The 53,329-nt window shown below is 36.9% G+C and overlaps 4 protein-coding genes across 4 annotated transcripts; 1 reads left to right on the top strand and 3 right to left on the bottom strand.

The window, feature by feature from the left end:
• Nucleotides 4,637-7,842, bottom strand: LOC18773884 (beta-glucosidase 12). Its single transcript, XM_020566685.1, has 13 exons — nucleotides 7,535-7,842; nucleotides 7,330-7,399; nucleotides 7,170-7,228; nucleotides 6,975-7,050; nucleotides 6,784-6,861; nucleotides 6,580-6,667; nucleotides 6,233-6,488; nucleotides 6,001-6,116; nucleotides 5,677-5,894; nucleotides 5,561-5,592; nucleotides 5,351-5,453; nucleotides 5,131-5,239; nucleotides 4,637-5,026 (listed from the first exon to the last, which is right to left on the bottom strand). Exons 1-13 carry the CDS (start codon nucleotides 7,706-7,708, stop codon nucleotides 4,855-4,857), a joined length of 1,551 nt encoding a protein of 516 aa, XP_020422274.1. The 5' UTR covers nucleotides 7,709-7,842; the 3' UTR covers nucleotides 4,637-4,854.
• LOC109949608 lies at nucleotides 14,136-16,760 on the top strand. The gene is made up of 4 exons (XM_020565682.1): nucleotides 14,136-16,004; nucleotides 16,116-16,286; nucleotides 16,455-16,524; nucleotides 16,612-16,760. Exons 1-4 carry the CDS (start codon nucleotides 14,136-14,138, stop codon nucleotides 16,758-16,760), a joined length of 2,259 nt encoding a protein of 752 aa, XP_020421271.1.
• LOC109949607 lies at nucleotides 26,137-26,817 on the bottom strand. The gene has a single exon (XM_020565681.1). The coding sequence runs from the start codon at nucleotides 26,815-26,817 to the stop codon at nucleotides 26,137-26,139; it is 681 nt and encodes a 226-aa protein (XP_020421270.1).
• On the bottom strand, nucleotides 33,111-36,550 carry LOC18775538 (beta-glucosidase 12). Its single transcript, XM_007208202.2, has 13 exons — nucleotides 35,799-36,550; nucleotides 35,594-35,663; nucleotides 35,434-35,492; nucleotides 35,239-35,314; nucleotides 35,048-35,125; nucleotides 34,844-34,931; nucleotides 34,497-34,752; nucleotides 34,265-34,380; nucleotides 33,941-34,158; nucleotides 33,827-33,858; nucleotides 33,617-33,719; nucleotides 33,397-33,505; nucleotides 33,111-33,292 (listed from the first exon to the last, which is right to left on the bottom strand). Exons 1-13 carry the CDS (start codon nucleotides 35,970-35,972, stop codon nucleotides 33,121-33,123), a joined length of 1,551 nt encoding a protein of 516 aa, XP_007208264.1. The 5' UTR covers nucleotides 35,973-36,550; the 3' UTR covers nucleotides 33,111-33,120.

Genomic DNA, 53,329 nt, shown 5'->3' with positions numbered 1-53,329 from the left:
TGCTATTCCTAGGGCTCCTAAGTCTCGACTAACCCGTATGTCTCCATGGAACATTCCTCATTTTTGTGTCTCTTGAGGCTGCAACTTTCTATCACGAAGTTGTTTCCAAGAGGAAGTTTGTTGCTGAGAGATCTTACATGTTAGATGCTCTTCCTACAAAGGCATGGTGTGGTGCATCTCAACTATTCACGCACTATCACCTTCACACCCTCAATGCCATTTCAAGTAAGTTTAATGCCTTCGTGATTAAGGGGGAGTTCATTTTGGACCTAGCTAATGAAGGCATATTTTGTATTCAACAAGGGTAGTACATTTTGTAATCAGATATTGGGAATACTCCTTGGCATCTTCTTTTGTAATCCATGTAGTTTGATAAGGGGTGCTTTTTTTGTACTTGACTGAACACATGCTTTATATTTCTCATGCATTGCCAAAGGTAATTCTCACATTACATTCTTTAGAATGCATTAGGTTATGGCTAGTCATCTTGTATGTGTATGACTACTCATCTTCAGTAAATCAGAAGGATCGCCAACTCATGTGTGATTCCAGATGGGTCCTTACGAAGTTTTGTCTTATTCTCTGATATTCTTCTGTTTCCATCTGTCATTTTCTAACATAAGAATTTTGGGTAAATGGACCCTTCATTCTCTTTAGAGCCGTCACTTTAGGAAAGGTGTTTTTGAGAGGTTGTGACACTAAGTCAAATTTCACTTACAGCAACACTAGATAGGCATCGGTAAAGAGGGAAATCGATCCTATTAGTAGATTAGTCATCAATTTCATAAATAACAATACTAAACAAGTATAAAGACATCAGCGCGCATTTTTGTTTATTTATGACGATGCCTTTATTCCCCTTGAGCATCATCTACATAAATATAGATGCCTAAAGTGATTAGTTTTTATTTTATTTTTAAGAGGGACATTTTTTGGTAATATACCTCTGATGCCTAAAGTTTGAGTCAATGCCCTAACCCAAAATTTTTACTCTCCCTCGCAAACTCTCTTTGAAACTTCAGCTCCATCTCAAACTCTAGCCCCAATTCTTCTAACTCCTTCTCAATTTTTTCACTCACTCTGAAACTAAACCCTAAAAATTCATCTCATGAACAAAACTCTCCTTTAGTCCCTTTGAAACTCTCTCTTTCTTCTCTCTCCTCCACCACTACCCCATTCTTGCTAAAACCCTCAGATGCTCAACCATTACGATTCACAATGAGAATCATTCTTCCATTCGACGATTCTCAAGCCAGCTCACAGAATTTCTCAAGCCCAGACACTCAGACGGAAGTTTAAGTCGACAATTGTGTGATTTCATCTATCAGTTCGAAGCATTTCCCTTTCCCCCAAAAGTTAGGGTTTTGACCACACCCCACACCTCCTCTTCTGGTAAGCTTTTCTTCTCTCTTCACAACTAAAATTTAAGGTTAAACATTCTTTCTCTCAATACTAGGAAAATCTTCAAATTTTAGTAATCAGCACCAGATCAATTTTTTATATTTTTTTTAATAGCTTTTTGTTGTGTTATGTTGCTAAATTTGTGATTGATTATCTTGGATACCTAATTTTAAAAAATTACATGATTGGATCAAATGATGGATTTGCTTGTGAGATTCCAATCCAACCTAGTTAGTTCCATATTTATTTTGCTCATACAGGTAATTGTAATTAAGAAAGATATGAACATTTTAAGTTATTTGATGGAATAATGTTTAATATGAGTCCTGTTCTCCTGGACCCTATGGTTCAAGAAAATTGTGGTCAACCACCCTTAGATCTAATCTAAAGATTCTGAAAAGAAAAAAAAAAACAAAAACAAAACAAAACAGATTTAAAAATTATAATATCATCATTTTTTTACTCTATATCAAAACACTATTTTGGTTATTAAAAATAAATTTTAAAAAAACCAAACAACAAATGCCATCACCCGATTAATATAGTTATTCTATTTTGTATCAAAACACTATGTAGTGTACATTGGTGCGGAAAAATGGATGTTACCAAAAAAAAATTACAATCTTGTTTTAGTTTTGTGAAACACAACGTTCAACTTCAAATTCTGTTTGATTTCTTGTTTCAATATATTTCTCCTTTCTCATTAGGTTTGGCCATTGTAATCTCTTGACCCATTTTTCCTTGCCACTAGTAGTACTATACTTTTGGACGAGTCTTGTTGGGATTACTATTTCAGAAACGATGTTTTAAGTGTGATGTTTACTTTCGCTACTATTTGTGCCCCGCAAATAGAGTTTGTATTGCACTTTCCACGCCCAATATAGTAAAGGAGTGTCTATTTGCGGGGCACAAATAGTAGCATAAGTAAACATCACATTTGCGGAGGATTATGTGCACGTGACGGAGGCCTCACAAGGAAAGAAATCAAGGAGTTTGATAATAACTCTGAATGTTCCAAAGTAAGGAAGAATCAAGCATGTCATAATATTTCAATCAATGCAATCCTACAGATTTAGGAAGGAAAGAAGTTTTAAAAGAGTTGACCTTTGGCCATTCAATGGCTAGCCCATGGGATGACGAATGCCCTATATTAACCTCACCAAACAAAGGAAAGACACACAACATCAGACAGACAAACCTATTTTTCGTCTCGCACTTTTCTTTTCCTAGACTTAGAATTTTACTTTTCAAGAACTTAGTGTAGCGAGTTCTTCATTTTTCCTGGTCTCGATCGGGCCAGCAAGGCCCACCATCTAGGTCAATTAGGGTTGCAGGGTCCATGACCTCTTATTTTTGATCCGAAAGTTCCTATAGGTCCAAAAAATCTACTAAACAAGTCCGAAAAGGTTGGTCTCGATCGACCGGTTGGATCTAAGCCGATCACATGATCGGACGACAATTGGTTTTCCTAAACCTAGAATCATTGACTTAGAGTATCCAGGACTCCAATTCTTGACTCATAAGTTCCTACACAATCCTAGAGATACAGGGAACAACATAATTGAAATTGGAAGCAATCTAACAGTCAAAACCTATCGAACCCGGCTATCACACAATAGGCACAATATTCGTTTGATAGTCAAACGGTAACTAAATTCAAATCCGATCAGATCGTCATACTCGGAATGACGTGGGAAACATTTTAAGACGGAATAGGCCGCCACATAGTGGCCCATGTGCCGCCAGTCGTTGCGAGCAACGGTGGATGTCTTTTAAGATTTTTCGATGACGGAAAATCTTCAAACCACTGGCCAATACCTATACCAACACTTTCAAACTAACAAAGGGAGCAACTTTTGGTCTTGGACTCTGGCCAAAACTTGGTCAAAAATGGGTGAAAACAGCCAAAACCATCGGCTCAATATGGGTGTTTTGATTAATTTTCAAAACTCCAAAATTGATCCCAACCACATATATAAATAGATAGAGCACAAAGAGTAGATGAAGATTTCTACCTCGATCGATGGAAATGATGACCGGAAAAAGCTTCGAAGCCACCGTTAATTCCCGTCATTCCAGCCCTCAATCCTTGGGTTTTCGAGCTAGAAAATGACATGGGTTAGGTAGAGGACGAAGAGACGATTCTTTTGGTACCAACCACTTTAGAAACGGAAGTCAAAGTGACAGCATCACTAGGAGAGAGAGAGAGAGAGAGAGAGAGAGAGAGAGAGAGAGAGAGAGAAGTGAGAGAGAACGAGCTGTCCGTCCAGCTTTTTATAATTTAACTTTGTTAACCGTCCAGCTTTTTATAATTTAACTTTGTTAAAATTACGGTTGTGTCACTACACTTATGTAGACCATAACTTCTTTATTTCAACTCCGATTTGGGCCCACCACGTGCCTACAAACTCGTGAGCTCGAGCACTACGTAAAGGAACCAAGAAAATTCCCAACATGAGCCATGAGTAAAAAGTCAAATCTAAACTACCTAGGAACCCTAAGGTTAAAGTCGTCCTTTCACTTTACAATTTTGTAAATTCAATTAAATTTCGGAATGGGATGTTACGGTTGATCACTTCTATATTCTATCTCTCAGCTTCATTTTGAGTGCTTACATGGACTTCGGAGATAAATACTTAGAACTATTTTGATTTTGTGAGGTTATTCAATCTTTGGTTTTTGTAGAGAGCAAATCAACTTTGTTTTGGGTGGGCTGAGGGAATTTGTGTGTGGAGGGTAGGTGTTCCATCATAGAGAGAGAGAATGAGGAATGGGAAGAGGAAAGGGGGAATGGAAGAAGGGCCTTTGAAGAGGGAAGGGGGGAAATGGATTTTAAGGTAGGCGGGGGATTGCTTGGAGTCACCGGTGGTGCATTTTGTTCGAAAAAGGAGCTTCACAGAGGATTTACATATTGGAAAGACTAAAATACCCTTGAGAATGGATGAAAAATTGGATGACATTAAGGTGAGATGATAAATCATGAATTTTGAAAAATTCAGGTGACATTTCTCTTAAATTTTTCTTTAAGGTGAAAAATTGAAACTGATGTAGCCACTAAACAATGAGCCATATTGTAGCCTCTAAATAATGGGCCACTAAATTTCAAATTTTTTTCGTCACTGTGGTATAATGGTCAAAGTACAGTGGAATTTAAACAAATAGATGAAAATTAAGAACAATCAGTCAAAGAACTACAAACAAATGAGTTTCATAATTATGTGTATGTTGACAGTCATCAAAGGACTAAAAATTAATGTTTAATTTTACACGAATTTTAATGGAAATGTAATCTTATACAAGTACTAAAATTGAAATTATTGTATGTACACAAATTTGGAATCCAAATTTTGTATGTACATAAATTTGGAATCTCTAGAATTATTGTACATACATAAAAATCACATTATTGAATTATAATTACAAATAATGAATGACAAATATGATCTAAAGTTTTCAATACGGCTTGAGGAAACTTTTGAACCAGTGTGCCGAGAGTTTTGGGTGCCTTTTAAGCCTATCGTTGTAATCCACATAGGTAATACCAAATCGAACACTATATCCCGAACTCCATTCAAAGTTGTCTAGCAACGTCCACGGAAAGAATCCCTTCACTTTGACACCATTGCTAAAAAGAAATTAAATATATTTATGTCAATAATATGAATCAATAACTCAAAATCTAAAGCTAGACCATATATATATTCTAAATGAATTTGTTAATACACTTACTCAATAGAACTTTGAACATAATGAAGGTGGCGATTGTAGTAGTCAATTCTATGGGTATCATTAAGGGCTTCGGCAAGTGATAATTTCGGATCATTGAACTCATCCACACCTACAATATAATACATTTTAAATTTAGAGACTTTGTACTACTTGTGTGTGTTTTACACCAAAAATATGTGAAACATTGATCATGCAATTACTCAAGGCTAGAAATAATTACCATTTTCAGTAATGTAAATGACTGGATTGTGATACTTTTTCTTTGTGTAGAGTAAAAGATCTTGAATTCCTTGTGGATAAACATTTAGCCATTCCGAAGCACCCTACACCCAAATTTGAAGATATTTAGAATTTTAGGAATCACATTTGTAAGTGCAAAATGATTAATGGTCAAAATCATAAAGGCATAATCTAGTAATTTGATGTGTACCTTTGAACCGATGGGGACCCCGTTACGCTCAGCTGTCACAACGTATATGAATATCAGAATCTAATTAGTCTCTATAAACTTAAACTGCATGAATTAAATTCTGAATTTTTACTCACATGAAAGATTAACTCCAGCATCTGTTGTGTAGCTTGCGTATGCAGAGTTATTTTGAGGTGCATCGCTTGCATAGTAACCAGCATAGTAATTTAGTCCAAGAAAATCAAATGAACCAATTAGCAACTTGGATTGTTCTTTCGTGAATTTTGGTAATCGGCTTCCGACAAGAGATCGCATGCTTTGAGGATAGTCACCACTTGTCAATGGTTCAACAAACCTACAAGAATGTAAAAATTTCAAGCATTAACTTGACATTATATTATATATTGCTCTCTAGCAAGGAGTAAATATTATATTCAAAAGTAAATTCAAAATACACTTGCCATCCGAACATAAAATCCAAAGCTCGTAATGCTGCATTTTTATTTTCTTTTTCTTCTGATAGGGGCTCAAACCAATGTGACACCAGTGTTATCCCTATCACTCCATTTTGAGATGCCTGCACAAGAACATATAGTTTGTTTGTTTTAGAGTCACAAAAAAGTGAAGTAGTTTCTCTCTTGTTGCAACTTAGAATCCAATATTATGACAAATAAAATAACTAATGAATTGTACCTGGTATTTATTTTTGTATAATTTTACGGCAGCTGTATGAGCAAGGAGCAGGTGGTGTGTTACCAAATATGGTTCAGTAGATGAATCTCCCCCGGTGCAGTTTAGCTGCTGCCAAGTGGAGCATCGTCCCGGCGCATGAGACCCGATTGCATAACCAAAGTTACTAAAGGTATATGGCTCATTCAGTGTGCTCCAATGCTTTACTCGATCACCAAATTCCTTATAACAAAGTTCTGCGTAATCTTGAAAATGATTGCTGTATATACACATTTCAGAATGTGAATGTCATAATTGTATTTATTAATTAAATTATTAATACGATTCAGAGGACAAATTTCTTCACTTACACAATATGAGGGCTTAAGAAACCACCATATTCGTCTTCTAAAGTTTGGGGAAGGTCCCAATGGAAAAGTGTCACAAATGGCGTTAGACCTATAAATAACATGATCAATAAAAGCGAGTTATAAGTTTGATAAAACGAGTTTTTTTATGAGTGCATGAAGCTGTTATTGTATAAATTATTGACCATGTGAGGTGGGATGACTCACCATTGCGTAAGAGCTCATTGATGAGATTGTTGTAATATTTGATTCCTTCCTTGTTCACTCCTCCACTTAACTTTCCATCTAATAATTAAAACAAAACCAGAAAATAACGAAATAAGTGCACTGATACAATTTAAACTGAACTTTATATGACGATTCGTCACAACCAAATGTGAGGATGTGGAGGAACTTACTTGGTAATAATCTTGACCACGAGATAGAAAATCTATAAGCATCCCACCCCATATTCTTCATAATCCCCACATCTTCCTACAGTGCATAACAAAAAATGATTTCATGAGAAAGTGTTAAACATTATCGGGAGCGTATCTTCAATATCCAGAATTTTCTTCATGCTTCAAAATTTAATATGTGCAATGGTCGTGAACCTTATAGCGGTGATACTGATCAACAGCGATATCTCCATTACTGCTATCATTAATCTTTTCTGCAATAAATCATTGAAAATTTAATTGAATATTTAGAGCATAAGAGTAAAAGTAATACCATTTTGTTATTTTAAGTAATTCATGATTTGATTGGACAGACCTGGATATTTGTGGGTGAAGGTATCCCAAATGCTTGGTCCTCTACCACCTTCGTTTGCAGCACCTTCATACTGAAATACACAAGACACACAATGAAGAAGATGTCAATATTCTTGCAAGGATCGATGCTTGGTCTGAATTTGAAAGAAAACCCTAACCAATCAGAACACGAATTAAATTAAAGCCTATAAGAAGAAAGGACTTACTTGGTAAGATCCAGAACCTACGCCAAATATGAACCCTTCTGGAAAACTGCTCCTATTGAGAGAAGCGGTGTCAAAATGCGTGGGTGGAGCTCTAATATCTGCTTTGCTATTTGTGAATGCAAAGCCAATTAGTAGCAGCACGCCTAAGAGAAAAGATCGTAATTGCATTGCCATAACTTGAGGTTTTTTTTGTTGGTAATAATCTTGATAAGTATAAGTTGGCTCTGGCTGGCATGCTTCATGGCCTTTATATAGAGGAGGAAGTACGTGCTGCAAATGAGAACAAAACACAGATGGGCATTGAATGGGTTTGAGGGGGCAACTACGTAGAATGTCATGGTGCAAAGGGAAATGAAAACTTCCATATTTGAATGAGTTTTTGTCTCCCCCCCAAAACTCAACTGTTATATTCAAACACGTAATATGTATAATGGCGCATGTGTGAGTAGAGCCGCTAAGTCGGATTTAGTCTCTTATAACCAATGGGTCAAACTGTGGAAACAAATTTGACACACAATTGTTCAAATTAACCAATGGGCTTCAGGCACTTCCTTTGGGTTGATTTATTCTTTCACTTCCTTCGGCGTAATTGTACCTACAAAAAGAATATATCGTAATAAGGAATTAGTAGCATCTTTATAAATAAATGAATCTAGTTAGAAAAATATATTCAAAAGTTTGACCATTGTGAAGAATCAAATTTTGTACCCAAATAATTACATGAAATTGTCCTTCATGTCCAGCAATAATCTCATTTAAAAGGTCAAAACGATAGGAAAAAGAAAAAGAGATATTTAGTCATATATCCATTCTTAGCACTAATGATATAGATAAACCTTACACCATTTAATTTCTATAAACAAACCAAAAAAAATCGATGGGCTTGTTTGAAAAAATCCACGACAGTTTTGTAATTTACAGGAAGTTTAAAGCCTTTGTGTTATGTTGTAAATGAGCTTTGTGTGCGTTTCTAAATTCAATTCATATATGGTTTTTTTTTTATATAAAATTTGGGCCCCTATATTGGTATAATAGTGAATCTCCCAAAGAAAAACCCACGAAGGAGCTTAATTATGATGAGAAGAAAAATAACATTAAAATGCACAAAAAGAAACGCATAAACAAAAAGTCATTACATATTTATCTCATGTGAAACGATCTTGAGGTTATTTTGAAAGAGGATGAAAAGAAAGTCGCTATGAGAATTGTGTGGAACAGTGAAGGCATAAGTTTGACAAGAAATATGTGAGGATGAGTTTAGCAATTACGCTAGCCATAGACTTGTCCAAGCAATAGCATATGAAAATTATTATTAGCAATTGTCACAGCCGAGTCATTAAAATATCACTCTGTTTCAAGAAATAAATTATATTCACAGCCGAGTCATTAAAAAAAATGCCTTAAACTCTTCCAATTATGGAATTCTTGGAGTGACACATGCTTGCTCCCATTCGTGTTTACTCCGATCCAAATAAGTAAGCATATCTATTGTCAAACTCATCCTTCATACCAATTCTCATAGCAATTGTCTTTCTGTTTACCTTAAAGATAAATATGCAGAAATGACTTTTTCTTTACCCTTCCTTTCCGTTGGTTTTAATGATATTTTTCTTCTTGTAAGCTTTCCTTGAAGATGTTTCTTTTGCTAGACTTTTTCTTCTCGTAATAGCTGTACATTCCTTTTATAGATGTACATGAAGGCCAATCGTTTTGAATATTTATCCAATAAGTCACTAATTTCTTGTATGATATATCTTCTTTTGGGTACAGTTACGCTGGAAGAGAAACAATAAATCAACAAAAAGTAGCATTATATAATAATTGGGTACAAAGTCTTTAAATTGTTGAAGACCCAACCAATTGTAGATGGCATTCTGATGTAGAATTCAAGTAAAATTAAGCCAACGGGTCTAGCTTGGTTAATAAAGATTTTGATTTGCAGATCAGTGATTTCAGATTCAAATCCATGACATCTTAATAGTGTGTGTGTGTGAAAAACCCCCAATCTTTGTAGTTTAGACCATGCGTCTTGTATTCAAAAAACTTAATAAAATTAAAAAATTTAGTTCGTTAAACAAAAAAGAAATCACATATTATGCACAAAAATTTTGGGTTTACAATGTCAACAAAACAAATGGTCCGTCAAATTCTTTTCAAAATTTGACGCATGTGGTTAATTAGGAATTAGCAGCTACTATTCCATGTTTGACTATTCATTGAAATATGAAACTTTCCCTTTGTACCCTTCTAATTGCATGCACGTATGGTTTACAAAGAAATTTATTTCATCATTGCTTACTATTCTCATGCGCAGCCGTACTTCCTCTATATAAAGGCCATGCAACATGCCGGCCAGAGAATATTTGGTGACACATCACCTACTTCTTGTTCATGCAGTTGTTGTAAAATTTCACAAAAATGAATATCTATATGAGTAAGTAGTACTAATTAAGATACAATAGGGTGGGGTGTGTTTTACCATTTTGTGGCTCTAAATAACCTAAACTTGATATTATTGTGCAAGCATCTCAAAGAGGAGTTATAGGGTTAACATTGGTGTCACACTGGTTCGTGTCCCTTTCAGAAGTAATACAAAATAAAAATGCTGTGATTCAATCTTTGGATTTCATGTTTGGATGGTAAGTTTATTAAGAAGTTACTTATGAATTTAATATTTACCAGTTATTGGAGAGTAATACACCAGATAATACCAAGTTAATGCTTGAAATGTTCGTGTTTTTTAAGGTTTGCGGAGCCATTGATCAGTGGCGACTATCCGCAAAGCATGCGATCACTTGTTGGAAGAAAATTATCAAAATTCACTAAAGAACAATCTAGGTCGCTAATTGGTTTATTTGACTTTCTTGGACTAAATTACTATGCTGGTTACTATGCTAGTGATTCACCTCAAAATAACTCTGTATACGCAATCTACAAAACAGATGTTGGCGTTCTTCTTTCATGTGAGTACAAATTGAGAACTTAATTCAAGAAATTTAAGTTCCATAGACACTACAAAATAGAATGCCTTTAGTGAGGGTGGTTTGTGGTCGAAAAAGGCCTTCTGCTGTCGAAAATACCCTTTTTCGACTGCAATTTGCCATTGATAGTCGTCGGAAAAAACGCCCGTTGGAAATACTTTTTTTCCAACCAGTCCATCGGAAATAATTTATTTCCAACGCCCATGTTTCGTCGATATTGCTTATATTTCTGTCGGAAATGGATTTTCAAAACAACTATACAAATTCATTTCCAACCATCAATATGGTCGCAAATACGAATGTGCTATATTTTCAACCAATGACTATTGGTCGAAAATAGTATTTCCGACCCTAGATTACTATTTGTGATAAATATAATTTGTCGGAATTGTGCAGTTCCGACATGGAAGTGTGTCGAAAAAAATATTTTTCCGACTACATTTATAGCGACTATCATGAGTAAAAAGCCGTCGGAATATACAAATATTTTGCAAAAGAAATATAAAAAATATTTCCAATGAGAAATTGTTGTGCAAAAAATAATATATATTATCATTAATAAAAGATCAATGTAACAATTTCCAAAAGAAACTCATTACAATCCAAAGATATATCCTATATCACTAGTCCTCAAAGCCCACTTCCGACCGAATGAGGTGTTTTCAGGTCTTCATGTGACTTGTATGTAAATACGGCTTCCTTGAAATGCAAAACCTTATCCCTTGATTCAAGCACACCTACATACAAATAGTTATGCAAAACCTTATCCCATGTGACCTAGGATTTCTAGAGCTTGTGATTGATTTCTTTCTAAAAATCATATTTGCTTAATGGATTGCATGGTCAGATGATGACCCTCAGTTTTTCCCAAATGGTGGGTTTCCAGGTGACCAAAATATGGGGTTGATTTTGTATGTGATTGTTTGTGGCTGTTTGTTCTTTGAATGCATGCCCAGCATATGACAAATTGAGAAGACTCGTATTTTAAATGGATAAAAGAATATATTTATCTTTTGGATAAACTTGGACGATATTATCTTTTTAAGATATTTATCTTTTGAATAAACTTAGATGATCTAATGTTTTTAAGATATTTATCTTTTGGATAAACCGGGATGTTCTTATCCTTTTCGATGATTTGACGGATTGAAGTGGATATAATTGAGCTTCAGGCACTTCCTTCCGCGTAATTGTGCCTACAAAAAGGATATATCGTAATAAGGAATTAGTTGCATATTTATAAATAAATGAATCTGATTAGAAAAATATATTCAAAAGTTTGACCATTGTCAAGAATCAAATTTTTCAAAACTTTCAAATTTTGTACCCAAATAATTACATGAAATTGTCCTTCATGCCCAGCAATAATCTCATTTAAAAGGTCAAAACGATAGGAAAAAGACCAAGAGATACTAAGTCATATACTCATTCTTAGCACTAATGATATAGATAAACTTACACCATTTAATTTCTATAAACAAACCAAAAAAAAAAAAAAAACTCAAAAAATGGCAGCTGGCCCTATTGAATTTAATTTTGATTATTAAATTACTTTGCTGTCCTATTCAGTGTTTTGGGTTTATGAGGTTTTGAGCTTGGGCTTGTTTTAAAAAATCAATAACAGTTTTGTAATTTACAAGAAGTTAAAAACCTCTTTGATATGTTATAAATGAGCTTTGAGTGTGTTTCTAAAGTCCATTTTTTACAGAGTTTTTTTTTATAAAAATGTGGGCTCCTGTATTGGTATAATAGTGAATCTCCCAGAGAAAAACCCCACGAAAGAGCTTATGATGGGAAGAAAAATAACATTAAAATGCACAAGAAGAAAAGTTTAAACAAAAAGTCATTACTACATATTTATCTCATGTGAAACGATTTTGAGGTTATTTTGAAAGAGGATGAAAAGAAAGTTGCTATTTGAATTGTGTGGAACAGTAAAGGCATAAGTTTGACAAGAAATATGTGAGGATGAGTTTAGCAATTACGCTAGCCATAGACTTGTCCAAGCAATAGCATATGAAAATTATCATTAATTCCCCACGTTCTTCTTTGCTCTTCAAAATATCACTCTGTTTCAAGAAATAAATTATATTCACAGCCGAGTCAATAAAAAAAATACCTTTAACGAAAGCTTATTATGGGAAGAATTAAATGGTTAATCGTTTTATTAGTCCTCAAATTTAGACCCAATTTGCATTTGAGTAGCTTAATTTACAAAATGGTTTCCGTGGTCTTTTAACTTTAGTTTCGTTAGAACAAATGGTCTACCGTCAATTTTATCAACTTTTCTATTAAGTGCAGGGATAAAATGGTATACATTTCTTGAGGATGTTTTCTTCTGCTAGACTTTTTCTTCTCGTAATAGCTGTACATTCCTTTTATAGAATACTGTACATGAAGGCAAATCGTTTTGAACAAGCTACAGTGTCAATAAAACAAATGGTCCGTCAAATTCTTTTCAAAATTTGACGCATGTGGTTAATTAGGAGACTCGAACAGAATTAGCGGCTACTATTCCATGTTTGACTATTCATTCAAATATGAAACTTTCCCTTTGCACCCTTCTAATTGCATGCACGTGTGTTTTGCAAAGAAATTTATGTCGTCATTGCTTCCTATTCTCATGCGCAGCACGTACTTCCTCTATATAAAGGCCATGCAACATGCCACCCAGCCAGAGCAAACTTATACTGATCAAGATTAACAACAGCAGAAAAACATCTCAATGCTGATATGTGTTATTTATGTTATGATTGACTAGTCAATGTGTACATCTACTCATTATGGTCTCCATTGTTGACCTCCAGATCGAGGTGACTGCTGCGAGTCCACAGAGAAGGGAAAGTGGCGACTTTCGGTGTCGTTGTGAACGGATGTGAGTTGTGATATTGGTTTGGTAGTGTATGTGTATTATGAAATCGTTCAGCCCCTTTTCACCACAGAGAGATAAAAGCTTAAATTTTCAGTTTGAAGGAGTTATGATATGTTGAAATTCATAGTTTGTGATATTATCTGCAGTGGGATCTGTCTGGTGAACTTGAATTTTGTTTAAAATTGACTGAATGCGTGTATAATGTAGTGCAATGTGTTTGATAATGGTGAAAATAACAGCACACTGAAAAATCATATGTTAACTTTGTCTGGCCTAAAAATTTGTAAATACGGCTAGTGTTAGGCTCAATTTAGATGCTAATGTGGGGAATTTATTGGCATTCTGGGTTTGTTTTGGTAATAAGAAGTATAGTTTGTGTATTTTGGTTTCGAATTTGGTAATTGAGCTTGTACTACATTATACGTTTTCTATCACAACCTGATCCTTTTGTTGAAGGTGTTTACATTTGTGCAAAAGCCTTGGAGGGTTAGAGGGTTCATATTTCTGCCATTGTATGTGTATGTTAGTTTGTTAATAACTTGGAACCCACATATATGTACAAAATCAGAGAAAAAACAAAAAGGAATAAAAGTTACTTGTTGAAGCAGCTACAATTTGAGTTTGAAGATTTGAGGATTTAGAAGATGATATGTGTAGTGGAATGACTGTGGTGCATGTTTTTATTCATCTATTTTTTATTTTTTAGTGTTATGAATCGGTGTAGTAATTATTTATGTTATTTGCAGAAATGGATACAGTTGGAATTTTGGTATGCTACAATGGAAGTTGGGTTAAGAAGGATAACATTGAGAGTTATGAAGGTGGGGAGGCTAAAGGCATAATAGTGTCACGGAACGTAACGTTTTCCGAACTTGTTGAACGCATTTATAAGATCATAGATGCAGAGCCCACGAAATATAGTGTCACATTGAAGTATTCAGTTCCTGTATCCGCATCTGTCAGTAAGCACATAATGGTTGAAGACAATGATGATGTTCAGTATTTTCTCAAGTACAACACAGATGTTATGGCCTCTAAAGTAACCCCTTTAGTAGCAAGCTTGAAAAATATCGAAGGTCATGGTATTGAAGGGTGCAATGGCATTGTAAGCGTTGAGAGTAGCAATGCTCCTGCTACCTTTGTTGTGGAACGAAGAAATGTGGTAATTTCGCACAATGAACCTGAAAATGGTGGGAATGGTTTTAATTGGAGTGATTGGGTTGAAGAAGTTCATTTTGAAAGCGGTGAAAACATAGTTGCTGATTTGTATCAACCTAGCAATGAAGAGGAACCGTACTCTGCACCAATTGTGCATCCTCCTGAGGACAGCAATGCAGAACCCTCCACTGTGCAGTGTAGACAGGCGCAATCTGAACCTCCCCGGCAATCAAGTTCGAGTGAAATGCATACAATTTGGGTTGATTCGAAGCATGGTGAGAGTGTGGAATATATTGGTTATGGTGGAGGCCTTTCGTGCATAAATTGGGAAGCAAATTTGAAGGTTGGCCGAGTTTATCCAAATAAGATTGCCCTTTTAAAAACCATCAGTTTAGCAGCAATTAGAGGCCACTTTCGGTTCAGAACAGTCCAATCTGGGAAGCGTCGATTTTGTGTTCGCTGTTGGCAGGTGCCTTGCCCTTGGAAACTTCGGGCATATAAAGTTGGATTACATGAGTTTAAGGTTGTTAAATACGATCCACTTCATGAATGTGATCTGAGGTTTGTAAGTAGTCACCATCCTCAAGCTACGGCCGAATTGGTGTCTGACTGTGTTAAATGGAGATTTCAGGATTCGCGCAGCATTTATACTGCAGCTGATATAAAGACAGATGTGAAAAAAAAATTTGGTGTCAGCATAAGCTACTCTACAGCTTGGAGAAGCCGAGAGTTAGCTTTCAAAACAATGAGAGGGTCTGCAGAAGAGTCGTATTCCCTTCTCCCTTCCTATTGTTATGAATTAGAGCGTACAAATCCGGGAACTTTGACATACATTCAGACTGATGCAGCCGACCACTTCTTATATTTTTTTATGTCAATTGGTGCATGCATACGAGGATTTAAGTCGTCAATGCGGCCCGTGATTGCTGTTGATGCTACCCATTTGAAGTGCAAGTATAAAGGTGTTTTGTTTGTTGCGACAGCATTTGACGGAAATCACAACATATATCCTGTTGCCTTTGGGATTGGAGATTTGGAGACGGATGCAGCATGGGAGTGGTTTTTGAGAAAATTACATTGTGCAATTGGTGATTGCTCGAATCTTGTTGTCATATCTGATCGCAATGTTAGCATACAACATGGGTTGCGTAGAGTTTTTCCTGGGGCAAGCCATGGTATTTGCTTTTATCACTTGAAGGGCAATATGAAAGCCTCATTTCACTTGAAGCAATGGGATCCGATATTGGGGTATTTTGTAAGGGTAGCGAAGTCTTATCGTCTAGCGGAGTTCAATCGTCACTTCTCGATGATAAACAATGAGCGAGTGAGAACTTATCTACTACGTGCAGGCGTTCAGAAGTGGTCTCGGGCCCACTGTGATGGACGACGCTATAATGTGATGACAACGAATATTGTGGAGTCCATTAATTCAGTTCTTCGTTTTGCAAGGATGCTTCCGGTCCTACACTTGATCAATGAAATCACAAATTTACTTCTCACGTGATTTAGTCAACGTCGAGATTTAGCAATGAAATGTCATTCTACATTGTGCCCTGATTTGGGTGAACAGAAGTTAAGGAAGAGGTTAGAAGCTGCGTCAAGGATGAATGTGGTCAAAATCAATGATGTCGAGTATAATGTTCTGGATGGTGATTTGAACGGTCTGGTGCACTTGGCAAACCGTAGTTGTACGTGCAAGAAGTTTGACTTGGAGCAACTCTCGTGCAAGCATGCTATTGCGGTATGTTGACACTTGAATTTGAACCCCTACTCCTTTGCCTCTTCTTATTATACACGAGCTACATGGGCAGCTGCATATGCTGAATCTATTTATCTTGTACCACCTAAAGGCACATGGGTTATTCCCGAACATTTGAACAATGTCAAAATCCTTCCTCCTGTTTGTAAGGTATGCCGGTCCGTCGCAAATGCAAGAGTACCTTCCAAGGAGAGGACTCCCGGCAAAAAAAATGCTCAAGGTGTGGTGTGAAGGGCCACTACCGAAATACATGCAAACAATCTGTCCCTCTCAAGAACTGAAGTGTCTATTTGCGCATATTGTATAGTTGTTCAGTTTGTACCTCAGTTGTCATCAACTGTGAAGTTCATGAATAGGTTCGGTGATGCTGCAGGGATGGAAGTCCGTCAATTAAACGGTCATGTGAAGCATATGGAACAAGGTAACAAGTTCCTTGCAATGAGAGCCTATTATTAGTATAAATTTGTGAACTTACACTTCCACTTGTGAAAAGAAAACCAGCTGTTATTTAACAGTGTTCCACTGGCCAATGTGTCTTACACATTAGCATTTCTATTCGTTTGTGATGTACCTTTTATTTATTTTAATTTAAATTGTATTCGATTTGGTGTTGTGAACTGTGATTGTAGTCACGTTGGCATCACTTGGTTTCCTTTCCTACACAACGTTTTGTCCTGTCTTTATATTCACCGTATTGGTATTGTATTGTGACTTTGTTGCGCCGTATTGGTATTGTATTGTACCTTCGTTGCCCTCGTATTGGTATTGTATTGTACCTTTGTTGCACTGCTATTGGTAGTGTAATTAAAAAGGTTTGTGTCCAAAATGAAATGGCCTAGAAGGCTAACTAAAATGTAATCTCGTACGTAAAACTCCTTCAAATGCAAATGTTACACAATTACTGGGAGCATCATTGTACTTCATGATTTCTCATTGTTCTGATTGCCATAGACCAAACTATATATAGTTTTTGGGAAACTATCCATGCAGCTACACATGGTGAACACATCACTACTATCGTGATATGGACTTTTCAAATACTTAATTATTCACTCCATTTCTTGTTATTGCTTATTTAATTCCAATGTTCATTATAAGTACTGAAATGACTAACTACTGAACTTAAATCAGTACTGAATATTACCACCTATCCCTTCAAATTGTTACTTCATTAATTAAATGTCTATAATCCTTTTTTTTTGGGGCATTTATTATTATTGCTTTCATAACTTTATTTGTCTTGTTAGTAAAAAATTTCATGTTTTTACAGTGTCCGTGGTTTGTATCCAATTGCCTTAAGGTATCGATATATGTCCCATATTTCCATGGATATTCCGCGCGTCATAACCATCGATCTGTCCGAAACCCTCCATATATACGACCGTTGCTAGAGTCACTGTTTATCATTACTCAGATGTAGAGGCTATTATATGAGGTGTATATCCACAAAGCAGCAATAAAACCATACTATAAGCACAATACGATTGCAATATGAGTCAATAATTATACAATACAAACACAATATACATGCTCAATGCTTCTAATATGAAGCCAATAAACGTTTAATAAGCACACCTCCACGTTACAACACTTCAAATTTATACAAACTAAGTAATTTCCCACTCAACGGTGAGAATAAGAGGAAGGCGTAAACAAGGCACCACATTCATACAAAAGCCACCAAAGACATACAAAATGATTCCACCTGTACTTACCCTGACCCAGCTACAGAAACCCTTCCACAAAATCACCAAGTTTACAGGTCCATGAATAGATCCAATTCTTTGGTCTTCTTCCTCGCTGCATGCACAAGGCTATGATCAGCCATTCCTTGGCCACCCTTATTCAGCACCTGCCAGACACCACCAACATCTATTTCGCTCCAATTGTAGTCAGGTGACACGACAGAAGCATAATCCCGGAACATCTCGAACCCATTGTTAAAACATTCAACCAGTTCATGGTTAAATTCTTCAGATTCAGTGAATTTTTGGACAGCATCTTTCTTTGTTTCTTCCAATTGTAACGTCAACGAGGCTAACTTCGCGCTTCGACTTTGGGCTTTCATTGTTTGCTTAACTTCTCTAGCAAATGCTTTGTTCAGCTTGTTCGTCAAGTTGCCCATCACCTGGTCATGAATATCGCATTTGGTTTCCCACCAATCCGTTGCCGTACACAAATATTGGAGGTGATGCTTCACTTCAGCTATTTTCTTTAGCGGATCAATGTTGTCAGCCTCACTTCCTGATGACGTGTGATCGTTATTTGGAGTTCCAGGTGGAGATGGGAAAGGGACATGCCATGGGTGGTCTCCTGGGTAACTAACAACCTCGTTTGGAGGGATTACGTCTGACATCTTCAACTTCAAATGGGGATAATGCACACATGCACCCTGAAAAACAGTTAACGTTAGGTTGAATCTGGAGCATCGTTTTCGTTACCAACAATAGGGTGAGCTTTAGTACAGCTATATCGTGTCTAATATATATGGAATTGAATGAGTAGGTTAGACCCTCTTATATAGAGGAAGTTGTGTGTTTTATATTGTTTTCAATGACTACATTACAAAATCAGTCTTCAGTCATTACTCCTCTCTGTCACTGACAGCATTGTAATATGCCCATTACAGTCAGACCAAATACGAATATACACACCTGTCAACGTTGGAATACTCAGCCGTACCAATATACACACCTGAACAACAGTGACTACACAAATTACACACAATCTTCATCACAATTCTATACTATATTAATATTGAAGGTGCTGCCATATGAATAATAGCTTAGTAGCAAGTTCCCCATTAACTCATTTTACCAACTGTACAGACTTGTTCATAAATGACAAAGTATCCCCTACAAATGACGACAATAGGCAAGTCCATCTAAAAATAAATTAATACCACCAAATCAGTCATATACAGTCCCGACCAAAATGTTAAGGCGAATAAAACTTCAGGTGGGATGAATACACCTACAAATATTTGCAAATGGAAAAAAGTCAGAGTTAGGAATTCACCGTTATATACAAAAATGGAACTCATATGAAGGAATTTAGAAGACAGCAAAAAGGAAATTGGAAACACAAATAGTTTCATGGTCCATTTTTGTAATTGGCCCATTCATTGTCAAATTACTGTACTCATATATTTGGGACAATTTGTAGTTTTGGTACAGGACGAAAATTGGGGAAAGAGGACAAAAGGAATCAATTGCAAATTCAACAAGGGTCCCATACAACAACCACCAACCAATGGTAAATGATAGTTATATACAGCTGTTATCATGCAAAGCCCAAGTCAAACGTGTTGCCCAACAACTCCCGCCAATAACTCCCGCCTAAAATTGGACCCAACAACTGCCGCCAATAACTCCCGCCTCTTCATCACAGTCATTTACTCCTGGTCATTAATACCTCCCACTATTTAATTGTAACCCAGCTGCATCCACCCAACATTTCCATCACACTTACTGCAACCAAACCCCCCTGCCTGCGCAGCTATTTCACCTACATCACAATGAATGGCAGTTTGGGCAAACTAATGGCCACACCAACCCACAGTAAATACCCAACACTCATGGACCCCAACCCCACACCAAACCCAACCCTTGCCATTACTGAAGGAGGGGACACTGAAACACCTGCCAAAGCACCAACAGAAGACACTGAAGACTGGGTCCATGGACTGCAGCAATGTCGAGCCAATACCATGTTCTGAAAAAATCTCCATGCAGACATAGTTAGCAAAATTAAAGAGGGCCAAGCTAGGTGGGGTGTCATAAAAAAACGCACAATTCGGGCGCGTTATCAAGCCCGGATGCATCTCCTACATATGAAGGCTGTCAGAGCTAGAATTGAAAATGCCCATGCCGGTGCAGTTATTGCATTCAAAGAATCAGACGAAATGGCTCAGCTGAAGCAACAACAACTGGAATCCGGCTTCGAACTATTTAGGAAGTTTGCACAAATTGTGGATGCAGAAGGAAAGTGGGACATCACTGTGGGAGGGGTCATAAACTTAATGGGTCGCGGTCGCCGCATTTGGCGGGTATGCAACTCGAAATTCGGCCACAGCCAGAGGGTTTGCCTTGTAATATTACCATGGCTACTATTGGGGACAAACCCAGTACAGTGGAATTTTTGACGTGCCCTCTTTTTGTAATATATACGTATGAGGTGCCCTTTTTATTTATTTCGTTTGTTTTCTGTAAGTTTGAGGGGGCCTCGTTCGTACATATGTATAATGTAAGCTGCAGGTGCCGTCTTTGTTAAGATTGTATTATGTAAGTTTGAGGTCACCTCTTTGTAAATTTTGTCTTCAGTAAGTTTCACCTGGCTTGTTATTTTATTTTGTATGCTGCCAGGTTGAGGTGGCCTTCGTATTATATGTACGTTTCAGGTGCCTTTCTTTTGTGTTGTATGCATGAGGTTTGATAACTGCAGTTGATGTAGTTTGGCTGCATTCATTTCATATTCGATATAACGTAATTACCTTCCGTATAGTTCAGATTTGTAGACTTGTTAAATGACAGTGCAAAACCAATACGTAAGACAGTATAAAAACATTTATAATAGCTGTACCAATTGCAAATCATGCAGAGGTTACATTGGAATGCCAATATAACACCAATATCGGGCATTATAAAACCAATACAAATCAATATCGATACAATAAAGGTGCAATACGATACCAATATAGTGCCACTGTCCTATCAATACGTCAATCATACACCAATATACAGACAACGAAGAATGGCATCTACTGTATATGCAAGTGTATACCATGCCGTATCTGTCATAAACCAAGGCTATGAATAACATTAGGCCCAATATATACTTACTGTAGGCAATGGTAAAACACCCCATTAAGTCCAGGTTTCATGTTTGTGCACTCACACCATGTAACTGAAACATTGTGCACATGCAAGTGTAACCCTTTGAATTTGGGATGACCCTCTTCAGCACCCTAAATATTGCACAACGTGAACAACAATTCATACCTTCCAAAACAAGAAGATGAGTAGGAGGAGCCTCCGTACCGGTGAGGGTGAGTCAGTGACGTCTCGGTTGCCCGGTCAAGAGGCGACTTCAAGATCTCGCTGGGAAATGGAAGCCGCAAGTTCAGTGTGTTCACGGCTGTGCTACTGTGGGAACTGTTGTCAAAACGCATACATCATGGACGGTTGCTCATCCTGGAAGGAGGTTTCAAGTATGTGTAAGGTAAGTTTATTTCTGTGTAAGTTTGAGCTGACATTTGGGAATTGTCTGTATTCCAAATCTGATGCTGGCTGTCTTTGTTTGAAAATATTGATTCCGTTTCTGCAGAGGAATGGATGTACATTTTGGGAATGGGCTGACCCAGAGATGTGTGACAGATCGAAGCACATCATTCCAGGCTTGCTTAGGAAAATAAACCGCTTGGAAGAAGAACAAAACGCTGGAAAAGGGAAGATGAAAAACCCATGGTTTTGGGTCTCTGTTTTCTTGGTTGGAATGGTCATTTATTTGTTGTTTTCCAAATGTAATAGAACTCCTGGTCATCTACAGTTGGTTAGGTTATGGATGTAATGGAACAGGTTTGATTTATTATAAATCAGTGATGGCAGACATGGTCGTTTTCTATTTCATATTGGGTTGAAAAGGCAAACACAAAAGGCATAGCCAATAACCCCAGGCTCAGGTATTTTGGTATCACCTCTTATGCAGCCTCAATCGTCAGACCAATTATTCCACGTAAAATATGAGAAAGAACTAAATATTTGACGGTGAGGGACCTCCCAAAACTACAACTCAATGACGTCAAATTTGAGCTTCTAATTGGCCCAGCCGAGCGTTAATGAAAATGTTTGTGCTAACCAACCCCGACATTTCCGCGCGGATCGGATTTAAAAAATGCATATACAAAACAATGTATTCAACCTAACTAAACTAAACTAAACAGTCGACAATGCACTGTCGTCTCATGTTTACAGGTCCATGACATAGCCACCCAATATATACTTTCAACTGTCACGAAAATAAACACCCTAATATATTGCCAAATGAGAGTCGAATATTTCGCTATAGTGGCGATAAAATAATGAAAAAAGGCTACAATGTGGGTGGCCCCAAAAAATTGCATTTCGCTGCAACTTGTGCCAAATGATGGATTTACAATCTCTGTTAAGCACAGAATGTCAACAATTAGTTGTAACAAAGGAAAGTGAATACAGCCCTTCTACCATGGAAGACAAGTACAGTTGAATTCCGTTACATAAATGAACACCCTGCAACAAACTACAAAATCACCCGACTTTATCGCGTGGTGAGCAAAATGTCAAAAATTGTGCCATGTTACGCAAAAACTCATATTCAGTTTCAATATTCACAATACGACAAAACAGCCTGCAACTTCTTTCACATACGTGTACAGAATCTGAGATGTCAATATGGGTATGAAGCTCGAAGGACCACCTGCAGAAGGAGGACATATGTGCCACTTCAGCATTCATATAAAGGGAAAATGAGATGTCATAAGACATGTTCAATTTGAAGAAGTAATTGTTTGAACCTTTCATAAAGAACATGAAAGAAGTTTTGGATTAGACACAGTCGGAGTTTAGAACATATGACATACATAAATCAGATGCCAGTTGCGAAACATTGACATTACCATCTATAGTGTTCAAATCCCCAATACCCTAAACTTTGATGCACAAAAGTAGCCATTTTTATTCATCACAGTTTGACAAGTTCCGAACATAATGTAAGTTATCTTAAATGAACACTGACGTCACAGGTGAGTACATACGACGTCACTACAATGAAGTAAATAACAACGCAATTCCAAAGGCAATAGTTAACAATAAAGCAGCAATGAGGTCAGATTAGGACTTTTACCTCATACATAGGCCTCCCCACTGAAAGCCTCGATTGCAAGCTTCAATTGGTAGTAGCCAAACTTCGATGGGTCAATGGTATGTAAAGGAATGTCGGCACTAAGGTACTCAATATATTTGACTGTCATAATGCCACATGAAGTACTGTCCACCCGAGCAGTAGACAAGTTAGAAGTGCACGTATTAATAACATCCGATTATAGTGCTTTAAAAGAACACAGCTTACCCATCACTTTGTTGAGGAACATCGGAAATTCTGAAAATTGTGAATGGGTTAAAGTTTGACATGTCAGTCCCCTTTCTCTTCACCGCTTCATCCTCCGATTTCTCATAAAACCTCATTTCATGCAGCACCTTTGCAAGCGTATGGGTAATAGCCTCCATGAATCGGACAAGCATACTGTTGGAGGTAAAATCAGAATACGAGTCATAGACAGTGACAGTATGTCGCACAAAGTCGACTTCTACTGCCACCCAATGGGACTGTCGAACATTATACGGGAGATAGACCTTGCGCACTTTCGTCCATGCTTGCGCATACCCATGTTGCCATGACCCATTGACAAAGTGGTGTACATTTTTGAGGTAGTTAGGCGGAGGGTCAACGGTCCTTGAAGCATATTGTTTCCTCGTGACTCGTTTGCCACTTGGCATTGCAAACGGCTGTAAAAATTGCTGCAACCAAGTGTGAAAGACACATTACATAAACCCGAACCAAAGCACCAAAAGGAGAGATCTACATGACTCCTACCAATGCAAGAACTGCAGTGACACATAATATGGATACAATCATACCTGCAGACAAAACTCGGCGGTTGTCCACTCCCTTCCAAATAGTTGAGGATGAGAGAGTTGTCTTTTACGTATTAGAAACATGGCCATGTCAAGGTGCTGCTATTTCAGAACACAACAACGGTGTCAAGATGACAACAAATGACACATAGTCAATGTCATCAAATAAGAGATTGATCGAAATAAAGCCGGGTTCAAATTGTTACCCTCGAGCTCATCCATGCAGTTTCATCTATCAGTTTGTAAAAAAAATCTGCCCCAACTTCAAATGGTTCGAGCTCCAGCTCCGCACTACAAAAACAACACTTGCAAAGGTAAATTGAAATATAATAGACAAGTGGAACACCTTGTATAATATGACAATGACACACATATGTATAGTATAGCTGCGTATAAATTGTTTGCATACATCAAAAAACAAGTATATTGGTTTTGCCAAGATACAAATCCTAACCTGATGTCAGTTTTCCAAGCCCTGCAAACTTGTATGATAGCCTTCACATCGTCCATGGCCACGGGTTTTGTCGGATCAAAACGGGGCTGAGGTGTCTGTGCATGCAAATCAGTAACCTTCCTCTTTTTCCTGGAGGGATCGGTGAATGGACTCAACAATAGTGTCGCAGCCCGCTTAAGTCTGCACCCTTTGCCTTCAACATCTGGTTTCCGAACCGTGGCAGTAGCCTCGTTGTCCCCTTCATCACCAACCAGACTTATGTTACATTTCATGGGAGGCCTGACCTTGCATCCCACCCCCTCAATTTCTGTCTTCTTCCAATCCTCTAACAAATGTAACATTGTTTTACAAATAACTCTATACCCATTCCCATCTTCCGGAGTAGGAAGGAGGGCATCTTCAACACTAGGAAGCTTCACATCTTCAGAGGTAGGAACCTTGTGAGGTTGTTGGTCCACTTGCCTCTCACGAACTGAAGTTTCAATTTCAGTGTCTATGACTTCCATGGCTGGGAAGGGTTCCACTCCATCAGCAGGGACTTCCGCTTCCCTTGCAGCCCCTTCTATATGCATGGCTGGAAAGCCTTCCACTCCATCACCACAGACTGCTGCTTCCATTTCACCCCATTCTGTATGCATGCCTGGGAAGGCTTCTACTCCATCAGCTGGAACTTGAGTGTCCATTTTAGGTGCTGCTGTAGTCGGACTAGTAGGTTCATTGAAGGGTGACACTTCATTCTGCCCTCCTTCATTCATCTGAGCAGTACAGACTTCCTCATGCCCTTCTCCACCATAATTTTTTTTTAACTCCTCCATCCCCAACTTAAAATAATGTTCGACTGAAGCAATTTTTAGGGTCAAATCCCGAATAGCGTTTTTATTTCTGTCACACTCGTTCTCATGCTTGAAACAGTTCTTCTGTACAATAGCTTCCAAGTCACGAACTCTGTTCCTAAGCCCCCGATTTGAACTACGTAGCTTTTCCAACTGATCCTTAGTGCTTCGTAATTGATGCTTCAAACTGCGAACGTCATTAACAGACCCTTTGCCCTGCATACAGTTATACTGCAACAGTTAGAAAGCTTACAAAAAACCAGGAAACTATTTCCACTTCATTCCTATCGTATTCGTAATATTTTCACAACATTGGAAAGAGGTCATGCTCACCTTAGAAGAGGAGGGAAGGGTAGTTGTTTCCTCAACATCCGCGTCTTTTTCTTCACTAGAAGTGCCGGTTTTTTCTTCAGCCTCATCCCCAAATAATTCAACAATTTCTTCTTCGTTGTCATCATCACCCCAACTCCAGTAAGGTTGTTGCTTCTCAATATCTGTTGGCCGGAGAAGTTGCACATCAACCTCCAATTGAAACACATAAAAAAAAAAAAATCAGTGAGCTTTGTACTTTTTTCTAATCATAACATGACTAATACAAACAGATCTAACCTCAAAGTTTTCAAAAACCTGACTCATAACCTCCCGAAAACGGGCCACCGTGTTGCTCCTCCAATGTAATATTCGAGGGATGTGACTATTATCTTCATGGACCGTGAAATGCAATGCTTCCAATGCTGGGAACACTTCAAAAGCCCAAATCTGTTCACATAAAATAGTTAATTGCTGGATATGTGTTCACCTGAAGAGCGAAGCCAAACCCCCTTATGATGTACTCTCTTGGTCTACCAAACCCCCTTATGATGTACTCTCTTGGTCTACCACTTCGCATTCTTGTCTGCGCTCTCTTTCCACTTTGTTTGGGCATTTACTGCCCTCAACAGTGAAGCATTTGTCATTGCATATGACACTGCGCCCCATGGATACTTGTCAAACTCCTCTAGGTCTTCAGCCAACTTCAAATAGCGCATGTCAATAAGCACATGCTTTTCACTACCCAATAGAACAAAAATGGCAAAATAGACCATTCCAAGCTTTAACGCATCCTCATCATTTGTGCACTCGATGAAGACGGTGTGTAGGTCCGAAAGGGTGGCAGGTTTATTGCTGCTGAAGTATTTTCGCTTCAACGAGCAATTTTCATTTGTCGCCTTCGGAATGAAAGGGAGCTTTCCGAACCTTAGCCCCGTGATGAGGCAAAATTGTTGGGCTATGAATTGTATCAACTTGTTACCCACAATGAATTTTATCCCATTGACCTGTGTAACTGTCTTAGGATCAGCCTTCCTCATCAACAGGCCGTGGACAATTTGTGAATTCCACTTGAGGTCCTCTATCAGTAATAGATGACCAAAACAACTTCCCTCGAACCTCTGTAACTGCTGCGTATTGAACTTCGCCTTTATTGTTGTAATGGCGGTCCTTGTGTGTGAAAGGGCAAATGGCTTTCCTTCGTAGTTCTCATCCTCAGGAATCATAAGCTTTTCTTTACAAGCCATTCTCAAGTTCCCTGCACAACAACATCGTACATATGGATCATTGGTTACCCATATTTCATACGTACATTACTCAAACTAATACTTTCAACCCATTTTGATATATGTATATACATATGACAAAACCATAAATGTTTGTAAGCCTCTTTTCTACTCTCCAACTCTCTCCACACTCTCCTCTTATCTACATTCCCTTCTACTAAATGTACATCCCATTCCATCCAAAAACCAAATACCACCCAAGTCTGAAAACAATTTCATCAACCACGGATCCACTTCATACAGGGTTTGGGCGAAATGGCTACAATAATTACTCCAAATGCATCAATGCCTACTACAATCTACTCATGACCATAGTTATATACATGTCTAGTCATATGCAATACAGTACCACACATGGAACATCAGTATTCACAGTTATGGACTCTGTGTGCAAACTAGACACGTCAAAATGTTACTGCAACTGCAACTGCTAAACCTAGATGGATGAACATGCAATTTCTAAACAGATACTGAAGCCCCATAAAATACCATTTTCAGACATATATCACAACCTGCAAGCAAGGAATAACAACACAATTTAGCAGGTTTTATACCATAGGGAAGAGAAAATTTACACGCCAACTAACTTTAGTATTTCAAAATCACATAATTAACCATTAACACTGGAAGGGTGCAAAATATGCTACTACGTGCTGAAACACCAATGATACCAACAATTTTACTTCTGCATTATTACTCAACAGCTAATTCAGGGCCTACTGAGGTAATGGTGTGTTATAATGGAATAGCCATTGCCACCAGAATATTTTCCCACACTAAATATGACTCATAAAATGGAAGTCAAAACAAGCATCACAAACGAACCAATCCTAGATGACAAATAACAATTTGAGGCACTTCATCGTCCATAGAGCAAACTCAATACACCAATACAAGTTTGATCCCAGCATGATCTAATTCACAGTTAAATTACATTATTATTGCAATCTCTCTAATTACTAAACTTCACAAATTCAGTCACAGGTTAGTGAAATTTTCCTTCTCAAATGATAACCATACAAAAACACAAACTAGTCAATAACAAATACAAAACCCACATTAGAATCACTCCTTCTCTGCACAGAACCCAATTCGAAATACCAGCAACACCTACAGCAAATCGCGACTTTTGTCTGTCACAGGATTGAGAAGGAGGAGGACGTTTGTGAACAAAGTCATAACCGAAACCAAAATTTAGGGTTTTTTTAGGCCTTGAAGGAGCAGAGGAGAAGAGACCGACGTCGATTCAAGACTCGAAACTAGAGGAAACTAAGACACCGTCAAGAACCCCCTCACCAAACCCTAACATTACCTGCGGAGAGAGAACGACAGAGTGCTGCTTAGGTTTTCGTGACAGCGGGAGAAATAGAGTGATGGTGGTCGATGGACACAAAAACCGCCGAGAGAGGAAGAGAACCGTGACAGAGAGCTAAGAAAGGGAGAGAAGCCAGAAGCGTTAGGTCGGCAATCAAAGGCCAATAACTCCCCAATACATGTGCTTTTATATGGAGGGCAGTTTGGTCATTTCACGTTCACAAGTGATTATATCATAACACAATTTGTAACCTGATCATTTCAGAACACCACTTGTGAAAACTGATTATATCAGCATATTTCCCAAAAGTTTTTAGGTACCACATATCTTCTTTTTTTGTCTCTATCTCACTTTTACTCTTTTTCCAGGTTTTCAGCTGTTCTTCTTTTTTCTTCTTGTCGCCTTCTCTCGTTTCTTCTGTTTCGCTTATATTTTTTCTCTTCGTTTGTTTTGCGCCATGTCTTCTGCCAAGCCTCTCATCATACTTGCTATTCCTAGGGCTCCTAAGTCTCGACCTAACCCCTATGTCTCCATGGAACCTTCCTCCTTTTTTGTGTCTCTTGAGGCTGCAACTTTCTATCACGAAGTTGTTTCCAAGAGGAAGTTTGTTGCTGAGAGATCTTACATGTTAGATGCTCTTCCTACAAAGGCATGGTGTGGTGCATCTCAACTATTCACGCACTATCACCTTCACACCCTCAATGCCATTTCAAGTAAGTTTAATGCCTTCGTGATTAAGGGGGAGTTCATTTTGGACCTAGCTAATGAAGGCATATTTTGTATTCAACAAGGGTAGTACATTTTGTAATCAGATATTGGGAATACTCCTTGGCATCTTCTTTTGTAATCCATGTAGTTTGATAAGGGGTGCTTTTTTTGTACTTGACTGAACACATGCTTTATATTTCTCATGCATTGCCAAAGGTAATTCTCACATTACATTCTTTAGAATGCATTAGGTTATGGCTAGTCATCTTGTATGTGTATGACTAGTCATCTTCAGTAAATCATAAGGATCGCCAACTCATGTGTGATTCCAGATGGGTCCTTACGAAGTTTTGTCTTATTCTCTGATATTCTTCTGTTTTCATCTGTCCTTTTCTAACATAGGAATTTTGGGTAAATGGACCCTTCATTCTCTTTAGAGCCGTCAGTTTAGGAAAGGTGTTTTTGAGAGGTTGTGACACTAAGTCAAATTTCACTTACAGCAACACTAGATAGGCATCAGTAAAGAGGGAAATAGATCCTATTAGTAGATTAGTCATCAATTTCATAAATAACAATACTAAACAAGTATAAAGACATCAACGCGCTTTTTTGTTTATTTATGACGATGCCTTTATTCCCCTTGAGCATCATCTACATAAATATAGATGCCTAAAGTGATTAGTTTTTATTTTATTTTTAAGAGGGTCATTTTTTGGTAATATACCTCTGATGCCTAAAGTTTGAGTCAATGCCCTAACCCAAAATTTTTACTCTCCCTCGCAAACTCTCTCTGAAACTTCAGCTCCCTCTCAAACTCTAGCCCCAATTCTTCTAACTCCTTCTCAATTTTTTCACTCACCCTGAAACTATACCCTAAAAATTCATCTCATGAACAAAACTCTCCTTTAGTCCCTTTGAAACTCTCTCTTTCTTCTCTCTCCTCCACCACTACCCCATTCTTGCTAAAACCCTCAGATGCTCAACCATTACGATTCACAATGAGAATCATTCTTCCATTCGACGATTCTCAAGCCAGCTCACAGAATTTCTCAAGCCCAGACACTCAGACGGAATTTTAAGTCGACAATTGTGTGATTTCATCTATCAGTCGACCATTATTTGATGGAATAATGTTTAATATGAGTCCTGTTCTCCTGGACCCTATGGTTCAAGAAAATTCTGGTCAACCACCCATAGATCTAATCTAAAGATTCTGAAAAGAAAAAAAAAACAAAAAACAAAACAAAACAGATTTAAAAATTATAATATCATCATTTTTTTACTCTATATCAAAACACTATTTTGGTTATTAAAAATAAATTTTAAAAAAACCAAACAACAAACGCCATCACCCGATTAAAATAGTTATTCTATTTTGTATCAAAACACTATGTAGTGTACATTGGTGCGGAAAAATGGATGTTACCAAAAAAAAATTACAATCTTGTTTTAGTTTTGTGAAACACAACGTTCAACTTCAAATTCTGTTTGATTCCTTGTTTCAATATATTTCTCCTTTCTCATTAGGTTTGGCCATTGTAGTCTCTTGACCCATTTTTCCTTGCCACTAGTAGTACTATACTTTTGGACGAGTCTTGTTGGGATTACTATTTCAGAAACGATGTTTCAAGTGTGATGTTTACTTTCGCTACTATTTGTGCCCCGCAAATAGAGTTTGTATTGGACTTTCCATGCCCAATATAGTAAATGAGTGTCTATTTGCGGGGAACAAATAGTAGCAAAAGTAAACATCACATTTGCGGAGGATTATGTGCACGTGACGGAGGCCTCACAAGGAAAGAAATCAAGGAGTTTGATAATAACTCTGAATGTTCCAAAGTAAGGAAGAATCAAGCATGTCATAATATTTCAATCAATGCAGTCCTACAGATTTAGGAAGGAAAGAAGTTTTGAAAGAGTTGACCTTTGGCCATTCAATGGCTAGCCCATGGGATGACGAATGCCCTATATTAACCTCACCAAATGAAGGAAAGACACACAACATCAGACAGACAAACCTATTTTTCGTCTCGCACTTTTGTTTTCCTAGACTTAGAATTTTACTTTTCAAGAACTTAGTGTAGCGAGTTCTTCATTTTTCCTGGTCTCGATCGGGCCAGCAAGGCCCACCATCTAGGTCAATTAGGGTTGCAGGGTCCATGACCTCTTATTTTTGATCCGAAAGTTCCTATAGGTCCAAAAAATCTACTAAACAAGTCCGAAAAGGTTGGTCTCGATCGACCGGTTGGATCTAAGCCAATCACATGATCGGACGACGATTGGTTCGCCTAAACCTAGAATCATTGACTCAGAGTATCCAGGACTCCAATTCTTGACTCATAAGTTCCTACACAATCCTAGAGATACAGGGAACAACATAACTGAAATTGGAAGCAATCTAACAGTCAAAACCTATCGAACCCGGATATCACACAATAGGCACAATCTTCGTTTGATAGTCAAACGGTAACTAAATTCAAATCCGATCAGATCGTCATACTCGAAATGACGTGGGAAACATTTTAACACGGAATAGGCCGCCACATAGTGGCCCATGTGCCGCCAGTTGTTGCGAGCAACGGTGGATGTCTTTTAAGATTTTTCGACAACGGAAAATCATCAAACCACTGGCCAATACCTATACCAACACTTTCAGACTGACAAAGGGAGCAACTTTTGGTCTTGGACTCTGGCCAAAACTTGGTCGAATATGGGTGAAAATAGCCAAAACCATCGGCTCAATATGGGTGTTTTGATTAATTTTCAAAACTCCAAAATTGATCCCAACCACATATATAAATAGATAGAGCACAAAGAGTAGATGAAGATTTCTACCTCGATCGATGGAAATGATGACCGGAAAAAGCTTCGAAGCCACCGTTAATTCCAGTCATTCCAACCCTCAATCCTTGGGTTTTCGAGCTGGAAAATGACATGGGTTAGGTAGAGGACGAAGAGACGATTCTTTCGGTACCAACCACTTTAGAAACGGAAGTCAAAGTGACGGCATCACTAGGAGAGAGAGAGAGAGAGAGAGAGAGAGAGAGAGAGAGAGAGAGGAGAGAAGTGAGAGAGAACGAGCTGTCCGTCCAGCTTTTTATAATTTAACTTTGTTAAAATTACAGTTGTGTCACTACACTTCTGTAGACCATAACTTCTTCATTTCAACTCCGATTTGGGCCCACCACGTGCCTACAAACTCGTGAGCTCGAGCACTACGTAAAGGAACCAAGAAAATTCCCAACATGAGCCATGAGTAAAAAGTCAAATCTAAACTACCTAGGAACCCTAAGGTTAAAGTCGTCCTTTCGCTTTAGAATTTTGTAAATTCAATTAAATTTCGGAATGGGATGTTACGGTTGATCACTTCTGTATTCTATCTCTCAGCTTTATTCTGAGTGCTTACATGGACTTCGGAGATAAATACTTAGAACTATTTTGATTTTGTGAGGTTATTCAGTCTTTGGTTTTTGTAGAGAGCAAATCAACTTTGTTTTGGGTGGGCTGAGGGAATTTGTGTGTGGAGGGTAGGTGTTCCATCATAGAGAGAGAGAATGAGGAATGGGAAGAGGAAAGGGGGAATGGAAGAAGGGCCTTTGAAGAGGGAAGGGGGGGAATGGATTTTAAGGTAGGCGGGGGATTGCTTGGAGTCACCGGTGGTGCATTTTGTTCGAAAAAGGAGCTTCACAGAGGATTTACATATTGGAAAGACTAAAATACCCTTGAGAATGGATGAAAAATTGGATGACATTAAGGTGAGATGATAAATCATGAATTTTGAAAAATTCAGGTGACATTTCTCTTAAATTTTTCTTTAAGGTGAAAAATTGAAACTGATGTAGCCACTAAACAATGAGCCATATTGTAGCCTCTAAATAATGGGCCACTAAATTTCAAATTTTTTTCGTCACTGTGGTATAATGGTCAAAGTACAGTGGAATTTAAACAAATAGATGAAAATTAAGAACAATCAGTCAAAGAACTACAAACAAATGAGTTTCATAATTATGTGTATGTTGACAGTCATCAAAGGACTAAAAATTAATGTTTAATTTTACACGAGTTTTAATGGAAATGTAATTTATACAAGTACTAAAATTGAAATTATTGTATGTACACAAATTTGGAATCCAAATTTTGTATGTACATAAATTTGGAATCTCTAGAATTATTGTACATACATAAAATTTACATTATTGAATTAATTACAAATATTGAATGACGAATATGATCTGAAGTTTTCAATACGGCTTGAGGAAACTTTTGAACCAGTGTGCCGAGAGTTTTGGGTGCCTTTTAAGCCTATCGTTGTAATCCACATAGGTAATACCAAATCGAACACTGTATCCCGAACTCCATTCAAAGTTGTCTAGCAACGTCCACGGAAAGAATCCCTTCACTTTGACACCATTGCTAAAAAGAAATTAAATATATTTATGTCAATAATATGAATCAATAACTCAAAATCTAAAGCTAGACCATATATATATTCTAAATGAATTTGTTAATACACTTACTCAATAGAACTTTGAACATAATGAAGGTGGCGATTGTAGTAGTCAATTCTATGGGTATCATTAAGGGCTTCGGCAAGTGATAATTTCGGATCATTGAACTCATCCACACCTACAATATAATACATTTTAAATTTAGAGACTTTGTACTACTTGTGTGTGTCTTACACCAAAAATACGTGAAACATTGATCATGCAATTACTCAAGGCTAGAAATAATTACCATTTTCAGTAATGTAAATGACTGGATTGTGATACTTTTTCTTTGTGTAGAGTAAAAGATCTTGAATTCCTTGTGGATAAACATTTAGCCATTCCGAAGCACCCTACACCCAAATTTGAAGATATTTAGAATTTTAGGAATCACATTTGTAAGTGCAAAATGATTAATGGTCAAAATCATGAATGCATAATCTAGTAATTTGATGTGTACCTTTGAACCGATGGGGACCCCGTTACGCTCAGCTGCCACAACGTATATGAATATCAGAATCTAATTAGTCTATAAACTTAAATTGCATGAATTAAATTCTGAATTTTTACTCACATGAAAGATTAACTCCAGCATCTGTTGTGTAGCTTGCGTAAACAGAGTTATTTTGAGGTGCATCGCTTGCATAGTAACCAGCATAGTAATTTAGTCCAAGAAAATCAAATGAACCAATTAGCAACTTGGATTGTTCTTTCGTGAATTTTGGTAATCGGCTTCCGACAAGAGATCGCATGCTTTGAGGATAGTCACCACTTGTCAATGGTTCAACAAACCTACAAGAATGTAAAAATTTCAAGCATTAACTTGACATTATATTATATATTGCTCTCTAGCAAGGAGTAAATATTATATTCAAAAGTAAATTCAAAATACACTTGCCATCCGAACATAAAATCCAAAGCTCGTAATGCTGCATTTTTATTTTCTTTTTCTTCTGATAGGGGCTCAAACCAATGTGACACCAGTGTTATCCCTATCACTCCATTTTGAGATGCCTGCACAAGAACATATAGTTTGTTTGTTTTCGAGTCACAAAAAAGTGAAGTAGTTTCTCTCTTGTTGCAACTTAGAATCCAATATTATGACAAATAAAATAACTAAAGAATTGTACCTGGTATTTATTTTTGTACAATTTTACGGCAGCTGTATGAGCAAGGAGCAGGTGGTGTGTTACCAAATATGGTTCAGTAGATGAATCTCCCCCGGTGCAGTTTAGCTGCTGCCAAGTGGAGCATCGTCCCGGCGCATGAGACCCGATTGCATAACCAAAGTTACTAAAGGTATATGGCTCATTCAGTGTGCTCCAATGCTTTACTCGATCACCAAATTCCTTATAACAAAGTTCTGCGTAATCTTGAAAATGATTGCTGTATATACACATTTCAGAATGTGAATGTCATAATTGTATTTATTAATTAAATTATTAATACGATTCAGAGGACAAATTTCTTCACTTACACAATATGAGGGCTTAAGAAACCACCATATTCGTCTTCTAAAGTTTGGGGAAGGTCCCAATGAAAGAGTGTCACAAATGGCGTTAGACCTATAAATAGCATGAACAATAAAAACGAGTTATAAGTTTGATAAAACGAGTTTTTTTATGAGTGCATGAAGCTGTTATTGTATAAATTATTGATCATGTGAGGTGGGATGACTCACCATTGCGTAAGAGCTCATTGATGAGATTGTTGTAATATTTGATTCCTTCCTCGTTCACTCCTCCACTTAACTTTCCATCTAATAATTAAAACAAAACCAGAAAATAACGAAATAAGTGCACTGATACAATTTAAACTGAACTTTATATGACGATTCGTCACAACCAAATGTAAGGATGTCGATGAACTTACTTGGTAATAATCTTGACCATGAGATAGAGAATCTATAAGCATCCCACCCCATATTCTTCATAATCCCCACATCTTCCTACAGTGCATAACAAAAAATGATTTCATGAGAAAGTGTTAAACATTATCGGGAGCTTATCTTCAATATCCAGAATTTTCTTCATGCTTTAAAATTTAATATGTGCAATGGTCATGAACCTTATAGCGGTGATACTGATCAACAGCGATATCTCCATTACTGCTATCATTAATCTTTTCTGCAATAAATCATTGAAAATTTAATTAAATATTTAGAGCATAAGAGTAAAAGTAATACCATTTTGTTATTTTAACTAATTCATGATTTGATTGGACAGACCTGGATATTTGTGGGTGAAGGTATCCCAAATGCTTGGTCCTCTACCACCTTCGTTTGCAGCACCTTCATACTGAAATACACAAGAGACACAATGAAGAAGATGTCAATATTCTTGCAAGGATCGATGCTTGGTCTGAATTTGAAAGAAAACCCTAACCAATCAGAACACGAATTAAATTAAAGCCTAGAAGAAGAAAGGACTTACTTGGTAAGATCCAGAACCTACGCCAAATATGAACCCTTCTGGAAAACTGCTCCTATTGAGAGAAGCGGTGTCAAAATGCGTGGGTGGAGCTCTAATATCTGCTTTGCTATTTGTGAATGCAAAGCCAATTAGTAGCAGCACGCCTAAGAGAAAAGATCGTAATTGCATTGCCATAACTTGAGGTTTTTTTTGTTGGTAATAATCTTGATAAGTATAAGTTGGCTCTGGCTGGCATGCTTCATGGCCTTTATATAGAGGAGGAAGTACGTGCTGCAAATGAGAACAAAACACAGATGGGCATTGAATGGGTTTGAGGGGGCAACTACGTAGAATGTCATGGTACAAAGGGAAATGAAAACTTCCATATTTGAATGAGTTTTTGTCTCCCCCCAAAACTCAACTGTTATATTCAAACACGTAATATGTATAATGGCGCATGTGTGAGTAGAGCCGCTAAGTCGGATTTAGTCTCTTATAACCAATGGGTCAAACTGTGGAAACAAATTTGACACACAATTGTTCAAATTAACCAATGGGCTTCAGGCACTTCCTTTGGGTTGATTTATTCTTTCACTTCCTTCGGCGTAATTGTACCTACAAAAAGGATATATCGTAATAAGGAATTAGTAGCATCTTTATAAATAAATGAATCTAGTTAGAAAAATATATTCAAAAGTTTGACCATTGTCAAGAATCAAATTTTGTACCCAAATAATGACATGAAATTGTTCTTCATGTCCAGCAATAATCTCATTTAAAAGGTCAAAACGATAGGAAAAAGAAAAAGAGATATTTAGTTATATACCCATTCTTAGCACTAATGATATAGATAAACCTTACACCATTTAATTTCTACAAACAAACCAAAAAAAATCGATGGGCTTATTTTAAAAAATAGACGACAGTTTTGTAATTTACAAGAAGTTAAAAGCCTTTTTGTTATGTTGTAAATGAGCTTTGTGTGTGTTTCTAAATTCAATTCATATATTTTTTTTTTATAAAAAATTTGGGCCCCTATATTGGGTATAATAGTGAATCTCCCAAAGAAAAACCCCACGAAGGAGCTTAATTATGATGGGAAGAAAAATAACATTAAAATGCACAGAAAGAAAAACGTAAACAAAATGTCATTACTACATATTTATCTCATGTGAAATGATCTTGAGGTTATTTTGGAAGAGGATGAAAAGAAAGTTGCTATGAGAATTGTGTGGAACAGTGTGTTATTAAAAAATAATCAGTAAATGTTGTATGCTATAGGATCACTATATTATTGCACAATTCTTAAAATACAAACAGTAGCAAAATTACGAAGTCTGTATAAATGTGCAAATATATAAATTAAGTACAGAATACTGACTTTTATTGAAGATAGAGGCTTGCGTATTTGCAATGTCCTAAAGACAGAATTTCGCCTCTTCTCAGTGCTTGAAGTTCAACAGGCGTCTATCTCCCAGGATTCAACTATCTATAATTCAAGGGTCCAGCACCGGATCCTTGAATTCTGGCAAACGTTGGTGTGCTTCTCTCCAATACAGTTGGTAACTTTAAAATAATATGAGATAGTTTTAAAGAAAAAGAGATACGTCTTATGGCCTAGGACTTGTGGTTTTATAATAGAATTACACCCCTTCAAAATAGCAGTTAGTATCAGTTATACCTGTTCAAATTCAAACAAAAAGATAAGTCTTTCTGGTTTGAATTTAACTTCTGCCAAAGAAATCCGAAAAATAAAAAATAAAAAAAATATATTTTATTTTCGGGCTAGGTATATTTCTTTTATTTTTCCAAGACCCCAAGAGCCCCAAGGCCCAAGGCCCAAGTCTTGATTATTAAATATTAGTATTAATCAAGCAAGCCAACCATAATAGTCTTCACTACCAAGCCCATCAGCCCATCAATCTTTATTTAATTGATGTTAAGGTTTCATGCTTATAAAGCTTATGGAACCTTTTGTTTTCTCCAATGTGGGACATTTGCTTTCAAACTTCCAACAATACCCCACATTTGAAATGCAAATTTGTTTTTGAAAATAAAACATGCAGACTCAAAAACTGGAGAAGAAATTAGATAAAATACACATCAGGTAAAGTGTCTTTTGGACTTGAACTTTCCCTAGTGTAGACGTATCGGATCTACTTAATGAATCAGTGGAACTCATAGCCTTGAACTGTTCATTGTTTTGTAGTAAACCGAAACAATACGCCACACATGTATTAAATCTTTACACACTTAAGTTCATGCGGTTGTGTTCATTTTGGTCTTGAACAAATCCCGGTCTCATAGGAGCTTTAGAGAATGTAGTCATGTAATTCTCATAAATGCGACCCCACATTTACTCCTATATAGGTAACGTTAATTAAAAGTATTCTGCCATACTTCTTTTGAATATCAAAATACTAACGTCATTAAATGTTTTGTATAAAACATACCCTAAAAACTTCTGCAGACAACACACTTTGATCATAGGAATGAGTAAATAGTGTGTTCATACCTTGAGCCATTCCTAACCAGTTTGCCTATTGAACCTAGACCATGGGATCTCCAATCAGCTAGGTTAGGGTTCCATTAGGTTAGCTCATTATGAAATTGACATTAAACCCATTCCCCTCGACGCATATTTAATTTGCTCTCTAGGTAGGCCTTTTGTCAAAGGATCAGCTATGTTTTCCTTTGACTTTACATAATCTAATGAGATTATTCCATCTTTGAGCAACTGTCTAATTGTGCTATGTCTTCGCCTTATATGCCTTGATGTGCCATTGTATATCTTATTTTTGGCTCTTGCAATAGCTGCCATATTATCACAATGAATACATACTGCAGTTATTGGTTTAGGCAATAACGGTATATCTTCCATAAAGTTTCGAAGCCATTCTGCTTCTTCAGCAGCCTTGTCCAAAGCTATGAATTCTGATTCCATAGTTGACCGTGCTATACACGTTTGCTTGGTTGACTTCCAAGCTACTGCTGCCCCTCCACATACAAAAACATAGCCACTAGTGGATTTCGTTTCACTTTCACCAGAAATCCAGTTTGCATCACTATATCCTTCTAAAACTGGTGGGTAACTTGTGTAATGCAATCCATAATTTATTGTGCCTTTAATAAATTGTAGCACTCTAATCAAAGCCTTCCAATGATCATCAGATGGATTACTAGTGTATCGACTAAGCCTGCTCACTGCATAAGCTAAATCAGGCCTTGTACTATTCATCATATACATTAAGCTTCCAATCACTTGTGAATATTCTAGCTGAGATACTGCATATCCATTATTTTTAGCTAGATGAACTGATGGATCAAAAGGGGTCACAACGGATGGATCATCAAAGTGACCAAATTTTCTAAGTATTTTTTCTGCATAATGGGACTGAGTCAAAAAATAACCTTGTTTGGTTCTTTGAACTCTAATTCCAAGTATGATATCTGCAAGTCCCAGGTCCTTCATATCAAAACTTGAACACAACATTTTCTTTGTAGAATTAATGATATCTTTGCTAGTACCCATTATGAGCATGTCATCAACGTATAAACATACTATGACACATGAGTTCTTGAAACTCTTTACATATACGCATTTGTCACTCTCATTGATCTTAAAATCATTTGACAGCATAACATGATCAAATTTTTCATGCCACATTTTTGGTGCTTGTTTAAGTCCATACAATGACTTAATTAATTTGCACACTTTCTTTTCTTGTCCTTTAACCACAAACCCTTCTGGTTGTTCCATATAGACTTCTTCATCTAATTCTCCATTCAAAAAGGCAGTTTTAACATCCATTTGATGTATCTCCAATTTCTGTATGGCTGCTATGGAAATTAATATTCTTATAGATGAGATTCTTGATACAGGTGAATATGTATCAAAGTAATCCAGCCCTTCTTTTTGTCTATAGCCTTTTGCTACTAGACGTGCCTTATATTTGTCTATAGAACCATCAGCCTTCAATTTCTTTTTGAATATCCATTTATGACCAATTGGTTTATTACCAGGTGGTAAATCAACCAATTGCCATGTATTATTTTGTAAAATGGAATCCATCTCACTTTTAATTGCTTCCTTCCAAAAAGTAGCCTCACTTGAAGTCATCGCTTCCTTGTATGTTTGTGGTTCAGCTTCTGACAAGAAGGTGAGAAAATCAGGTCCAAAATTTCTTGGGATTTTCGTTCTACTTCCTCTTCTTGGTTCCATTTCATTCTCATGAACCCCTGATGAAGAAGGAATGTCACTTTGAGTTGGTTCAAGTGATCTTTTTCTAGTTGGACAGGACCTATTTTCTTTGTAGGGATAAATATGTTCAAAAAATTCTGCATCTACAGATTCTATGATAGTATTAACATGAATATCAGGAATTTCTGATTTAACCACTAAGAACCTATAGGCTGCACTATTATTTGCAAAACCAATGAATGCACAATCTACTGTTTTTGGTCCAAGTTTAACTCGTTTTGGCAAGGGTACTTGAACTTTTGCAAGGCAACCCCACACTTTGAGGGTTTTATATGTAGGAATTCTACCTTTCCACACTTCATAAGGAGGCTTATTAGTCTTCTTATGTGGAATTTTGTTCAAGATTGTATTTGCAGTAAATAAGGCTTCACCCCACAGATTGTGTGGAAGCCCTGAACTATTCAACATGGAGTTGATCATGTCCTTGAAAGTTCGATTTTTTCTTTCAGCAACACCATTTTGTTGAGGTGTATATGGAGCCGTTGTTTGATGAACTATTCCATGTTGAGAACAAAATTCAGAGAAGGCTATAGACTCATACTCTCCTCCTCTATCAGATCTTAGAGCTTTAATTTTTCTCTCTAATTGATTTTCAACTTCAGCTTTATATGTCTTGAACATATTCAAAGCCTCATCCTTGCTATTTATCAGATAGACATAGCAAAATTTACTGCAATCATCAATGAAAGTAATATAATAATTCTTTCCTCCACGAGTTGGTGTTGATTTAAAATCACAAAGATCTGAATGAATCAAACCCAGCAACTCATTAGATCTTCCAAAAACAGATTTGAAACTTTGCCTTGCAAATTTTGATTCTGTGCATATTTCACATTTATTGTTGTGATCAATTTTAAAGTTTGGCAGCAACCTTAAATTGATCATTCTATCTAAACAACGGAAATTAACATGTCCTAATCTAGCATGCCAAATATCACAAGACTCAACAATATAAACAGAAGCCTTATTTATTTTATTAATAGCATTTGTAGCCAATACATTAAGTTTGAACAAACCCTCAGCCAAATAACCCTTTCCCACAAACATTCCCCCTTTAGTGAGAACAAACTTGTCTGATTCGAATACTAGTTTAAAGCCCTTATTACTGAGCAATGGACCAGACACTAAGTTCTTCCTAATATCAGGGACATGAAGTACATCTAGAAGGGCTAGTTCCTTCCCAGAGGTAAATTTCAGCAGCACCTTTCCTTTTCCAGCAATGGCAGCAGTTGAGGAATTTCCCATATAGAGTTGTTCTCCACCAGAAATTTCTTGGTATGTAGAGAACATGCTCTTGTCGCCACATATGTGCTTGGTTGCACCAGTATCAATCCACCAATCTTTTGTATCTAAAACCATATTCGTTTCAGACACTACAGCAGCCAAAACATCTTCAGTTACATTTGCTTGATTATTGGCAGACTTGGCAGAAACTCCATCTTTCTTGTGGCGACAATCTTGTGCCTTGTGTCCAGCTTTTCCACACACCCAGCAACTCCCTTTTATTTTCTTAAAATTCTTGCTGTTTGGTGCTATTTTGAAATAGGACTTGCCTTTATTTTTCTGGGAATTGTATTTTGGCTTTCCAGCAGAGACTTTGCCTTCAACAATGTTGACTTTGGCTTCAGAGGAAGCACCATCCACTTTCGCAATAATTCTGTGATCCTGTTCAACTCTTAGTTTCAGAACCAAATCATCCAGGGTCATGTCAGATTTCTTGTGTTTCAGATAGATCTTGAAATCATTCCAGGAAGGAGGCAACTTCTCTATGATCGAACCCACTTGAAAGTTCTCGTTCATGATCATGTTTTCATTATGCAGTTCATGCATAATGATCTGGAGTTCTTCCACTTGATTAACCACTGACTTGGAGTCTATCATTTTGTAATTCAGAAATTTCCCAATGACAAATTTCTTTGTACCGGCAACCTCTGTTCTGTACTTCTTTTCGAGAGACTCCCACAATTCCTTGGCAGTCTTGTATGAAGAATAAACATCATACAAGGTATCATCCAACGAACTGAGAATATAATTCCTGCAGAGAAACTCAGAATGTTTCCAAGCATCAATAGCATTTAATTTGGCTGCAGGTATCGGATTCTCTGTTGCCACAGGAACTTCCTCTTTGACTACATGAGCCAAATTCAGTGTTGTCAAGTAAAACAGCATTTTCTGTTGCCAGCGTTTGAAATCCACCCCTTTGAACTTCTCTGGTTCCTTAACATGAGTTTTGACGCCGCTGACATTGACTATATCAGTCATCTTCACGCCACTTACAGATTCTTCCATTAAAGAGATTCTGTCTTTAGATTGTTATTAAAAAATAATCAGTAAATGTTGTATGCTATAGGATCACTATATTATTGCACAATTCTTAAAATACAAACAGTAGCAAAATTACGAAGTCTGTATAAATGTGCAAATATATAAATTAAGTACAGAATACTGACTTTTATTGAAGATAGAGGCTTGCGTATTTGCAATGTCCTAAAGACAGAATTTCGCCTCTTCTCAGTGCTTGAAGTTCAACAGGCGTCTATCTCCCAGGATTCAACTATCTATAATTCAAGGGTCCAGCACCGGATCCTTGAATTCTGGCGAACGTTGGTGTGCTTCTCTCCAATACAGTTGGTAACTTTAAAATAATATGAGATAGTTTTAAAGAAAAAGAGATACGTCTTGATTATTAAATATTAGTATTAATCAAGCAAGCCAACCATAATAGTCTTCACTACCAAGCCCATCAGCCCATCAATCTTTATTTAATTGATGTTAAGGTTTCATGCTTATAAAGCTTACGGAACCTTTTGTTTTCTCCAATGTGGGACATTTGCTTTCAAACTTCCAACACAGTGAAGGCATAAGTTTGACAAGAAATATGTGAGGATGAGCTTAGCAATTACGCTAGCCATAGACTTGTCCAAGCAATAGCATATGAAAATTATTATTAGCCATTGTCACAGCCGAGTCATTAAAATATCACTCTGTTTCAAGAAATAAATTATATTCACAGTCGAGTGATTAAAAAAAATGCCTTGAACGAAAGCTTATTATGGGAAGAATTAAAGGGTTAATCGTTTTATTAGTCCTTGAATTTAGACCCGATTTGCATTTGAGTACCTTAATTTCCAAAATGGTTCTCGTGGTCTTTTAACTTTAATTTCGTTAGAACAAATGGTCTTATCGTCAATTTTGCTAACTATTCTGTTAAGTGCAGGGGTAAAATGGTATACATTCCTTGAGGATGTTTTCTTTTGCTAGACTTTTTCTTCTCGTAATAGCTGTACATTCCTTTTATAGAATACTGTACATGAAGGCAATTCGTTTTGAATAATTATCCAATAAGTCACTAATTTCTTGTATGATATATCCTCTTTTGGGGATGTGAAACAATAAATCAACAAAATATCCTCTATTCAATCCATGACATCTTGGTATTGTGTATGTAAGAAATAACCAACCTTTGTAGTTTAGACTATACGATTTGTATTTAAGAAACTAAATAAAATTAAAAATTCTAATTCGTTAAACAAAAATAAAATCACATATTATGCACAAATATCTGAACAATCTACAGTGTCAATAAAACAAATGGTCCGTCAAATTCTTTTCAAAATTTGACGCATGTGGTTAATTAGGAGACTCGACCAGAATTAGCGGCTACTATTCCATGTTTGACTATTCATTCAAATATGAAACTTTCCCTTTGCACCCTTCTAATTGCATGCACGTGTGTTTTGCAAAGAAATTTATGTCGTCATTGCTTCCTATTCTCATGCGCAGCACGTACTTCCTCTATATAAAGGCCATGCAACATGCCACCCAGCCAGAGCAAACTTATACTGATATGTGTTATTTATGTTATGATTGACTAGTCAATGTGTACGTCTGCTCATTATGGTTGACTGGTCATCCTGTTCTTGGCCCTTTTATTTTTGTTTTGCTTTGCGTTTTGCGTCTTTGTTTGTTGTCTCTTTTGTCGTGGCCTTTGAGGTTTTTTTTTTTTTTTTCAATTTAAAAAAAAATTCAAAAATTAGAAAACCCAAAAAGTTTTTAGGTACCACATATCTTCTTTTTTTTGTCTCTATCTCACTTTTACTCTTTTTTCAGGTTTTCAGCTGTTCTTCTTTCTTCTTCTTGTCGCCTTCTCACGTTTCTTCTGTTTCGCTTATGTTTTTTCTCTTCGTTTGTTTTGCGCCATGTCTTCTGCCAAGCCTCTCATCATACTTGCTATTCCTAGGGCTCCTAAGTCTCGACCTAACCCCTATGTCTCCATGGAACCTTCCTCCTTTTTTGTGTCTCTTGAACCTGCAACTTTCTATCACGAAGTTCTTTCCAAGAGGAAGTTTGTGGCTGAGAGATCTTACATGTTAGATGCTCTTCCTACAAAGGCATGGTGTGGTGCATCTCAACTATTCACGCACTATCACCTTCACACCCTCAATGCCATTTCAAGTAAGTTTAATGCCTTCGTGATTAAGGGGGAGTTCATTTTGGACCTAGCTAATGAAGGCATATTTTGTATTCAACAAGGGTAGTACATTTTGTAATCAGATATTGGGAATACTCCTTGGCATCTTCTTTTGTAATCCATGTAGTTTGATAAGGGGTGCTTTTTTTGTACTTGACTGAACACATGCTTTATATTTCTCATGCATTGCCAAAGGTAATTCTCACATTACATTCTTTAGAATGCATTAGGTTATGGCTAGTCATCTTGTATGTGTATGACTACTCATCTTCAGTAAATCATAAGGATCGCCAACTCATGTGTGATTTCAGCTGGGTCCTTGCGAAGTTTTGTCTTATTCTCTGATATTCTTCTGTTTCCATCTGTCCTTTTCTAACATAGGAATTTTGGGTAAATGGACCCTTCATTCTCCTTAGAGCCGTCACTTTAGGAAAGGTGTTTTTGAGAGGTTGTGACACTAAGTCAAATTTCACTTACAGCAACACTAGATAGGCATCGGTAAAGAGGGAAATCGATCCTATTAGTAGATTAGTCATCAATTTCATAAATAACAATACTAAACAAGTATAAAGACATCAGCGCGCATTTTTGTTTATTTATGACGATGCCTTTATTCCCCTTTAGCATCATCTACATAAATATAGATGCCTAAAGTGATTAGTTTTTATTTTATTTTTAAGAGGGTCATTTTTTGGTAATATACCCCTGATGCGTAAAGTTTGAGTCAATGCCCTAACCCAAAATTTTTACTCTCCCTCGCAAACTCTCTCTGAAACTTCAGCTCCCTCTCAAACTCTAGCCCCAATTCTTCTAACTCCTTCTCAATTTTTTCACTCACTCTGAAACTATACCCTAAAAATTCATCTCCTGAACAAAACTCTCCTTTAGTCCCTTTGAAACTCTCTCTTTCTTCTCTCTCCTCCACCACTACCCCATTCTTGCTAAAACCCTCAAATGCCCAACCATGACGATTCACAATGAGAATCATACTTCCATTCGACGATTCTCAAGCCAGCTCACACAATTTCTCAAGCCCAGACACTCAGACGGAAGTTTAAGTCGACGATTGTGTGATTTCATCTATCAGTTCGAAGCATTTCCCTTTCCCCCAAAAGTTTCTCTCTTCACAACTAAACATTCTTTCTCTCAATACTAGGAAAATCTTCAAATTTTAATAATCAGCACCAGATCAATTTTTTATATTTTTTTTAATAGCTTTTTGTTGTGTTATGTTGCTAAATTTGTGATTGATTATCTTGGAACCTGCTTGATGGTTTAATCTGATTCGGTGGCTTGGTTTATTTGATAATTTGATTCCGTGGCTTTTGTATTTTCATGTAGAATTGAGTTTTGGGAATTTTAGTTTTTGATAGGTGTTTGCTTTCAGTCTAAGCTATAAACATAATTGGGTTTTTTTCATCACATTCGTCAAGATAGTAAAATAACTAGAGCTTGGCTTGGTATTGACCATTTATGTAATTCATCAAACAAAATTCCTGCAACTCTCATATGAGAAAGACAATTGAACCATTGCAAAGCACATTGACTATGCAATGGGAACTGAATTGACATCACAAATTGCCACCATCAGTTTTAGAGTCCATGTGTTTAGTTTGTTATGAAATTAGTTTGACAAGTGGTTTTGCTATTTTCTAAGTATAATTTGTCAGTTTAGGTTTTGAATTGTTCTTTTATCTAAGATTGAACATTTATCAGTTTGGGTAGTTTGTTGGAAGTTGCAAAATTAAGGTGGGTTTTTAAACATTCCTTACATGTTCAATACACCTGAAGGTGGCTGTAACTTATATTAGTAGATTAGCTTTTTATTTTTATTTTTACTAAGTTTCAATTTATGTGTTTACTTTGTAAATAAGATTGTACAGTTTTCTAGTCCAAGTTGACTCTGCCTTGCTTTGCTTCTTTTACTCTCAAACTAACATTCCAAGAGACCCTTGAAAGTTTGTTAGGCTGCCCATTACTATTTCTTTTAATTGCCGTGTCTATTTCTTTTAATTATTTAAGCAACCCCATTACTTGGTCCTCTAATTAAATTGATGATAAACGATCAAACTAAGGCCACAAAATAGCAGATAGGGCAAACGAGTAGAGTAATGTTAGTTGGTTGAGTTGTGTGGTTCTCTCTTTTTTTCCTTGGGGATTTCTTAAGGCAAAGTTTTAATGATGCCACCTTAAGAACACCTCAGTTTCTAATTGAAGTTCTTGTACTTCATCAAAAATATATTGATGATAAATGATCAAACACAAAAAAAGAACCACAGCAAGATTATGTTGCTCCTTAAGCTCTTTACATATATGCTAATTTGTATTAGCCTTAATTTGCAGGGTTGTCAAAGAGGGATCAAATCTGTTTCTGCAACTGTTGATCTTCTGACTGCGGTAAGTGCACTTGTATTTCATCAAAATTTACAAGTTCTTGCACTTTTTCATGCCATGCTTAAATTTGGGTTTCTTTTTTTTCTTTTTTTTTTCTTTTTTTTGGTGAAGTACTCTAAATGCTAGCTATAGAATAAACTAGAAATGCATCATTAAAACGTGAGTAATTTTTTGGAAATGAGCTCATTTAGTTAGGATTCAACTTATATTACATTGTTTGGCCATATTTATTTTTTATTTGCAATATTAAAGAAATGACCGAGTATACCTTGCTACTCCTATCTCAAGCAACTTGAGATGCTCTTATATAATAGGCAGCTTCCCTCATTATTTGAAATGTGAACTCAAGTTTTTTATAATATTATTTGTGTTTATGAAATGGACTGGTTAAAGGGATATGGATAAATCTTGGATGCATGAATATAGAAGAAGCAAAGAGTATGAACATGGGGTTGAAGAATTTCTAAGGATAGCATTAGCAAATGCTATTGATCATAGGCGCATTCATTGTCCATACCAGAGATGTGGGAATACAAGAAAGTTTACTATTAGAGTAATAAGGGAGCATTTGTATTTCAATGGGGTTGACCAAACCTATAAGGATTGGATATGGCATGGGCAACCTATTGAATCAAATGGAAGTGAAAGTGTAAATCAAGAACCATATCTTGAACGTGACGTAGTGGATGAGACAATTGATATGTGCGAAGGTGCACATGAACACTTTACTAAAAACCCAGACGAATTTAGGAAGTTTGTGGAAGAAGTAGAAAAACATCTTTATCCTGGGTGTCATAAGCACACCAAGTTGTTGGAATTGGTTAAGTTGTACAACCTTAAAGCAAGGCATGGCATGACCAACAATTGTTTCTCCGATATGTTTATTGAAATTGGTTTGCTTCCAATTGGTCAAGAGCTACCCTCATGTATGTATGAAGCAAAGAAGACATTGAATGCCTTGGGATTGAAGTATGAGAAGACACATGCATGCTACAATGATTGCATTTTATATAGGAATAAGTATCATGATTGGTGTAATGATTCATCATTGCTCTCCTTTTTCATTTATTTGTTTGTTCGTTATCTTAATGTTATGAATTGCTTGCTAACACTGAGTGTTTGACTAATTTTAAATATTTTCCCTGTCTAATGTTAGAAAGCATGTGCATGCAGGGAATTACTTAGCACTCACTACTACAAAAAAGCAAAAAGACGACGGTAAATCACCGTCGTGTATTTGGTTTTTCAATGGTCGTGGAATCCACCGTCATCTTTTCCCTCATAAACCACGACGCTAAATAACCGTCGTTGTTAAACAATACAACGTCATCAAAAAATACAAAACGACGTCTTTGTACTGCAAAAAGATCTAAAAAAAGCAATCGATGATGATAATAGACGACCAATTCTCTAAAAAGACCGTCGTTAAAAAGGGAAAATATGACACATATTAAGAGAACAAGGCCGCAAGATAGACATACAACGACGACAATAAAAATACGCCGACGTTAAATATAATTTTCACGACAATAAAAAATATGACGTCTTTAAATACATTAGAAGACGACGTTATTGATACCTACTACGTCGCACATATAAACACAACCGTCGTACAATTAATTTTCCACTTCGATTTTTTGATAAAAGATGACGTGGAAATAGTTGTCAGTGTCATTATTTACGACGTATGTGTTTCTATAGTAGACGTTGAAAAACTAAACAACGTCAGTTACAAATATATGAGAGTCGTATTAAAAAATTTATACGTCCTATTTTCAGAAACAAACAACGACCATAAATATTAGACGTTGTTAAATACAACAACGTCGGAAAACAATAAAAACAGACGTGTTTAGTCTGCTAAAGTTCTACAACGTCTCTTATTTACAAAAAACCGTCGTGAAATAAATTTTCCACTTCGATTTTATCTAAAAAAGATGACGTGGAAATAGTTGTCAGTGTCATTATTTACGACGTATACATTTATATAGTCGACGTTGTATTTATATGTATTCATTACTCACGACGCACTTAATAATATAGACGACGTTGAACGTCTAAACAACGTCGGTTCCAAATAAATGAGAGCCGTATTACAGAACATATAGACGGCGTAGATTATGATGGGAGCCGTATTACAAATAACGTCGTTTAATTGTTATTAGACGGCGGTTATAATGAATTTCCGTCGGAATTAATTTCGTTCCTCTTCGTTTATAAAAGAACTTGCGACGTGGAAAATGTATGATGACGTCGTATTTTTTAACGTTCAGATTACATATCTCGTTTTTTAGACGTCGGTATTATGGGATTGGAGTCGTGTTATTTTGAATTACATGGCGGTTCTTTATCCTTCACCGACGTGATATCCTGAATAATTGCTTCACAATAGCGTCGTGGTTCTTCATTGTTACGTTGCTTTAAGACGTCGGTAAATATGCTGAATAACTGATTCACAATAACGTCGTGTTTTATTTGAACGTAGAAAGTGAAGAAATCACATTACAATATATTACAAAATTAATGTCATACACTGCCCAATTACATAAGCATCATTCAATCCATATATCTTCACACCCATCTCGAATATTTTGACCGCCTAACTCACCTACCAGTTCATCAAATGTGTCAACATTTGGCATCCCTCTAGTAAATGGCTCACACTCAATTATCACATCACCTAATACTTCATCACCAATAACATCATTATATTCTCTACTAGGCATTGATAACACTACCGACCAACCACGATGCATCGGGTCGTCAACAAAAAATATTTGTTTGACTTGAGAAGCCAAAACAAATTGGTCATTCCTATGTCCAATTTTACTCAAATCTACAAGGGTAAATCCAAGTTCGTCGACTACAAGACCAGAACTATCTATCCAATCACACCTAAAGACTGGGATTGTAAACTTTTGGTAGTCAAGGTCCCAAATTTCTTGAATGACACCATAGAAACCCATATTTGAGAGAATTGGGTTTTTATCCTTGGCACTAGCAACTTGCATGGTATGTGCAAGTAAATAAACTCCACTATTTTGAGTTGTCCGCACATCATCTTGTGCCTTGATATTGAATTTAATACCTTTAATAAGATAGCTCCTATATAATGGCACTGACATGTTTGGACCAGCTGCTAGCCACCTTAAATTTTCTGATACGCCATGATTGTCTTCCTCAACTTCACTTTGAACCTGCAAATTAATCATATCTTAATTCATCCTAACATATAAATAAGAAGAAAATTAAAAGAGAAATACGTTATTCAACAACATATACCTTGAAGCGTAGCCATTGAATGAAAGTGCTATTGTGCTTATCCTGCAGCCACTTTGTTCTCTTTCTAAATTTTGGATAAGCAGTCTTGATGTGGATCATATGTTGCCTACATGACACGAAAAATTCAAGCATTACGGTCCCAAATATATAAGATAAACATAAGAAATAATTTTAAATGGAAACTTAAAGAATAAAACTCATACGTACTTGATATAAGGTAGGACTTCCTCCGTATTCTCCAAGACATATAGATGTGCTTGATTCAACAGGTCCTGATCAACTACGCTCACTGTGCAACCTGATAATGGCTTTGAAACTCCCATCTTTTGGCTTGAAGGCACTCCAACTGTACTAACATCAGATAAATGCTGAGTACAAAACTCTACCGCTTCTTCAGCTATATACCGCTCAGCAATGCAACCTTCGGGACGAGTACGATTCTGAACATACCCCTTCAGCACTTTCATATATCTTTCAAACGGATACATCCACCTAAAATATACTGGCCCACATAGACGAACTTCTCTGACAAGATGTACTACTAGATGAACCATGATATCAAAGAATGAAGGGGGAAAGTACTTCTCAAGCAAACACAGAGTAACTACTACATCTTCTTCCAACTTATCTAGCTTGGAAACATCAACAGTCTTTGCACATATAGCATTGAAGAAGAAGCACAAACGAGTTATTGCATACCTTGCAGGCTTCTCCAAAACAGAACGAATTGCCACAGGGAGCAATTGTTGCATTAAGGTATGACAATCATGTGATTTAAGGCCAAGAAGTCTTGAATCTTGTACAGATACAAGATTTTTAATATTTGAAGAATAACCTTCAGGGACCTTCATACCATAGAAAGAATTGCAAACCTCTCTCTTCTCTGCTCTTGACAAATTCCAAGGCCCAGGAGGCAAACGAGTACGTCTTTCTCCATACTCGGGTTGCAAATCAGTTTTGACCCCCATGTTCAATAAATCTAATCGAGCAGCAATCCCATCTTTATTTTTTCCAGGGATCTCCAGCAATGTACCAATGATACTATCGCAAACATTCTTCTCAATGTGCATAACATCTAGGGCATGCCTCACAGGAAGGTATTTCCAATACTCGAGATCAAAGAATATTGATTTCTTCTTCCAACAAACTCTGTCACCATTTTCAACCATATGCAGCACTTCTTCTCCGGTTAATGGCTCTGGAGGTATGCCATATTCAGGTTTCCCATTAAAAGCTGCACGTTGCCTCCTATATGGATGATTGATTGGTAACCATTTTCTATGCCCAATGTAACAAATTTTGTGGCCATTTTTCAACCTGTGACTAGGTGTATCATCGCCGCATATTGGACAAGCTTTATATCCTTTAACAACACAACCAGATAAGTTTCCATAGGCGGGGAAATCATTAATTGTCCACATTAATGCAGCTCTGAGTGTAAAGTATTCTCCATTATGTGCATCATACACTCCTCTAATCCCAACCCACAAGGATTTTAAATCATCAATCAAAGGCTCCAAGTAGACGTCTATATCATTTCCGGGTTGTTTAGGACCGGAAATCAATAAGGTTAACATCATGAACTTTCGTTTCATGCACAGCCATGGAGGGAGATTATATGTAACTAAGATAACCGGCCAACAACTATATCTGCTACTTAGAGAACTGTGGGGATTGAATCCATCAGATGAAAGAGCCAATCTCAAGTTTCTCGGCTCATTACCAAACTCAGGCCATTTATCATCAAGAAGTTTCCAAGACGGGGAATCCGCCGGATGAGACATCTGACCGTCAATTGATTTTCTAGCAACATGCCACCAAGTCAAACTCTTAGCTGTCTCATGTGATTGAAACATCCTTTTAAACCTTGGAATTGGGGGAAAATACCACACCACCTTCGCTGGCACACCCTCTTTCAAGATTGCATCTTTGCCTTCCTTCCACCTTGAGATACCACAAGTAGGACAATTAGTTGAATCCTCATACTCCTTCCTATACAAGATGCAATCATTGGGGCATGCGTGCATTTTCTCATAACTCAGCCCCAATGCACACAAAGTCTTTTTAGCCTCATACATGGAGGTTGGTATTGTATTTCCTTCTGGAAGCAAATCGCCTTGAAGTATCAATAATTCTGTAAAACAGACATCACTCATCCCATGTTTTGCCTTCAAATTATACAACTTCACTAATGCCGATAACTTCGTGTACTTTCTACAACCAGGGTACACTGGTTGATCTCCATCCCCAATCACATTGGCAAACTCATACGGATCCGAACCAAAATCACCAAAATCATTATCATCCATATCAATTTCTTCAGACACAAAACTGTACCTACTATGGCCATCATCTTCTTCAACATTTCTGCTAGCATTAGTAGTTGCTTCCCAAGGTTCTCCGTGAAATGTCCAATTCTTATAGCTTTGGTCAATTCCATTAAAGTATAAGTGATCCCTTATAATTCCAACCCCAAACAACTTCAAATTAACACATTTAACACATGGACAACGGATATGTGTTGTAGTTAGAAGATTTTCTACAGCAAAGTTAAAAAATGCTTCCACCCCAAACTCATATGCCTTCGATCTTCTATCCGAGTGCATCCATGACTTATCCATCTCCGACACTATAACCTATTATCTATAATAAAGTGAAAATACAGGCAATGACCATCACTATAGCAGATTATACAATGATCTAATCGCAAGTAATAAACAACAGAGACGACGGGTTTTAATCAAAAACAGACGTATTTGGCATATATAGACGACGGATTTTCAACAGACGTCGTCTATTATACGTAATACAAACGACGGTTTATGAAAAAACCGTCGTGTATAAGTAATACAACGACGGTAGTTTAAAAACACCGTCGTGTAATCGTCGTCGTACGCCTTAAAATTCGTCGTGTCTCAGTTTATTTTCAAGAACACAAAACCCATTAAGAACACAACATATATATGAAACCAAGCAAGAAACCAACATATACATGAAACCAAGCATGAAAACAATAAATCCATTCCCAATTCAACATAACATAGGGTGATTAAAAGATACGACAAAATTAAATCCATTCCCAATTCAACATAACAGATAATGTAATCCATGACCCATAAACGGAAATCCATGAACCCATACCTA

This window comes from Prunus persica, chromosome G6 (assembly GCF_000346465.2).
Source record: "Prunus persica cultivar Lovell chromosome G6, Prunus_persica_NCBIv2, whole genome shotgun sequence".
Classification (NCBI taxonomy): Eukaryota; Viridiplantae; Streptophyta; class Magnoliopsida; order Rosales; family Rosaceae; genus Prunus; species Prunus persica.
This window is presented reverse-complemented; position numbering and strand designations above follow the sequence as displayed.

Coding starts and splice junctions, on each gene's coding strand:
- LOC18775538 (XM_007208202.2), bottom strand. CDS start 35,972: ATGGCAATGCAATTACGATCTTTTCTCTTAGGCGTGCTGCTACTAATT. Junction 33,859..33,940: donor TGCTGGAGTTAATCTTTCAT/GTGAGTAAAAAT, acceptor ACGTTGTGGCAG/CTGAGCGTAACGGGGTCCCC. Junction 33,506..33,616: donor CATTTACATTACTGAAAATG/GTAATTATTTCT, acceptor ATTATATTGTAG/GTGTGGATGAGTTCAATGAT.
- LOC109949608 (XM_020565682.1), top strand. CDS start 14,136: ATGGATACAGTTGGAATTTTGGTATGCTACAATGGAAGTTGGGTTAAG. Junction 16,287..16,454: donor CGTGCAAGCATGCTATTGCG/GTATGTTGACAC, acceptor CCTGTTTGTAAG/GTATGCCGGTCCGTCGCAAA. Junction 16,525..16,611: donor CGGCAAAAAAAATGCTCAAG/GTGTGGTGTGAA, acceptor CATATTGTATAG/TTGTTCAGTTTGTACCTCAG.
- LOC109949607 (XM_020565681.1), bottom strand. CDS start 26,817: ATGGCTTGTAAAGAAAAGCTTATGATTCCTGAGGATGAGAACTACGAA.
- LOC18773884 (XM_020566685.1), bottom strand. CDS start 7,708: ATGGCAATGCAATTACGATCTTTTCTCTTAGGCGTGCTGCTACTAATT. Junction 6,117..6,232: donor TATACAAAAATAAATACCAG/GTACAATTCATT, acceptor GTTCTTGTGCAG/GCATCTCAAAATGGAGTGAT. Junction 5,240..5,350: donor CATTTACATTACTGAAAATG/GTAATTATTTCT, acceptor ATTATATTGTAG/GTGTGGATGAGTTCAATGAT.